The 72,089-nt window shown below is 33.2% G+C and overlaps 3 protein-coding genes across 3 annotated transcripts; 2 read left to right on the top strand and 1 right to left on the bottom strand.

Moving 5' to 3' along the window:
• Positions 1-19,206: 19,206 nt before the first annotated feature.
• Positions 19,207-20,556, bottom strand: LOC148554709 (uncharacterized). The gene has a single exon (XM_088489355.1). The coding sequence runs from the start codon at positions 20,554-20,556 to the stop codon at positions 19,207-19,209; it is 1,350 nt and encodes a 449-aa protein (XP_088345481.1).
• Positions 20,557-27,307: 6,751 nt separating this feature from the next.
• On the top strand, positions 27,308-31,889 carry LOC148554708 (benzyl alcohol O-benzoyltransferase-like). The gene is made up of 2 exons (XM_088491837.1): positions 27,308-27,794; positions 30,905-31,889. Exons 1-2 carry the CDS (start codon positions 27,342-27,344, stop codon positions 31,817-31,819), a joined length of 1,368 nt encoding a protein of 455 aa, XP_088347963.1. The 5' UTR covers positions 27,308-27,341; the 3' UTR covers positions 31,820-31,889.
• Positions 31,890-60,258: 28,369 nt separating this feature from the next.
• On the top strand, positions 60,259-63,312 carry LOC107645849 (benzyl alcohol O-benzoyltransferase). The gene is made up of 2 exons (XM_088491836.1): positions 60,259-60,759; positions 62,068-63,312. Exons 1-2 carry the CDS (start codon positions 60,307-60,309, stop codon positions 63,019-63,021), a joined length of 1,407 nt encoding a protein of 468 aa, XP_088347962.1. The 5' UTR covers positions 60,259-60,306; the 3' UTR covers positions 63,022-63,312.
• Positions 63,313-72,089: the final 8,777 nt, after the last annotated feature.

The following is a 72,089-nucleotide window of genomic DNA, read 5'->3' as shown; positions in this document are numbered from 1 at the left end:
TAATCGAATATTTTAATTTAAAATTAAAGATAATATAATTAATTTTCTTTGTTTATAAAATTAAAGTATTAAATTCTAGAATTTCTATTATTCAACTAAATTATATAAAATTTTTATTCTTTTGCAACTGTTAAGCTGTATAACTTAAATATAGAAAATTATTCAATAATTATAAAATTAAATAAAATTTGTAATTTAATTGTCAAAACTTGATTTAATTACTTTTAATAAAATAATTTCTAAAAAATAAAGTCTTTAATGAATGAATAAATTGAAATTAACTCATAATAATATTTTTCGAAAATTATGGGCTTACATCCTATAAAAATTTTCGTCCTCGAAAATTAAAGTAATATACAAGGTAATACATAGTCTTTGCACTCTACTTTTAAACACTTTATTGAAAAGTATGAAATCTTAGTATGCATATATAAATGTTCAAAACGTTACAAAAGTTTGGGGGAACAAAATAGGGTGCAAATCAAGATAGGCGTTCACAAAATAAAACAGTAGCTAGTGTGGCAAAAAGGGCTACAAAACAGGCTGGTATAAAACAACAGATATAATGCTCGCTGACAGATCTCTTTCCCATTTAAGAACTTTAACTCTCCAATTCCATCAATCATTTCACAACTCCATAACCTGTCACAATCATAACATCCGCAAACTTTTATGAGGAACAAACTGCTATACTCCTCATAATGTTACACACTAACCAATCCATCTTTCATGTATACAAACAACATTTTTTTAAAGTTTCGTTTGCTACCCTTAAAAGTCATATGTGATTCTAAGGCAATCCTCAAGTCTATTCAAAAGAATACAAGACCTTGGAAAAATATGAGCGACAAAATCCGCCAGGGTTTGAAAAGATTGTTGAAATCACAAGTAATTAGGAATGCATAAGAAATGAAGAGTGTCAGACAAAAAATTAGTTTGGCAATCTCAAAAATGATTCCCGAATCAACAAAACCTGATAGGAATTACAAAAGGAAAAGTAGTGCAGTAGTTTAAAGCAAAATTAAGTCGAGTCAAGGAATATGAGGTTTACAGAAAAAGAATGTCTAAGATCAAAGACAAGGCTCATAAGTCTCGAGTAGAATTAAGGATACTTTCGAATGAATTGCTCATAGACAATGAAAAATATTTCAAAAATTATTTCACATTTTCAAAGGAAAAGTGCGCATTAAACACTTTGTAAAAGAAATAACAAAAGTATATTTGTGGTATTACGTTAATACAATTTCATGTTGAAATAGATTATGTAGAGTTTTAAAAGAAAATGAATACCGATGTGACTAAGAACAAAAATATTCCCTCAAATATTTGAGAAAAATAGTTAGGTGCACCACTTAACCAAAAGTAGGCATAAAACTCGGAAGGAAATCAAATTGCCTCTTGTCAAAATAATTTACAAGTTAAAGACAAAATAGGTGAGATTTGAAAAGGGAAAGTTAATTGGGTTAAGGCCAAAATAATTTTTCGAAAATCTTAAAAGACATTTAGGTATTCAATCAAATAGAGGTATACAGTGAAATCGTAGTAAGGTTGTAAGAAAATCAAACGTTTGTTAAAAAAAAAAATTCTCAAGGTTTATATTCAATCAAGTGCGTATAAAAATTATAGCAAATATGGAAGAAGAAATTAAATTTCATTTAGAAAAGAATTCCGAAGTAAAAATTTGCTTATAAGTCGGTTTCCAAACCTTATTTAAAACATTGCATGCCGACCTCAAAATAACTTTGTCAATTTAAAGAATAGCTATGGATGCAATTTAAGCGAGAAAAATTGATTTAACTTTCTTAAGAAGAGAATCTAGAACTTGTTCTAAAAGTTCATATCAAAACGAATTTGCCATCACATAAAGAATATTCAAGAATATTAAGATGTACTTAAAAAGAAATCAGGCCATATGAAAAAGGATCTTAAATTAAAGAAGTTCAAACAATATCAACTAGGCATAAGACATCGAACAAGCTTTCAATCGAACTACTGAAAACTTTAACCTCCTCTTCTACCAGTCGTTCCCTAAAGAGCTAACACATTGGTTTTTATCTCTAAGGACCACGTGTGACACTAAGTTAAGTACAAGTACGTTCAAAGAGATAGAATTCGCAGGAAGAGAAAAATAAGCAATAAAATTATGTTTCTCATGAATACATAAGGAGGTGTAAGATTGCAACTAAGAAATGATGTATAGGCACGAGAAAACGTTTCGGAAGGAGTCAATTCGTATCATAACAAGAAATATTTAATTTAGGAACTCTAAAAGATACAAGAGAAGGGTAGTAGTAAATTAGATCAAAATAAACTAAAACCAAATCAGAGGGGCACAAGGTTCATAAAAATATGAAGGAATGGTTGAAATGACCAACAAATAAGAATAGTTAAAAGTCATAAAGTATGTCGGAAGGGAGAATCAAAATACAAATAGAAAAGAATTTTTATTTCAAAGAACTCCAATAAGAACTATAGAGAAGAACAGTGTAATTGCTTTACAAAATTCAAGAGAATCATAAAAAACGTAAATATTGTGTCATGTTAAAACAAATTCAAGTCCAACTAAATTATGTAAAATTTGTTAAATGAAAATTAACTAGGCTAAGGATGAAATGTTTTCTTCAAAACCTTGAAAGATACCTTACATAATCAATTAAGAATTTGCATAAAAACAAAACGAGGTTAGTAGGAAATCAAGTTTTTTTTGTCAAAACTATTTCTAAAGTAAAGATAAAATATGTGAAATTTGAAAGATGGGATCTAATTGGACTAAGAACCACAAGTAATTCTTTAGAAATCTCAAAAGGTACTCAAGCATTTAGTCGATTAGGAATATATAGAGAAATTACAATAAAATTGAAAGGAATTTCAAATTCTGTTTGAAAAAGAAAATTTGAGGTATGGTTTCAAAAATACATATGAATAAAGGCATGCCAAATTCAAAATTTCTTTATCAAAATTTAAAGAATGATTATAGGTACAATCAGGTCAGAAAGGATTAAGTTGAAATTTTTTCTAAGAAAATCGAAAATCTCTTTTAAAAAGTTTAGTTTAAAACTAAAATTCTAAGTGTATTTTTATTTTTTTTTATTTTTTTGAAATCACAATGTCATAAAGATATTTAAGAAGATTGAGAGATGTAAGGGAGAAAACCCACTCACATTTTGAGAAAGAAATTTAAATCAAAGAACTCGAACAAAATTCACAAGACATGACAAAAATCAAATCCTCCAAAGAATTTAAGTAAACATAGACAGTTAGGATTAAATGAGAATGCATTTCAACAAGAGATAAGGTTGAAAAATAATCAACTACTTTTCAAAAAGAAATCTCAAGTAAGGATTTTCAGGGCATACTATGAAAGAACATGTTACAAATCATCAATAGAATTTTCAAGACACATAAAAGAATATCCTTGAGAATTAACTGCTAACGTTCCCAAGCCGGGCGGTAAGTGTTATCTATTTCTTATCAATTCCAATTCGCCTATAATAACCTATTAACTTCCTGTTCACATAAGCCATCAACATTAAATTGGCCAGACTTAACATCAACAGATATGCAACGGTAAGCTAACAGTATTAATTAATAGGCAGTCATGTGCATAAGATTCTAATTCTTGTTACTTGGACAAGACCTACAACATGACAGACACTCAGAGAATGCAATAAAACATGGTCAGTCCATCCCCAAGGCTCTAATTAGGATGAACTGCTCTGATACCATAATGTAACACCCTCACTACCAGAATGTCACACTTCTGGCTGCACCACTCTGATAGCAAGAAGTATTACGACTACTTTATATACTTAATATTAAAATAGGAGCCTGTGACTCAACACCGTATCGTTGATTTCTTTGAAAACCGGAAATAAATACTTTATTCTAAAAAAAACAAGCAGGTATAAATTCATATACAAGCCTTCTTACATAATATCTTATAATAATATATATATATATATATATATATATATATATATATATATATATATATATATATATATATATATATATATATATATATATATATATATAACTCATATCACACTTACAAAATTGTAAAAACAAAGACGAGGGAAGAAAATAATCTAATTAATACAACAACATATAAACCAAACGCAGTATAACTCTTCCTAATGCTTCTTCATCCGGTTCCTGAAAAGGTAAAGCTGTAGGGGGTGAGAACCTAACCACACAGTCTCACCACGGAGTTTCAAAATTGTCATAAGAAGATATTTAATAAGAAAACTGTTTTCAGGCTCAGTGATTATCATTGCCTTATGAATCTTTTAAAAAACCAATAGAAAATCGTTTAAAACCTTTTCAAAGAAACAATGTTTAATCTTTCAGAAATTCGAAACATTTTCTTTCTTATAAGAAAATCTCAATCAGAAATCAACCATGCAATCAAACAATACAATGATTAATTCAGCATCAAAGTTCATTCTCAGATGTAGCACGCTAGGATAAATACAGACAAGACAGACAAGGAAAGCACAGGTTTAGGTAGCAGTTACAGCAAATAGTTTAAGAAGCAGTTAAAAACAGTTTAGCAATTAGGAAAACCAAAACAAGTTCAAACCCAAGCAAAGCATACAAATGCATATGATGCATGCCTGTCCTATGGCTGATGAGGCTCATCTGTCGGTTATCCAGCCAACCCGACAAGTCTGAATTGAACTTAGACTGTCCCCCGACGTGCATCCCCAAGAGTATATGCATAAATTTTTCTCAAATAATCAATATTGCTCAATGGGGGTTACATTCCCGAGAATTTATATAGTACATCGTAGGGTCAACAGAGTATCGAGTTTTCAACCTGGTACACGTGGTGGCAAGCCATGGTACTTTATCCAGGGAACCTCGTATCTCAGATAATTCAAATTCTTAAGCCATATGAATAATTTAAAGATCATATCTCAACTTTCTCAATCGATATCTTAACATTCTCAACATTCTCAACATCATAATCATTCATCAATCCAAATCTCATTTTCCAAATTCAATCAAAACCATATTTCAAAGAAACTTCTCATCATCCTTCTTTCCATTCCGTCCATTAACAATCCCAATTCAAAAAATAATTCCTTCTTTGATAAATAAATCAATCTTAAGAAATATAATGTTTAAAACCAAATCTTAAATAATTACTTCAAATGAAACTTCCAATTTTATAAAATTTCGACAACATCTCCTCTAAAACTCAGATTCTGCCACCCTTTTCGGGTCCCAACCAAACCAAACCAAATGCCTGTTAATCATTCAAATCACTTCCAATAACCATTATCACAACAACAACACTCAACCCAAAGAAATTACAAAATCCAAAATTCAATCAACCAATCCTATAAATCGCAATTTAAACCAGCTTCAATCAACAGCATCAATCAATAATTAAGAATTCTCAGTCTTCTCAAACAGTTTCAAACCAAACCCTTCCTCTAACCTTTTTTGAATCATTTCCAAAATAGCAAATCATTCTCAATAAACAAACCATTTTCAAATATCAAGTCCTTTCTAAATTTGTTTCAAAATCAAATTCCGATAATTCAAGAAAAATTACTTTAACAGCATCAGTCAACTAATTAGAATATTCAACTTTCTCAATCGATCGATCAATCGAACTAACAATCTCATTCATCCAAAGCAACTAAATTCAATTCATAAGACTTACGAGATCACAAAAATGTATTTTATGCATTAATATCGATTTATAACAACTCTGGAAAGTAAAACAAGTTTAAGAAAAGCGCCCCTACCTCGAATAATCAAAACCCATAAATCAAATACGTCCAAGAAACCTTTTTCTCTCGATTCGCACTCAACGGCAGCTGCATCCGCCGCTCCGTTCACTTCCACAACAACAGAAATGGCTTCTATTTTAACCATGCAATTACTAGAACTCGACCCTAGAACGTCAACATCACAAAATTCTCAAAAATCTATAGCAGAATAACAGCAGTAAGGATATCAAGGTTAGAATAACTCACTACAGCTATAGAAAATAGAACGATGGAGCAACAAAGAAGAGAATCAAGGACCTGTGCATCCGTTCTAGTGGCAATAACACCATTCTGATCGGTAAGACAGTAGAGACACCAGCAAAATCAGAATAGTGGAGCAAAATAAAAATGGAACAAATTCAAGAAAGGAGGAAGTGGTTATCGATAAATCTGGCCCGATTCTGACAATGGCGTACAGTCGAGTTACTAGCAACAATCAAAACCCAAGAAGACAGAGGCCTCATATGCGTTCTCCGGCGGCCAGTACAACGGCGTGAAGCTCCGGGGACGCAACAGCAACATGGGTGCATCGACGGCGAGCCCAGTAGCTTCGGTGACGGCGGAGGAAAGGCAGTGACGACGCTGGGCGTGACCCTCCTCTCACCGTGTCTCTCTTTCCTTGGCTTCAATGGTGACGACGGCGGCTCCAAGGCGGACCAGCAGCGACGGCGATGGCTCGGGCTGGACGAACGGACAGCAGCGGCGACATGCTTCCTGGCGAGGATGACGGCTGCGACAGAGACCCGCGAAGATGACGACGAACGCGAGGCAGTGGCGGCTTCTCCTCTGCATGCATCTCTGCTCCCAACGACGGCCAAGGCGACCCGACGGTGTGTCCTAGCCGCTCCGGCGCCCTTCCACCGGCGCTCTCTCACCCTCGGATCTCCCTCTCTTCTTCCCCCTTTCCTTCTTTCTTAGATCTCCCTTTCTTCCTCCCCCTTTCCTTCTTTCCCTCTTCCTTTCTTTTTTTTTCTTTCTTTCCTTTCTTTTTGTCTGAAGCTGGTAAAGGTTAGGGTTTTGGGGAAAGGGTAAGACGGTAAGGGTAGAAGGTTAGGATTAGGGTAGTTTAGGTAATTTTACTAAAATTAGGGGTATGTAGTATTAATTAAAAATCTAATTTAATCTATTAAATTTATTTTGAAAATGTTATTTGATTATTAATTTACTAATTGACTTTTAATCGAATATTTTAATTTAAAATTAAAGATAATATAATGAATTTTCTTTGTTTATAAAATTGAAGTATTAAATTCTAGAATTTCTATTATTTAACTAAATTGTATAAAATTCATATTCTTTTGCAACTAAGCTGTATAACTTAAATATAGAAAATTATTTAATAATTATAAAATTAAGTAAAATTTCTAATTTAATTGTCAAAACTTGATTTAATTACTTTTAAAAAAATAATTTCTAAAAAATAAAGTCTTTAATGAATAAATAAATTGAAATTAACTCATAATAATATTTTTTGAAAATTATGGGTCTTATAGTATTCAAATTCGAAATCAATCTCAGCTAAGAAATCTTGCCACCTAACTTGTTTGGGGCTTAATTTCTTCTGAGTTTGGAAGTAGCTTGTAGCCACATTGTCTGTCTTGACGATGAAGTGTGAATCAAGTAAGTAGTGATGCTAAGTTCTCAAACAATGCACCATTGGAGTCATCTCCTTCTCGACGGTGTATCGCCTCTCTGTATCATTCAACTTGCGACTCTCAAAGGCAATAGGATGTCCTTCTTGCATCAGAACCCCTCCAATAGCATAGTCAGAAGCATTAGTGTGGACTTCAAATACCTTTGAGTAGTCAGGTAGTGCTAGTACTGGTCCTTCTGTGATAGCAGCCTTCAACTCATCAAAGGCCTTTTGACACTCCTTTGACCATTCCAAAGAGTAATTTTTCCTGAGAAGATCAGTTAATGGTGTAGCCTTGGCGGAGTATCCCTTGATAAACCTCTGATAGTAATTAGCCAACCGAAGGAATGACCTCAATTCAAATACCTTGTTTGGCGGCTCCCACTCTTTGATAGACTTCACCTTTCCTTGATCCATGCAGAGGGTTCCACTTTTAATGATGTGTCCCAAGAAGTGGACTTTGTCCCTTGCAAAGAAACACTTTTCCTTCTTCACATATAGGTTATTCTCTCGCAAGATCTTGAACACAGTTCGTAAGTGTTCTACATGTTCCTCCAAGGTATTACTATAGACAACACTGTCATCTAAATAGACCACTACAAACCGATCAAGGTAAGGTCGAAAGATCTCATTCATCAAGGTACAGAAGGTCATAGGAGCATTGGTCAAGCCAAAAGGCATCACCAACCACTCATACGATCCATACTTCGTGACACACGTGGTCTTAGGCTCATCACCATCAGCAATCCTCACTTGGTGATATCCTGACCTCAAATCCAGTTTTGAAAACCACTTGGCTCGACCAAGTTGATCAAACAAATCGGCTATCAAAGGAATAGGGTATTTGTTCTTGATGGTTACCTTGTTAAGTGCTCGATAGTCGATGCATAGTCTCAACAAACCATCATGCTTCTTTTCGAACAAGACTGGTGCGCCATAAGGTGCCTTCGATAGACAGATGAACCCAACATCTAGCAAATCTTTGAGTTGATTCTTCAACTCCTCAAGTTCTGGCAGTGCCATCCTATAAGGTGTTGAAGCAGGCAGCTTTACTCTTGACGCCAATTCAATCTTGTGGTCCACCTTCCTCCTAGGTGGTAGTTGTTTTGGCAACTTGGGAGGCATCACATCCTTATTTTTTCAAGGACTTCGTTAATTTCGGGAGGAACGTCTTCTCTTTTAGATGTTGACTCCTCTTGTAATAGAGCCAAATATGCAATCTCTCCCTTCTTAAATCCTTTCTTGAGTTGCATAGCAGAAAGCATCGATATTCCTCTAACTTTAGAGACTGTAGAGACCATGCATAGAGACCCTTTCTCCATGACACATACTATGTCATAGTATGGCATAGGTATCATATTTGCCTTCCTTTGCAAATCAAGCCCAATGACTATTTTGAAATCGTCCATGGGTGCTACTGAGAAATCCACAAGACCCTTCCAAGAACCAAGAGTCATCTCAACCCCTTTTGCTACTCCCTTAAGAGGTTCACCCTTGGTATTCACGGGTTTGAAGCAGCCATTCTTTTCGGTGATCTTCAACTAAGTCTCTTTGCTTCATCAGGCATGATGAAGTTGTGTGTAGTACCAGTGTCGATCATAGCCATGACGGGTTTTTCATTGATAAAGGCCTTGACATACATCAAGCCTTTCTTTTCTGCGGTGCTTGCCTCTTTGCCCTTCACAACATTCATGAGTTGGATAGATCCAACACACTCATTTACTTTAGTTTGACCCTCTCGTTCCTCGGCGATAGATGCCAGAGTCCCTAGCTTGGGACAGTCCTTCATTTGGTGTGGTTCCTTGCACACGAAGCATTCTTCTTTGGGCACGAAAACCTTCTTCTTTTCCTCATACTCTTTCTTTGAAGAGTATTTTCCTTCCTTCTTGGTTGAGAAACTCTTCCTCTTGTCTCCCCCACCTTTAATAGAACTAGACTTGGAGGAAGACTTGGGTTTAGAGTCTCCCCTATGATACTCAGTGAGTAATTCGGCCACCACGATGGCCTCATCGACATCCTTAACATTTCTTCTTTGTAGTTCTTGTTCTGTCCAAGGTTGGAGTCCATCAATGAAGAAGAACAATGCATCCTCTGATGCTAAGTTGGGGATTTGAAGCGTGAGAGTAGTGAACTCCTTTACGTAGTCGCTAATTGTACTCTTGTGCTTTAACTCCCTCAACTTCTTCCTTGCTTCATAAACCACATTCTCAGGAAAGAATTGTCTTTTCAATTCCCTTTTGAAATCTTCCCTTGTGACTATATTGTAAGTACCCTTCTCTATATCTATGCATTTTCTCCTCCACCACAAAGTAGCATTATCAGAAAGGTAAAGAGCTACAGTGTGTACCTTTATTGCTTCTTCGACCACCCCTTGGCCTTTGAAGTACCTCTCCATTTGCCATAGAAAGTTTTCCACTTCTCGAGCGTCCCTCACGCCCTTGAACTCCTTTGGCTTGGGGAGATTAATCTTTACCCTCTCCCTTATAATGGTTGGTTGAGATTTTTCCTCCTCGAACCAAACTCGAACTTCCTAAAATAGTTTCAAGGAATTCTCAAGCTTCTCTTCGATTTGGGGCATGCTTTCTTTGAAAGCATCTAGTTCTCCTAACACGTGAGCCTCGAGGGCCTCCTTATCATGCTCTATCATTTTGAGACGCTCATCTATAGATGATAGAACATTCTCTAACACAGAAACTCTCTCTTCTAAGAAGTTAGAGTCCTTACCTCTAGGCTCACTTAAAGAACGGACCTTTTTGCCTCCCCATTGAGAAGGAATATCATTTCTTCCCCTTTGAGACTCAACATGCTCCATGATTACACTAGAAGCTATACCCACAAACCACTTGTGCTCTCTCTCGAACCTTGCTCTGATGCCAAAATTGTCACAGTCTTGGACACACTCCAATGCTACCGTGCCATCACTCGAACTTACTCAACCTCTTGAGCTAAGACCAAGTCAGCCTAACCCTCAATACTTAGCAAGAAAGCTAAGAACACAAGATAAATGAAGCTTTGGTGGAAGAACACTTTATTTCTCAAGTGTCTATTACAAATGACTCACACTAACTCTCACCTCCTATTTATAGCCATCTACCTCTTTAATGGATGGTTAGGATTAAATCTAATCAACGGTCCAGATTAATTATTTAGAACATTCATTACAAATATCTATCCTACTACAACTTTCTAAATACTTCTAGATTCTTTCATACTACTTTTCATACTCCTATATACATCCACACTCTTCTAAAATAATCTATAACCTTCCAGAGTCTTTGTAAGGCCCACATCGGTTGGGGAGGGGAACGAAGCATGCCTTATAAGGGTGTGGATACCTCTCCCTAGCATGACGCGTTTTGACGAGTGAGTGTGGGGGGCTTCGGCTAGCATCCCTATCGTCAAAGGCAAAACCGTGAGGCCTTGTGTGCCAAAACGGACAATATCGTGCTAGCGGGTGGTCTGGGCTGTTACAGATAGTATCAGAGCCAGAACCCGGATCGATGTGCCAGCAAGGGCGCTGGGCTCCGTTAGGGGGTTGGATTGTAAGGCCCACATCGGTTGGGGAGGGGAACGAAGCATGCCTTATAAGGGTGTGGATACCTCTCCCTAGCATGACGCGTTTTGACGAGTGAGTGTGGGGGGCTTCGGCTAGCATCCCTATCATCAAAGGCAAAACCGTGAGGCCTTGTGTGCCAAAGCGGACAATATCGTGCTAGCGGGTGGTCTGGGCTGTTACAGATGGTATCAGAGCCAGAACCCGGATCGATGTGCCAGCGAGGGCGCTGGGCTCCCTTAGGGGGTTGGATTGTAAGGCCCACATCGGTTGGGGAGGGGAACGAAGCATGCCTTATAAGGGTGTGGATACCTCTCCCTAGTATGACGCGTTTTGACGAGTGAGTGTGGGGGCTTCGGCTAGCATCCCTATCGTCAAAGACAAAACCGTGAGGCCTTGTGTGCCAAAGTGGACAATATCGTGCTAGCGGGTGGTCTGGGCTGTTACAGTCTTCTAGAACTTTTTAGAGTATTCCGGGACCTTCTAGGACATTCTAGAACATTTCAGAACCATCTAGAGCATTCTCAAACGCTCCAGAAAATTATACAAATATTGTTAAATCTAACATTCTAAAATTTACCGTGACATAACGCTCCACATAGACAATCATTAACAGGAACTGTTAGTTAAAAAATGGAAGGATAAACGAAATTGGTGTTATATTTTTAATGGACTAATTTGATTAAAAAATTATTAGGGAATGAAAATGATAATTGGCCAATTTTTCGATGACCAAGCCCTATGTTAATAGTTTAGTTATTATTTTTTATTATGTTAAATATTGAAAACTCCGCCTATGTTACACTTGCAGTACATAGCCGGTCCCAAACCCGGACAAAAGAAGAGGGTTGTGTTAGGTTGACAACCAACATAAAAATATAATCGAATCCTATGATATTTATGTTAAATATTGAAAAAATAATCTATGAATTTATTAAAGTGAATGTGTTTTAATTTATTAAAAAAATAATTTCTATATGTTTCATGTTTTCTATGATATAAAGGCTAAATTTTTATATATTTTTTAATTTTTATTATTCACTTTTAATATAAATATAAAAAATATACAAGAGAAGTATAAGTAAAGGTGATAAATACAATATTTTATTAAATAATAATTAAAAGAAAGGCATGGTAGATTCATATATAACAAATAAGTCATGCTATTTTCTTTAATTGTATTATTTTTATTTAAAAAATCATTTCTCGTAACAAATAAATGGAAAAAAGTTCCAGCTCAGTTTAAAACTCGTTTGGGAACAATAGAAGCTATTTTTTTGAATTATAAAATGTCATACGTTTGTTTGGTATCATTTAAAAAAAACTTTTTAATTTTTTAAAATGTTAATTCACAGTTTTAAAAAAAATAAAAATATATGACTTCTCGTTTTTTATAAGTCATTCTATCATTTTTTTAAAAAATTGACTTCAAAATAAAAAAATTTATTTTTATTCTTGATTCTGCTAGCCCTCTACCACTATTTTCATACAAGGTTCCATCTCTTAGAAGCATTGCTCTTTCACCACTATTTTCACGCAATGATTCATCTGAATGTATCGACCCTCCGCCACCATTTTAAAACAAATCACCTACTGCATGTATTTTTTTAGTTATTTTTTTTAATTATTTAAACACTCTATTTTTATTATTAAATTTGTATTTAATTATATGTGGTATGAAATCTCAGTTTTAAATTTTATTTTTATATAACTTGTTATTATTTTTATAGTTAGTTTACTTAGTTATAACAAGTTTTTGACCCCAATAAAGGAAGAGGCTAATAGGAGTAAAAAAGAAAATAAAAAATAACAACAAAATATACATTGACACATATATTTATTTTTTTATGTTTTTCTTGTTTCTCACTCTGGTCTCATTTGTTTCAGTTTCACCCAAGGCACCTAAACTAAAGCCAATAGCTATTATTATTTCAGTTTATTTGCTTTTACGATGTTTCAGTTTCTCACTCTGGTCTCATTTCTTTTAATATTGAATTTTGTGAATTGGTGCATTTGGTTTGCTTGGTTTATGCTATTTGTTATTATCAGTATTAATGCACGCCAAGTGCTATCTGATATGCCTCTTTGATATTCCTCTCTGGTTTATGCATGTTCACAATTCTGAATTCTTGTTTCTCTATCCAAGTTCATATTTCTATTTTATATACATTACAATATAAGAAGCTAAGGAATAAGAGATCTAGTTTGCTTATTGTTTAAGATTGTTAAATCATAGTGGCAAAGAATCTTAATTCACCAGTGTTTATCATCAATGTCATTGAAAAAACACACCTTCCTCACACACAATGTTGTTAATAATAAGTCTTAAACAAAAGTGAAGAAATGTTGCTTTTATTTGGAAAATTGGAAGGTTTATTATTAAGCTAATAAAAAACAGTTCATCCAAAATTTCATAAGATTGTTACTTTTGGTGGAACTAAAATTTTTATTGAATAGAAAAAATAATTTTCAATTTAAGCAATCATACATATTGATATAAGATTGATATTTAAACACAATGAATGGTAAAATTTAATGCATATTTGGATCCAGCACGCAATAACATCACAACTTGGACTCCTTTATGAATGAGCTATACAAGAACAGAGAAAAAAACGAATTAGATCATTTTATCTTAACAAGGCTTGAATCTCTGACGGCCACACCTCTGGTTTATAGTTCTGGGCCGTATTTTTTACAAAGTTTGGAACGAGCTTGCTTGCTTTTTAGTCATTTAGTTTGTTTCTATAAATAGAATTCTGTATTTGATTGAAGTTTAATTTAAGTAGCAAGTCTGTAATCAAACCAGTGCATATATATGAGTTGGTTATGGCTGTGTTGTGTTGAATGTGTTAGTTGAATTGATTTATTTTTTTTGTTAATATTATTTTGGGTGCTATGGAATTATAGAATAGAATAGAACTGATGTTATTAAACTCTGAATTGATTTACTTTTGTGTTGTGTTGAATTGAAAAGCTGCATTCCTCTTGAAAGTTGAAACCAAGTTAATACTATTGTTTTAACTCTTTCCTAGCAGTCAATAGGCATTTGGTTTAAATATGCATGTAAGTTGTTACAAAGAATTTGATACTTGATACTTAGCTAGCCTAAAATATGTTTTGTTTTGTTACTTAAGTTCACAACTATAACAGGTTTTGGGATCACGTTTCTGTGTCTGAAATGTGAAAATCCTTGGTTTTTCAGCTGTGCCTCTGCTTTTCTTTATTTTTTTAAGCTGTCCTTTTTCTTTCTTTTTCTCTAATGTATGTGTTTTTTAAAGCCTCACAAACTTTAATTTCAAGTTTCAGGCTTTTTTTCCTTTAGGGAGAGGAGACAGAGGAGAGGAGAGGAGAGCTTGTTTAGACTAGAATTGAATACCCCTTCTTATTTCTTTCTTTTTCATTTAAAAAAAATGTTTTTGAAGTACTTGGTATTAAATATGCTGCCTTTTTAAATTAGTTTCTTTTTAGCTTCTTTTATAAAGTAAGGATTGTTGGGACTTCTTAGTTCTACAGTTTTTAAAAAAGCTCACTGCCTTACACTTGCTGAGTTATCTTATAAATGAAGTGAATGCATTTACTGAGTTATCTTTACAACTTCTTATATTAAATATATTGCATTAATGAAGTACTGTATCTATCAAGTAGTTGTGCAAGGAAAAATGGTCACTAGAGTACATTTATGGGTCCATATAGTATTTAATGTGAACTAATAATCTTCTTGTGTCAGTGTGTTTTGAAGAGAATTGAACGAAATTAAATGGAACTTTTGCTATTGAATAATATTGAAGTATATTGAATGTCAATGTTTATATAGCCTCTGGATTATTAAAATTTGAATTGTTGTGTTATATTTGAATTGTTGTCGTATATTTTATAATTGCATAAACTTCTAGCAATTTTGGTGCAGGAAATATCAGCTTTCTCTCTAATTAATAAGTTCTGCTGTTTCTGTGGTACTGCTTTGCTGTTGCTTTGGTACTAATTATCTACTGCTGAACTGCCACTCGTTGCTGCTGCTACCTCTCTAATTCTGCTTCTGCTGCGCTACTACTTTGGTGCTGTTGCATAAACTACTAATTATACTACTTTGGTGCTTTTGCTGAAAATAATTTCTCTCACAATGATGATCAGTAATCATGAAGTTTTGTATTTTGTAATGAAGTGTAAATGAAGTAGATAATGTAACCCATGTTGGAATTGTAATTCATGTATTAGGAAATTGCTAGTGGATGAGACTTTGATTTTTGGTATTTTGTTACAGTATATCATGTGATCAAACACTTTTTTCTATGACAAGTTTATGAAACAAGGATTAGTTGATTTAAAGTTAGTAGTCATCTTTTAAATTTTAAAATTATCCATGAATAAGGTTTATAAAAAAAAAAAAGAGTGCTAATATAGGTACTGAACTTACAGCCACGCTTTAAAAGAGTGGCCATATTGTACAGCAGTAATCAACAGCCACGCTTTATAAGCGTAGCTGTATCTCACAGCTATTGGCACGTTTTAAAAGCGTAGCCATATGTCTTGCTATTGGCATGCCTCAAAAGCGTAGCTATATCTCCACTTGTTGCCACGCTTTGAACGTGTGGCCATAATATTACAGTATGCATCAACAGCCACACTTTAAAAGCGTAGCTGTATCTCAAGGCTATTGTCACGCTTTAAAAGCGTAGCAATATGTCTTACTATTGGCACGCTTTAAAAGCGTAGCCATATCTACCTATTGGGTCGCTTTCAAAGCGTAGCCATATGTCATACATATGGCCACGTTTTTAAAGCGTGGCGATTTTTAAAAGCGTGGCAAAAACAAAAGCGTGGCGATAGGTCACCAAAAGCGTGGCGATAGAGCAACCGGCACCCTTGCAGTTGTGACCCTTTGAAAAGCGTTCCGGTATCTCAAAAAGCGTGGCGAAAAGCTATCGCTACGCTTTTTTGGACTTTTCGCCACGCTTTAAAAGCGTAGCAAAAAGCTTGTTTTCTTGTAGTGCATACACAATAAAATGACAAACACTAACTATACAATAATTTCTTTGGCATTGTCAACAAGATTATTGTGAATTAAAAATTTTATTACTATTCACCACATACAAACACCGTTATGGGTGGAGGTGAAGTAGAAGAATCAATTTCTAATGATATTACGTGGTAAGAACTAATTGTCTAAAAAATTAAGTACTTCTATAACGGGAGTGGATCGTAAAAAAAACTGGATGGTGTGCAGTGTTTAATCTAATCATTTATTACTCTCTCTCTTATTTATTTCTGGTCCTACTTATAGAATCAAAGGTGAGAGATCACACTGAATTCTCTGTTAAGTGTTAAAAAAACTGGAGAGGATCAATTTCCCTTCTATAACTGAAAATCTACGGCTCTGATACTACTTGTTGGGCCAACCTAGGGAGCTCTCGACCACCAGAAAAACTTCGAAGAGGAATCAAGTGAAAGAATATCAGATAAAAAGACATCACATCCAACTCAAAATTTTAAAATAATAAATTAATGAATCTTTTATCTTATAAACTCCTCATTTTTTAAATGTGGAACTAACTATAGTCACTTTGTATGAGCGTGGTCTTAACTTCATTTATTGAATTTTGTGCAAGCGTGTCGCAAAAAAAATAGACTGAGAAAGTTATTTAAATATTTTTTTCAGCTAACAAGAATGAAAAGAAAAGAATGCCAAAATTATGTGAATGTAGTTAATTCTTTTTTTTTTTCTCTTTAAAGTAAACAATCCATAAATCCCCAAAGTCTACATTATACTCGTAAAGAATTGCTTTTTTTATTTAAATAAAAATAAATTATTTACTCGAATAATCGAATTATATATAAAAAATGAAATAAAAGAAAAAGAGTAGTTGTCTTCATTTTTAGAGAACAAAAATATTTTTTTTTGCGCATTACTAAAATAATCCTTCTAAATACTTAAAATTAATACCTACTAATTTCATCTTAACTATATATTTGTCACTTGTCACTTGACCTAGTAAAATTAGGTCATATAAAACAATTTCAGACCTCTTCAAGTTAAGATAGTAGTTGACAAATTACTGAATTGTTAGTAATTAACATTATTATATTATATATTATATATATCCAAAACGGAAGGTGATTCGGTGAAGGGTCCATCTACTGTAAAGATGCCTTCTTGTATAGATTTACAGATTTTGATTTAAAAGCGTATCACTAAAAGTGTTGCTTAAAGAGAAAGTGTTACCCTTAATCGTTAACTTGGCTCTGATACCAATTTTTTACTAGTCCTTGATGTATATTGTGATTTCATTTTCAATCTTGTTTTAGTTTATAATATTCTTTTTTGCATGGATTATTGTATATAAAATCTTTTATCTGTTTGTCTTTTTCTTTAATATAGTCTCTCAAATCCTCAAAAACTTCTTTTATTTCTACACTTTCTGTTGTTTCTAAATACCTTCTTAATTTTTCAACTTCATTCTCCATTTTTTCTTTCAATAGCTTTAATTCTTTTAAGTCATAATATGGTTTTCCAGGCATTTATAAATTTTTTAAATTTAATTCCAACTTGTTTATATTTATTCTTATTTCTATCCTTTTTATTATAAGGTCATCAATTTCGATCTGAAGGTTATTTAATTCCCTTTTATACTCTTTTATTTTACTTTTTATTTTTTTTTTTCTGGTTTTTCAATCTTTTTATGCTTCATTATTTATTTTAGAATTTCTGCAAACTCTATCATCGATTCGTCACTATTTTCTAGAGATTCTATTAATTTTTCTAGCTCTTCAACTTCTCTTTTTAACGTGTCATATATTATTTTTAGAGTTTTAAATGCTCTTTGATTTATTTCAGAAAACTGTAAATAATTCAAACGATTTTCTCTTTCAAAGAGCTCTTGTTTCTTGTCTTGATAAGTTACGTATATTTCTTCTTTATTTATTGTCATAATTTAGTGTTTAGGGTTTCATTTAATTTTTCGACCTTTTTTGTTAATTCTTTTATTTCAGAATTTTCTTCTTTAATCTTTAACTTAGATAAACTTAAAGGGCTATTAATTTTAGATTCTCTTATTTGAAAATTTGATGAAACTAATTTTCCTGATGGTTCTTTTAGTAATAGAACTGGGTTTTCAATAGCTTTATATTTTGGTATTTCTGTTTTTATAATTTTCTGAAATAATTCATCGACATAAATTCTTTCTCTGTTTTTAAATATTATACTATGATGGCTATTTGTTAAAGCATAATTTATTGCATATGTAATTGAAAATGGTTCATCATCTTGTTCCATTAGATTCTTTCTGTGAAATTTATAAGCCAAACTTATAGATCTTCCAAGATTTTCAGTTGATAAAGGTATAGCGTATCCAAGATGGGCATTGAATTTAACATTTACATTTGCCAAATTTCCATGAACAATTCCAATTATTTGATCTATTGGATCATCAGTAATTCTTTTATCACATATTGCTAAGCTTATTGGTGAATTAATTCCTTTCATATATGTAGATTTGATTAAGACTTGTATAGTGCTAATATGAATCCATCCAATTTTAGATCTTTTTTGTTGATCCTTAATTTTCTCAATCTGTTTACTCAATTCTTCATCATTTATCAAAGCTATTTCGAGTTCTCCATTGGCGGATTTTATCTTTATAGGGGCTTCAAGTTGAATTTTTCCGTAGTATATTATATTTTTTCTATTAAAAATTTCTTTTAAAGGATTTTGTTTATTAAAATTTTCATTTGATTTGAGATTTAATTCTGTTTTTAGAACAGCCTGTTTTTCATTATCTAATAAAGCAGATAATTTATAATAGTCAGATTCCTCCGTTAGTTCTAAACTTTCTAAATAATTCATAACTAAGAGATTAGGATAAAGGCGTACCTTTCTGGAGAAAAACTTCTTTTATTTAGAATATTTTACATAAGATGATTTTATCTCCAGAGGGGAGATTATAGATACTAACTCCAGAGGGGAGTTTAGAACTATTTTTCCCTAAAGGGAATTCTTTTTCAGATCATAGAATCGCCTCGGCAGCTTCCTCCTTGCTCTCCTAGCATTTGAGTACTCTTTGCCTCCTGCTTTCTATTTTCTGATACCTCTACAATTGCCTAAGCAACCTATTTATAATGGTTGGGTCTGATGGACAATTCCCATCCTTACCCTTCTTATGACGTCATTGCTTACGTCATTGTTTATTATCTTGCACCAGCTACATTGTTGGTGCTCTATGACCTAAGCGCTTATGTCACTATGCAATAATGTTGAGAGATGCTTCAGATGTGCTGTCTTCCTCTTTCATTATGTGGCCTTCAGATGTGTTGTCTTCTTCCTTTATCATGTGGGTTGATTCCGTTTTATTATTGCTTTCTTCAGATAACTCTGAGACGCATAGCTGGCACTTGTGGTCTTCTCTGTCTTTTATCAAATAGCAGAGATTCCTCTTTATCCCTTCAGGGAGCTTTTCTAAGAGTCCAGATAAGTTGTAGAATGCTGATTCAAATTCCACTAAGAGTCTCATCTCTCTTTCTTCAATTTCATTCCTTTTACTAGACACAAGCAAAGTATTTCTGCTTTTATAATTAATTCTTGTGTGAGATTCCCTTGTTATCTTTTGAGTTCTTTCGAAGACCCTTGCTAGTGTGCTGGCTAGCCTTCCTTCATGACTGTAGATTGTTAAATCTTGAACTTGATCAATTGGTTGAAAATTTCCTGGGAAGACGGACATGAATATTACTTGGTGTGCTGGAACCAAGCATTCTTCTTCTTCATTAAAAATAGGCTGACTGTTCGTAAATTTTAGGGATATATCCCTTGGATTTACGTTGTCAATCATATTTTTAAATCTCTTCACTGCATCAACGAATCCTGCAGGAAACTCACTAATAATTTTTAGATCATTAAAAATTAAAATTGTATCAATTAATCCATACTGGAAAAACTGATAGGTGTCCGATGGGGATGCATCTGGAAATATAACCAGCTTTGTTAGCTGTTCTTTGGCAATAGGATAATATCCCAAAATTGCTCTTTTTTCTTCAGTCCAGTTCAGGACTATATTAAGGGTTTCTCTGAGATTTGATCTACAGACCCTTTTCTTTTCTTTGATTTCAGCCCTTGTAGGAATGTTTCTTATTATCCCTGTTCTCTGGGTTTGAATTGGAGCTTTATCTGCTCTTTTTAGGGTTTGCTCTGGATGAAGAGCTTCATATTCTCTGAAAGATTCCTTTGCTTCTTCCAGTGTTAAAAACCCTCCTTTATGAATTATCCTTGATTGATGTGTAAATGGTGCTGCTTTTTCCCAGGCATCATATACTCCTTTCATGGGGCCATTATAAATTACATAATATTTTTTATCTTGGGTGGATTTTTTGATAATTTCAGCAATTGTTTTATTTTCTGGAATTTTTTCACCTGATTTGTCCACCACGCTTAGCTGGCTGAGCTCTGATGGTTTTGGTTGTTGTGTTGATTTCATTGCTTCGATGGCCTTCTTGAGGGATTGGATCTGTGTCCTTATTTGCTGACAATGCTTGCATTTTTCGAGTTCTTGTTCGTATTTCTGAATTTCTTGATCTAATGCGTTGTAGACGAACTCCATTCTCTTGTTAATGTATCTACAATAACATTTTTGTCACCTTTAATATATTCAATTTTTATTGGATATTGTAACAAAAATAATTGCCATCTTACCAATCGTCCATGATTATAATCAACTTTTAAATTATATCGTATGAAACCTGTTAGGTAACTTGAATCTGTCCTTAATGTAAATTCTCTGGGTAGTAAATCAATTTTCCATTTCTTAAGAGATTTAATTGCTGCTAGAGTTTCCTTTTCATGAGTAGTATATCTCTGTTCTGTTGGAGTAAAAGTCCCTGAAATATACCTGCAAAGTAATTCCTTTGGGGAATATTTAGAATCTAGTGATTCTTTTTCTTGTTCCAAACTTTTTATAGCCTTCTTAGCTTTTAGACATCCCGACCAGGTTATGTCTGAAGCATCTGTTTCTACTATTAAGTAGTCATTTTCTTCTGGAATATAAAGTTCTGGAAGTTTTTCACATAGTTCTTTAATCCTTTGAATTTGCATACTATCTTTTTCCTCCCATTTCCATTCTTTTTTAGTACTTATTTTTGGAAATAAGCTTTTAGTGTATTCTGTTATATTCTTTAAAAATCCTTGATCAGAAATATAATTTATACACCCTAAAAATCTCTGTAATTGTTTTCTATCTTCTATTTTATTAGGAAATAAATTTACCTTTTCTAGGACATTTGGCTGTAGTTTTAGCCTTCCTTGAGTGGATAGAATTAATCCAAGAAACTCTATTTCTTGTTTTGCTATTCTTGCTTTCTTTCTGCTAAGAACTAATCCTTTATTTTTACATCTTTCTAACACTATTAATAATTTTTGAAGATGATCTTCTTTATCCTGTTTTGTAAAAATTAGTATATCATCAATGTACACTAAAACAAATTCATTTAACTCTTTTAGATTTTCTTCCATAAATCTTTGATAAATACCTGGGGCTTGTTTTAATCCGAATGGTAATACATTCCATTCATAGAGCAATACACTTGTTGATTCTTTTGTTGGGCAAGTAAAAGCAGTTAATTTCTTTGTTTCTTCGTCTAAACGAAGTTGCCAATATCCTGATTTTGCATCAAGAGATGAAAACCAAGTTGCTCCTTTGATTTTTTCTAAAATAGAATCTTTTCTTGGAAGTTTATGAGCATCACCAATAGTTGCTTCATTCATCTTCTTATAGTTAATAACCATTCTTCGTTTTCCCCTTTTAATTTCATTATTGTTTTCGACATAAAAAGCTGGAGCCGCATGAGGACTTTTACTTGTTCTTATAATTCCTTTTTCCAAAAGATCTTTACATTCTAATGAAAACTCTTCTCTATCTCTTGCGGAATAAGGAATTTTATTTGGAACATTTATCTCTTTTGTAGGATCTTTTAATTTAATACTTACTAATTCGTTATTTGTATTTTTAATATCTAAAGGATTTTCAGCACAGATTTCATCCAAAAATTCTTCTATCTTTATTTCAAGATTATTTTTTGGGATATTTATCTGAAAGTATAAATTTAAATAACATGTCTCTAATATAGAAAATATTTTAAATTTTAAGATCTTATCTATAGTAGTAGTTGGTATTTTTATACGTTTTGATTTTTGATTTATTGAAGAATCGTGTGGAGCTTTTAGAACTATATATGTTAATTCTTGAATGAATGGATGATATAACTTTAAAAAGTTATTTCCTATGATAAAATCCATTCCAGAATCTAACATATATATAGATGGAACAATGAACTTATAATTTTGAATAAAAATTTCAACCATTTCTGCTTTTTGGTCAATTTTATATATTGATTTGTCAGCTATTCTAACTCTTAATGGTTTCTTTAATTTTTTCCAATCAAGTTTTATATTTGAACTAGCAAAGCATTGTGTTGCTCCAGAATCTATGAAAGCATTTATAAACTTTTCTGTTATTTTTATAGTAATAAATGTGGCATTATTACTCAGTCTCTGAATCTGTTTCCGAGACATATTCAAAAATATAGTCTAAGTTATCATCAGACTCCTCTAAGGGTTCCATGAAACAAGACTTAGCAATTTCTATTTGTTTAGTAAGATCCTTTTTATCCTTCTTTTTCGGGCACTCATTTGCATAGTGTCCTTCTTCTTGGCAATACCAACACTTGCAATTTTCTTTTTTATTTGGGCAATAGTTACTTTTTTGTCTTTTGTTTTTATTGTTATCTCTCCTTCTAAAATACCTCTTTTTTCTCCAGTTTGGATAGTATTTTCTTTTTCTAAATTGATATTTTCTTTTTCTTTGAAAATTTTTATTAAGACCATATTTTTGAGGTATCTCTTCATTATCCTGACAGCAAATTCTAATTATATTTGCAAATCTTTTTTGAGTTGCTTCTTGCATACACCGTTCTTTTATTTCCTCTCTTATTGCAGAGGTTGCCCCACCAAAATTATTTTCAATTGTTCCTCTATTTATTTCTCTTATAAATCTTCCCATTATAAACTCATTAGCAGGATATGGAAGTTTTGTTATATACATACTAAGATAATGATTTTTATCTTCTTCTTTTAATTTGTAATAATGTATTCTATATTCACATATGTAAGACTCCACATTACATAAATCATATATCTGAATATTAGCTAAATGGTTTTTTGCTTCTTGATATTCTTTATTATAGACTTCTTGTTTATGATCTATAATATTTTTTTCCAAAAAATTCTTTATATAGAATCATCATTATATATAATATCTTATCATAAGCTGTTGTTTTTGTTGCTAATTCTTCTATTATTTGGTTTTCTATTGATGTCATATAATCTCTTATAGTTCCTTTAGTATGAAACCCTATGTAATTCCAAATGTCTCTTCCAGACAATTCACTAAGTTTTGGGTTGGTAAAGGCTTCTAATAAAAAGGAATTTAACCAGTTTTCGAAAATTTCTTTTTCATTCTTTTTACAGTCTAAATCGAGCATTCTATCTCCTTCCATTTCCTGGATTTTAGGAACATATTTTGATGGTATTTTTGTATATTTTGAATCTTTGTTTATAAATCCCTTTTTAAAAGCATAATTATCAAAACTTGTTTCCCATTTAAATTGAGATTGATTGTCCTTAGATGTTCCAGCTTCATTTTTTACTTGTATTGGAATTGCTGGTTCTTCGTCACTTGAATAATCTAGGATATGTTCTTCATTTTCTATATTTTCAGGATTTAATTCTTCTTCTATTTGGAATCCCTGTTCCATAATATTATTTTCTTGAGCCATTTTTAATTGTTTAAAAAGCATTGTAACTTCTTCTAATTTTTCTTCAATATTCATAATTTTAGTGGTGGTTTTACTTTTAAATCTGTTATGTTGATTATATTTTGAAATTTTTCTTCTTTGGGATTCTCTTTTTCCTTATTTCTCTGAAATTTTATGGATACTAAAATTTCTTCAAGCATGTCTACTATAGAATTTAATTGTGGGTTAAAGGTATGATAAAGATGTGGTGAATCATTTCCATGGTAACATTTTTTAGAAATTCCGTGTGAAAAATAAGTTTTTTCAGGTTTTTGAAGTCCTTCAATAAAACTTATAGTAAAATAAAGATTTTGAGAGAAATCATTTTGTATTGATTTTAAGAATTCGGTGTCATTACAGTTAACATTAGTTAAAATCATTAATTTTTGATCTATTAATTTTGATAACTTAATTATTTCTTCTCTTAAATCTTCTAATTTACTTTTTTCCATTAAGTGACGCTTTTCTTTGTGAAGAGTTACGGTTTTAAATAAAAAGTGTGGCTTTAGAATGTGTGGTTTAGATTTTGCCACGTAGACAAATCTTTAAATCTGTACAGATTTAGATCTGTACCATATAATTTTCCTTCGGTAAATAATGCTACGTTCGCTTCACATGCAGACATCCTGCTAAAACTTAGTTAGGTAAATTTCTTTGAAAAAATATTTGTATTTTTTAAAAATATAAATATTTTGTTTTATATTTAATAAATAAAAAAATTATGTATTTATATTTATAATTTTTAAAAGTTAAGATTATTCTTAAAAATATTTAAAAGAAAGTTAAAAAAATTGATTTGTTTTTATTAAAATTAAAAAAATTAATTTTTATATTAATATTTAGTATAATATTTTAAATTTTATAAATTATTTATTAAATATATTTGTTGTTATTTATATTTATTAAAAATTATTTTTAAAAAATTATTTTTTATAAATTATTTTTAAAATATAAAAATTTTATTAAATTAAATCTAAATATGTGGCTAATTTAACTGGGACCGACCAATTGAAAATAAGTGGACAAAATTATATTGGACTTCACACTACATTTTAATTAAATTATGTTTTGGACCACTTAATAATTAACTGATGAACATTTGAAAAATTAGAAAATAAAATGAATCACAATTAAATTGAGTTGATCTAGTAATTAGTTTATTAATTTATTTAAATAAATATTAAAATTTAAATTTTATTTTATATATGTAATAATAAATTAATTAATAAATAAATTATTAAATAAAATTTTATTTCATAATAAATTAATTTTTAATTTATTGAATTGGAGATATTATAAAAAAAAGGGACCGCTAAAATCAACTCTTAGGCTTCGAGAAATGACGTGTGTACCTTTCTTTGTGGATTGTGACCACTAGCCCAATCAAAACATTTCGCACAAGCATGTTGTGGGGCTGGACTCTGGAGCGTTGACCCTAACAAATATCAGTTTAAATTTTACTCAATACAACTAACGTAAGTTTGGCACATATCTACGAGGGTATGTGTTTTTTAATCATTTTTTTAAAATTTGATATTTATTGAGGATAAAAATAAAGCTTATGTATAAAGGTGATAATATGTACTCTATCTGCGGGTATCCAATCCGACTCCATTCGATTCGATCGAGTAGGGTTGTCAATTCGATCTATAGCAGATAGGGTAGGATACAGGTAGGGTTCTCGTGCGGGTCGGATAGGGTGCGAGCAGTGGCGGAACTTGAAACAAAATTTTGGGGGGCCAGATAGAAAATAATTGTCAAAATATTTTTGATATAGACCCCATTTAAGATAAGTTTGTCTAATCTCATCTCTCTAGTTTGGGTGATATTGCCAAATTTAAAGCCGTTTTTCAAGATTTCGTTTCAAAAAGTTAAGGTTAAAGTCATCATATGTAACTTTTTGAACTTTTGAAGGTTATATCTCACTTTCTTCGTGATTCATTAAAGTAGAAGAACTATCTATAGATGTTGATATTGTAAAAGTGATATGTTCTCCTTCTTAATATTAGCATTCTCTTAAAAAATGTATCAATTCTTTGATTTTTCATTATTATTTTATATAAAAATTTGAATATATATCCTCTAAAATATGTAAAGAAGAAGTTAGAAGGACAAATATTAAAATTTATAATATTTATTAATTTTTTATCAATTTATACAAATATAATAATATTAATACTTATTGAATATTCTAATATTTTTTATCATATAAAAATTAAATTAAATAAATAGTAAAATATAAAATAATATTAAATAAATAAATAAATAATATCTAATTTTTTATATTTGAACTTAAAGATAGAGAGAATGTTGTTTATTAAACTTATTAGATACTTTAAGTCATAGTAAAGTATTTAAGTCAATTGAACTATTTTTTATCTTTTGAAGAAGTACTACTAAGTTTTTTATAAAAAGTTTGGGGGGTCATGGCCCCCTTTGTCTGAACTAAGCTCCGCCACTGGGTGCGGGTTGAGCCTCAACCCTACTCGACCAACCCGCACTCTATATATGTTTATGTTATATACTTATATAAAAATATATTTTAAGTGGATGTTGAATCAAAGACCTCTCGCTAAATACAAAAGATCCTTAACTATTAAAAGAAAATCATTAATTGATAATTTAATATTTTTTTTTTACATAAAAATCAGTTATATTTTAAATTATCATCAAGTTATATAATAATGTTGTATATTTTTTTGTAACTCGCGTGTAGGGTCGGGTACCCGCGGATTAAGAGCGGGTAGGGTTAGAGTTGGGATATTCTCAACCCGCGGATAAAATAGAGTAGGATTGAGTTTATATAAAAATTTCAACCCATGAATAAGATTAGAGTTGGATCCAAACTCTACTCTACTATATTCATTGCCACCCCTACTTTTTTATTTAGAAAGATCATCATTTTATCGTTGCAGTACCTGATGAATACTCTGATGTAAATAAAAAAAAAAAAAAATTCTACTCAATACATACAATAATTATTGACCAATAACAAAAATACAACTTAAATCATAAAAAATAACAAAAATTTAGCCAATTTTTTATTTTACATCAAAATGTTGATTACTAAAAGTATGTTAAATTTGCGTTTTTATTATTAAAAATTTGTAAAGAGAAACAAGTAAAAATAATCATTTTTTTATAAAATTTTAAAATAAAAAATATTAAAAACAAAACAAAAATAAAAATACAAGCTAAACCCATGCTAATATTCTGCATTTGCTAATAACATAACTAGAAATTTTGACAATAATTTTATTATTTTAGATTGCATTTGATTTTAAATACGGAATAAAATAAATTACTGAGACCAAAATATAAAAAATAAAAATATAAAAATTAATATTTTTATATTTTATTTAATAATAAACTAAATATAAAAATTAAAATTATGAGAATTTAATTTATTTATATTTTTATATAATAAAAATTAAAAAATTACTGCTCCTACGACACGACATTCAAATCACTATAAATAGAAACCACTTATCCACCCTTCTTTTTATCCTAACTCTTTCTTAACTTCTCTGGCAATACCATGACTTCACTATCATCGTCTCCCTCTTTAGTCTTTACAGTCCAAAGGCGCCAACCGGAGCTGGTGGCTCCGGCTACGCCCACTCCCCACGAAGTTAAACTATTATCTGACATAGATGATCAAGAAGGGTTGCGTTTCCAAATTCCATTCTTTCATATTTATCAGCACAAGCCATCTATGGAAGGAAAAGACCCAGTTAGGGTTATAAGAGATGCACTCTCGAGAACACTTGTGTTTTACTACCCATTTGCCGGCAGGATCAAGGAAGGTCATGGCCGCAAGTTGATGGTGGATTGTACGGGGGAGGGTGTCTTGTTTATTGAGGCAGATGCTGACGTAACACTTGATCAACTTCGTGGCTCTCTTCAACCTCCATTTCCATGCTCCCAAGAACTCCTTTATAATGTTCCAGGCTGCGATGGAATTGTCAACTGCCCCCTTCTACTCATACAGGTTCAAAAAATTAAGAGAAAATTATCCTTTTGAGATGTTAAAATGATACTCCTTTCCCCTCTATTTATAAAATGTACATTTTTCTCTTTTATAACTTTTAGAAAACATCCTCTCTAATTTATTTTAAATTTTTTGTGTTAACCTTAACTAAGGTTGACTTTATCAATTTTTCAACAAAAATAAATTATTTTTTACAAAAATATCCTTTAGCAAAAATTTTATTTTTTTATCATTAAATTTTGATTACTAAAATTTCTTTTAATAAATTATTTTTTTATTAATTAAATTATATTTTTACCAAAATATTTATAAAAAAAATTAATAATTAAATTATTTTTTTTAAGATATCCTTCAATAATTTTTTAATTATTAAATTATGATTTTACTAAAATTTTTGTTAACATTTTTTTATAATTTATTATTAATTTTTTAATATCAATGTATATTATTTTAACATTAAATAAAAAATTTTTACCATTGTTAATATGTACAACAATTAATATATATTGATATTAATATTGAAAAATTAATAGTAAAATATAAAAAAAATGTTAACAAAAATTTTGGTAAAATCATAATTTAATAATTATAAAATGATTGAAGGGTATCTTAAAAAAAATAATTTAATTATTAAATTTTTTTAAAAATATTGTGATATAAATATAATTTAATCAATAAAAAAATAATTTATTAAAAGATATTTTGGTAAGCAAAGTTTAATGACAAAAAATAAAATTTTTATTAAAGGGTATTTTTGTAAAAAATAATTTATTTTTTCTTGAAAGTTGGATAAAGTTAACATTAATTAACACAAAAAATTTAAAATGGATTAAAGAAAAGGTTTTTAAAAGTTATAAAGAAGGGGAATGCCTATTTTATAAATATAGAGAAAAAGAGTATTATTTTAACATCTGGCAGGGAAGAAGAGTGAAATTTAGGCCATTCTTGTTTGATAATACGAGGGGTTGCATCCCAAATAATTAACGGCTCGCAATAATTAATTAGATTTGGATGCTCTTAATTTTAAATTTTATTTTAAAGAATAAAATATAATTTTTATAATTTATTTTATAAATAAAATTAAAAAATTATTTGAGAATAAATGATTATATTTTATTTTTTTAATAAAAATTTAAAATTTAGAGAATTTAAATTATAGTTAATTATTTTTTTCTATGTAATCTTACTCAAATTAAAAATTAATTTTTGGTAATAAGTTTTAACTTTTTTTTTAATTTTAATACTTATATTATATTTATAATATAATGAATTGATCGAATAATTAGTTTACTTATCTGTTTAAATAAATATTAAAATTTTATTAATTAATAATAAATTTTTAATTAAAATTTTATAATAGATTAATTTTTTATATGTAAGTGTTAGAAAACAATATAAAAATAAAAAACTAAAATCTATCTTCTTATACCTCATTGCAGTGGACCAACCACCCTTCAAATAACGATCGTCCATCATTAACAGTCATCTTAAATTTTATATTCTAAAATTTAAATATTATATTTTAATATTAAATTTTAAATTATAAATTCTAAAATTTTTTAAAAGTGTGAAAATAAAAGTGATTTTGATAATAAAAAAATAAGTTACTTAATGGTAATTAATCCAAAAGTTGGTTCCTATATATTTTCAAAAATACATATTTTGCGTACTTTCTTAAATTAAAAGACGTCGACGTATACTTAGCTATGAAAACAAAATATTTCTTCTATTTTAAAATTAGTGTTTTATTTTAAATTTTTTGGACCAATATAAGATGTCTATTTACTATTTAGGAAAATTACGTGAGAGGAATGTTATATATATAATATATACTACCTTTATATCTACATTGCTTAGTGTAATTTTTAGTTTTAATATTAAAATTAAATAATTGATAAAAATTATGAAAATTAAAATAGTTTTACCTTTTATATATACTCCAGATGAAACATTTACAGAAAAAAGTGTACACAAAATTTATACAGATATCATTTTTAATATATGAAAATAATTTTTTTTTATCCAACAATACTCTTATATTAAGCGAACGTGTCCGATGTATGTTGAGATTGAATAATTAAAAAAGTTTTTTTCTATAAAAAAGAGAAAATGTAAAAAAAAAAATGTTACGATGAATAATTATACATTCAAATAAAATTAAGATATTTATAAATATTTGTTTAATTTTAGTGCACATTTGATTTTAGACCCTTACTATAAAATAGATAGCTATGGGGTATATTGTTAATTGTTAAAAATCCTTACTTATAGTCATAGAGCTAAGTAAATCTAATAAATAGTATCATTTATACTTAATTTTGAACCTCATTTAAAGAGAAACACTGCCAAGGTTCCGATCATAGTAAAATAGGATTAAATCCTTCTAAAATAAAGTTGGTAGAATAAAAAAATGAGAGTATAATTATTTTTCATTAAAATTATAGGATTTATGGATAATAAAAATAATAAATTTACTAATACTTAACTTTTTTATTTTATTATTACTTTACACATTTTCTTAATTTAAAACATCCTTTTCCAACAATAGATATCAGTATTCAGTGCGTTATGTTTGGATAATCAAGTTAGCTAGTAGAAAAAGTTGGAATCACGAGGAGTAAAATAATTACCTTTCTCTTTAAAATATTAATTTAAAATTATTTTATTAAATTAATATTCATAATTTTATACGTAAAATATTTATAAATTATACATATATTTATTTATTTGATATTATATATTTATTATAACAATAATTAATAAATATAAAATAAGATAATCTTAAATTAATTTAGATTAATTTTTATAAAATACTTTTAAAATAAGTAATTTTAATATTTTTAATTATTATTTAATCAATATAAATATTAAATTATTATTTTATTAATTTATGTATATAAATTTTAAAAAATATAAATATAAATTATATTAATTAATGTATATAAATTATATTAATTTATGTATATAAAATTTTAATAAATATAAATATAAATTATATATTCATGTATAAAATCACCCAAAATTATATATTTGTGTATAAAATATTTATAAATATAAATACAAATTACTGCCAATTAAGTCAGTCGAACAATTTGTTTTGTTTTTGACAGGTGACACGCTTTAAGTGCGGCGGTTTCGTTTTTGCCATACGCGTGAATCACACGATGGTGGATGCAACTGGTCTAGTACAATTTGTGAGTGCTTTAACCGAAATGGCTCAAGGTGCTCATCAACCTTCCATTCTGCCTGTATGGCAAAGGGAGCTCCTGCTTGCAAGAGACCCACCACAAATCACATGCAACCATCGTGAATATGAGCAAGTTCCAAATACCAAAGAAGGGACCATCATTTCTTATGAGAACGATATGGTTCAACGCTCCTTTTTCTTTGGACCAACTGAAATAGCTTTCCTTCGTCGTTTGGTTCCACGTCACCTTGGTCAATGCACTCGATTTGAGCTTATAACTGCATGCTTATGGCGTTGCCGTACAAAAGCATTGCAACTTGCGCCAGAAGATGATGTTCGCATGATGTGCATCGTGAATGCACGCGCTAGGTTTAACCCTATTATACCCCTTGGTTATTACGGAAACGTTTTTGTTTATCCAGCAGCAGTTGCTAGTGTAGGGAAGCTTTGTGAAAATCCATTTGGTTATGCCGTAGAGTTAATAAAGAAAGTCAAAGCTGAGGTGACAGAAGAGTACGTGCGTTCAGTGGCAGATCTAATGGTTATAAAAGGACGACCCTTATTTACAACCGTAGGATCTTGCATCGTGTCAAACTTGACACGTTTTGGGTTAAGAGAAGCGGATTTTGGATGGGGCAAAGCATTATATGCTGGTGTGTCTCAAGGTGGAGTTGGGCCGGCTTTTCATGGAGTAAGTTTTTTTATGGATTATGAAAATGAAAAAGGAGAAGAAGGTGTATTATTTCCAATTTACTTGCCTTCCAAAGCTATGGAGAGATTTGAGAAAGAGTTGGGTGATTTGTTTAGTGGAGACCTTAAGAGCACCTTTAGTATTTAATTTTAGTTTAATTTATTTTGAGTTTTATAAATGGTCACATAAATATTTATAAAATTATATATTATTTAATATTTAATATAAAATTTGTCATTCTAATGCTAATTTTATTTTAATTTATTAATAATATTATAATATTTATTTAATAAATTTAATGAATATATAAATAATTGCATTATATTAATCTTTTTTTCAAAATGTATAATATCGTTAATTCAGTTACTATAAAAAAAAATGATATCAAAAAATATCCTATTAAAATTGCTCTCATAGCTAATAATAATCAATCTACAAAAAAAATTCTAACGTCCATGACTTCTAAACAATGAAAAACTCGTTAACTTAAATAATTACGGTCCAGTTTATGAAGTGTACCATCCTCCAGTCAAATATGTTCCATCATAAGAGTTAAACTGTTAGGTATTGCGTTCATATATAAGTCTATTCCTCCTAGTCAGGGGCGAAGCTTCCTATTGTTATGGGGAGGCAGTGCCCCCTAAAAAGAAAAATTCTTTATAAAAACATAATAATAAGGGAGTGGCCCCCTCTTTTAAGAATGTATGGCTTCTCCACTCAAGCTGCAGGCTGCAGCAAAGAGCAACTTAAAATAAGTCACTTTGGCTATGGCTTTTCATGGTTGACTTTTCATCGTTTTTGGAGTCTTATAATAGTAGTATTTAAGGTAAAGTACTAAATTGGTCTCCTAGGTTTGGGCGTAATTCTGTTTTGGTCCTTAAGATTTAAAGTGTTCTATTTGAATCTAAAAAAATTTCATTTAACATCAATTTAGTTTCACACATAACAACAGTTCAAGAACAAAATCGATAATCTGGAGAACAAGTACAAGCTCCAAAGGCACAAAATCAACCATTGATGCATTAATACATTTACTTATCATTTTCTTTAGTTTTATAGAAAATATTTTATTTATATTATAAAAAAATAATAAATAAATGTATTGATGTATCAATGGTTGATTTTATGCCTCTGGAGCTTGTACTTGTTCTCCATATTATCGATTTTGTTCTTGTACTGTTGTTATATAGGATATTTTGTTAATTATTTAATTTTGACCTCACGGTGGGTTTTGGATTCAAATAGAATACTTTAAACCTTAAGGACCAAAACAGAATTACGCCCCCAAAACAGAATTACGCCCAAACCTAGTATTTAAAAGTTTGTTTTAAAAAATATTTTTAAATTTCTTAAATATACCTCAAGCAATGTTCAGAAAGAAATTTTATATGTTTTATATATTTTTGTTATAATGATAAAAAATTCAATTAAAATAGATATTGAAGATGCCAAATTTTATATCATTATTAATAAAGCTCGTGATAAATCTAACAAAAAGTAAATGGTTATTATTTTGAGATTTGTTGATATAGATGATTTTATTTGTGAACACCTTTTTAATCTTATACATATATGTTAGTCATACTAGTATCTTGTTGTTTTGAAATAAAGAATTAGTGTATGTGCTTTTTATTTATAATCTCTATATTAAAAACATGAGGAATGTTAGAGGGCCAGTAATTTTTGTGATTTGTAGCCATTAAATAGCCATCAATGATGGTTTTAATGGTGTAAAATTGGTGTGAAATTTCATCCAATGGCTCACTTTTCTTTGCTGGTTACATGCTTGCCAAAATTTAACAAAGTTGCTGGCCCCTAGACTTTTTCTAAAAACATTTAAGGTGAGGGGTATGATGGTGCTAGTTAGGGGTATAATGGTGCTAGCAAATATGAGAGGCGAATGGAATGATTTACAAGCTTTATTTTTCAATGATTGCCAATAAACATATTATGTCCATTGTTTTGCTCATAGCTTGTAGTTACCATTTGTGGCTGTTTTAAGGAAAGTACTTTAAATTCATAAATTTTTTACATAATTGACTGCTATTGTCAATATTATTAGTGTATCTTGCAAACAATATGATCAACTATAAGAAGTTCAAGAAATTGAAAATGCAAAATTGATTGCCAATGATGAGTTAGAAACAAATTAATGTGCAAATCAAGTAGACACTTTGCAAAGAACTAGAGATACAAAATGGAGTTCTCACTTTCATTCTATTTATAGCTTGATAAGAATGTTTGCAGTTACTTATACTGTTCTTAATAACATTATTGATGATGGTACAACTTCTACTCAAAGAAGTGAGGCTTACGGTGTCAATAAAGTGCTATATTCATTTGAATTTATTTTTCCGTTACATTTGATGAAAGAAATTATGAGAATTACTAATATTTTGCGTCAAGCATTACAATAAAAATTTCAAGATATTTTAAATGTAATACATATTATTTTCATATCAAAACTACTTTTTAAAAAATTGAAGAATAATGGTTGGTGCAATTTACTGTTAAGAAGTTTTGTGAGAAGCATAAAATTGACATCCCTGATATGAGTACACAATACACAGTTGGAAGAGGTTGATCTCATCAATCAAATATAACAGTTGAGCATCATTATCGGGTAGATGTATTTTTAGTAGCGATTGACTCTCAAATACAAGAGTTAAATAGTAGATTCAATGTGAAAATCAGAAAGCTTTTGACTTTAAGTACTGCTTTGGATCCTAAGGACATTTAAATTGTTTAAATTCAGAATATATCCAAGTTAGTTGAAAAGTTTTATCCTTCAAATTTTTCTAATCATGAAATAATTCTTTTGAATGTTCAATTGCAACATTATACATTTGATGTATCAAATCATTTAAAAGATGTTGGTACACTTTCTGAGTTATGTCAAAGAGTGAAAGAAATAAAAAAAAATTAAGAACTTATCATTTGGTTTATAAATCGATTCGCAAGATCTTGACTATTCTCGTATCTACAACAACAATAGAAAGAGTTTTCTCGGCAATAAAAATTATTAAAACAAGGCGTTAGAGTAAAATGATAGACAAATTTTTTGTAGATAATTTAGTCATTTACATTGAAAAAGAAATTACAACTACTTTCAGCACATATTTAATAATAAATAATTTTGAATCAACGAAAAAATATCGAATTCAATTGTTTACATAAGTTACAAATTTTAATTCATTTCAACTCTAATTATATTATTATTAATTTTTTCATTGTATAAGTTGTAGTTGTGATTTAAATTATTTAAAAGAAGCATAATATATTTTTTTAATAATTTTACAAGAAACATTTAAAAAAAACTGAATAGTGTTTGAAAATTTTAAAAGCAACAACCTATATTTATATTATAACATTTGAGGTTAATTTAAAAATATTTATATTTTAATTATTTTAACAAATAATATGTTTAATTATCTTATAAGAAATAATTTCTAAGTCTTAGTTGTCATTTTTAATTATATATATATATATATATATATATATATATATATATATAATTATTTTTTAGGACAATTTATTAATATAAACAAAATGCAACCTATATTTACCAGAATACACAAAATGAAAAACGGATACCAAAATGTATTTTTTGCCTATTCTATGTAAACTGCGATAGGGGTCTCACAGTTTACACATTACACATAATCCGCCATAGAGGTGTCGCGGATTACGTGCAGGAAGAACTGTTCATAAACCGCAACAGGGGTGTCGCGGTTTACGTATTAGCCTGATTTGTGCATAAACTGCGATAGGAGTGTAACGGTTTATGCATTACTATAAATATTTAATAGAGAAAATAAACATAGTGTGAGGTTAACAAAAAGTACATGGTAAATAAGGTGTGGGGTTAACGAAAACCATACATTACATACACCTAATTCAATATAAATAAAGTACGTACAAACACATATAATACAAAAGTACATGAAAAATCAGACATACATGGGTATCATAAATGGAAACATAAAATAATAAGCTACGACCCCTGCCTATCCTCATCCTCGTCGGCAGAGTCATGCCCAAATGCGCCTAGGAGATGCGACCCTGTCCCACATCGAGCAGCCCGTCTCACTCTGGTGGGCCTCTGGCACTACTGTGCTGGAGGCTCGATATGCGATCCTGTCCCATATGCAGATGCAGGCGTCCCTTCCATGCCCAACCAAGTGTCATATGGACTGCCAGCAGGTTCATTCAGGTCTATAGGTGGCTAGGGTTGGAACCCATGAGGGTTAGATGATAAACCACTATTTTATGGTTTATCTTGTACTCAATTGAGTAGTTTTTATCAACTCTTTACCCACTTATTCATACTATTTGCATGTTTTACATTTTCCTTCCTGGTTTTGTGCTATGATTGAAAACATGCTTCTTTGATCTTATATTTGCTTATTATTAATCCTCTCTTATTACCATTAGATGCCTTGATATGTGTGTTAAGTGATTTCAGAGATTACAGGGCAGGAACGGCTCAGAGGATGGAAAGGAAGCGTGCAAAAGTGGAAGAAATACAAGAAGTTGGAGAAATTGCTAAGTTATCCAACCTGACCTCTTTGCACTCAAATAGCTATAACTTTAGCTATAGAGGTCCAAACGATGCGGTTCCAGTTGCGTTGGAAAGCTAACGCCCGGGGCTTCGATTTGATATATAATATGCCATAGTTTCTCTGATGCTAGGTGACGCGACCGCGTCGCAGTGACGAAAATTTAGCATGTTTGAATTCTTCTCCAGCGAATTCTGGGCTGTTTCTGACCCAGTTCTCGACCTAGAAAACACAGATTAGAAGCTATAAAGTGGAGGAATGCATCCATTCATAAAAAAAAGCTTTCACATTCACAATTTTAGGAGTAGATGTAGTTTTTAGAGAGAGAGAGGTTCTCTCATCTCTCTTAGGATTTAGGATTTTGGACCTCTCTTAGTTTTAGGAGTGACTCTCAATCCCAGGTTCAATGTTCTTTTTTATTTTTTTTCTCAATTTAATTTATGAACTCTTTATGTTTAGATTGATCTTCTATTATTAATGCAATTCGAGGTGTTTTCAGATTTAATTTTGCTTTGCTTTATTTATAAGTGCTTTCAATTTAATTTAGATATTTTCTTTCTTTTGGCTTTGGTTAAGTGATTGGTAACGCTTGAGCTGTCAATTAAAACAGTGGTTGAAATTGGGAGTTGCTCCAATAACTCTAGTCTTTCCATAGGAATGGACTAGGACCTGAGGATTAAGCTAATTAATCTACTTGATCTACCTTCATAGTTAGAGGTTAACAAAGTGGGATTAAAATCCAATTCTCATCACAATTGATAAGGATAGGACTTTCAGTCATAATACCTTGCCAAGAGTTTATTTTATTATTACTATTTTTTTTGTTCAACATACTGCTTCCTTACTTTTAAAACCCCCAATTTACAAACTCATAACCAATAATAAGAACATACCTCCCTGCAATTCCTTGAGAAGACGACCCGAGGTTTAAATACTCGGTTATCAATTTTAAAGGGGTTTGTTACTTGTGACAACCAAAACGTTTGTGTGAAAGGACTTTTGAAGGTTTAGAAACTATACTTGCAACGAGGATTTATCCGCAAATTTCTAGACCACGCAAAAGTCCTCTCATCAAAATGGCGCCGTTGCCGGGGAATTGCAAACGTGTGCCTTATTATTGGTTATTGTAAATATTTAAAAAAAATCAATTTTTAATTTTCAATTTTAAAAATTCAATTTTCAAAATTTAAAATTCAAATTTAAAAAAAATTCAAATTTTAATTTTCAAATTCAAAAATTTGAATTTCAAATTTGCTTTTATTTTTGTTTTTAAATTTTTATTAACTAACTATGAGTTCTCACCCCTCTCGCTTCAAGTTTGATTCCAATGTTGTTGTTAGGAATGGAAACTATAATGAGAACAGGAATCAAGATTGGAAGAATCAAAGATGGGAGGAGCCACAAGGATTTAATCAACCCTCATGGCAACAACCACCTCCAATGGACTATCAACAACCATTCTGTGATGCATATCAAGGCAATGGCTATGGTGAGCGCTCTTTTAATTATCAACAACCACCACCATACGCCTATGAACCCCCTCCTCAACATAACTTTGGACCACCAAACTCACAAGCTCCTTTCTGCCATTCACCTCCATATGACCCTAACCCTCAACCACCATACCAACCACCTTATGAGCCATATGAACCATATATAGAACCACCCCAATTCCAACCCAATTACTCACAAGAACCACCACTTCAATATTCACCATCTCCATATCCATCAATCCAAGAGCACTATGATCATATTTATGAAAGCCGAGTGCATCAAGAGACAAAGGATCATTTCAAGGAAACAGTGGATCGATTCCAGGCAACCCTTCATCAATTGGGGCAAGCGATAAATCAATTAGCTTCCCGACATTCGGACACTCAAGGAACCTCCATGGCTTCATGTGGACAATCTAATGAAGAACGTAGCATGAAAGAGATACTAGAAACTCCAGTGAACAGTACAGAGCATGACTTTGTACTGGAACAAGTAGAGGAAGCCGGAATTATTGAAGAAGAAGAAGTGGTTGAAGACTTAGGAGATGCAGAACCTCCATGGGAAAGTCCAGTCATAGAACCCCCTTCCAAGACGTTTGAAATTGATGCTGAGGAGGGTGTACAACCTCCAAGGCATATCACAGTTGAATACTTGGAAGAGGTTGACCAAGAGATGGAGATTCAAGAAGAAGAAGCACAACCTCCCATGCCCTTGGAAAGCAATGAAGAGAAGATTGAATTGGAAGAAAGCTACCAAGAGAAAGAGGTTGAAATTGAAGAAGCTTGCAGAGAGGTGGTAATTATCAGAGAAAAGCAAAAGGGAGTGGAGCTTGCAATTTCATTAAAAATACCTCCCCCTAAGTTGCCATCATCCTTCACAACATTCAAGTGGGTAAAATTCATATCCCTTAGCTTCCTAATTCTACTTGAATATGGGCTACTGGAGATGGATGGTCAACTTAGAGCTCTTTGTAACATTAAGAGTAAGAGGAAGATGGCCAGTGGTAAGAATTGTCCTACGAGGTTCATCATGGTTGGAAGCTTTAAGTTTGAATGCAAAGGTTGGTGTAAAGCTCAACTGAATGGGTCTAGAAAGCTGTTTGGTAGCTGCAGTGAGAATTCAAATTACTTATCACCCAGTTGGAAAAATACAGATCCCAACAAAGATGGGTGTAAAAGCAAGATTTGGGATCCTGGAATCTGCTCTGACACTTATTACCCCGGGAGCCTAAGAATCTGTTTGAAGCTTCTTAAGGGCTTTACATGCTTAGTTTGGGACCCCAGAGGTTACTGGAGATACAAACATTGGTGGAGATTCCTGGATGAGTTCAAACACAAGCCACCATAACAGGGAGCTCACCAAATGTCCAACTTAAGGACTTTAACTAAAAGTGCTAGGTGGGAGACAACCCACCATGGTATAATCATTCCTTTCTCAATTTTAATTTTATTTCGTTTTATTTGTTTTTTTATTTTATTTTATTCTATTTTTATTGAACCTGAAATTATTCATAACATCCATATCAGCACTGCATTTGCATCTGCATATTGCATAAAAAAAAATACCACGCGACGCGTCCGCGTCGCAAGGAGAGGGGAGAAAATAAAAACGAACAGAGAGTCACGCTGGAGTGTGGCTGGAGGCGTGCCAGTGGCACAAATCGACCCACGCGACCGCGTCATATGTGAATAATGGCCTCCCATGCGACCGCGTGCCCCACGCAGCCGCGTGACTAGGATTTCGACGTAATAATGGTGCACAGTCGAAAGTTGTGCTAGAGTGGTGCTAGACTAGCGCTGGACGCGCAGTCCATCTCACGCGACCGCGTGCCCCACGCGGCCGCGTCACATCCTACTAAGTGGCCACTCACGCGATCGCATGCCCCATGCGATCGCGTCACCCAATATTTGGCAATTAATGATTTTTGAACAAAGAGTTGTGCGAGAGCGAGGCTGCCCTCGCGCCAGTAGCATAAAACGGGTCACGCGACTGCGTGACCGACGTGACCGGGTCAATCAGTTTAAGCGCAAGCCACGCGACCGCGTGCCCCACGCGACTGCGTCACTTGCGCCGCATAGCTTATCCTAATTTGCCAAATATCTTATCTTTTCTCCCCCAATCCTAATTTTTCCTCCCTCCTTTCTTACTTACTTCTTCTTCCCTTCTTTCCCTTCTCATTTTTCTTATCTTTTATTTTATTTTACTTAATTTATTTGTATATTTCATTCATTGCATTTTAATTTAGTGCATATTTTTCTTTTCTTTTCTACATTTATTATTTTTCCTTTGGTGTTGATTTTCTTATTTAACTGTTGCAACTTTTCTGGTATTATTTGGTGTTTAGTGACTTGTTTACACTCTTGGGTAATATTATTTAAATCAATGCTATTCTTTTATGATATTTGTATTTCTTTTTGCATTGACATGAGCTTATACTGTCTTTCATTACCCACACTCTCCTCCCCTATGTTTCAAATCTTGCACCACTGGTATGCCATGGCTTCTTTTGTTTTCTCACTTACATGTTGAAGCTTCCATGTAAATGAGACCCTTATCATTTTGGCATTAACCCACCCATACTTCATTTATTTTCTATCTTTATTTTTGGGTTACTTTTTGTTCCGGGGGTTACCTGAAACTGTAAGTCGTTCTCGAATGAGATCTTCTTCGCTGGTCGGAACCGATGTGTCCGGCTGGTGAATAGCGGCCGGAGCTGGTGTGTCCGACTTGCTGGGCTGAACGTGCTGCCGATTCTCTGTCACCGAAGGGTGGGGGGTACCTGCAAGGGACTCCGATGCTTAAGTTAGCAAGGGTATTAAGCAGATTTTTTATGTAGAATCAGAGTATGAGTTATACATGGGTGCTCCAGTGTATTTATAATGGTGAGATGTGACCTTTGGATAAGATAAGTTGGTTATCTTATCTTATCTTTATCTTTGTGTTGAGGTCAGCGTATCTTTAGCGGAACCGCCTTTATCTCTATAGGCTTTTAGGCCGCCTTAGGATTTGGATCGTGTTCCTTCATTTGGGCCCTTTACTGGGCTCTTTTGTCGATTTGGCCGAGCTCTTTGAGAAGAGGTCAGATAGTCAGACCTGAAGAGGTCGGTCGCTTTATCTCCAGTCATCCCAGGTCGGTTATCTCGACCCAAGGTATGAACAGTGCCCCTGCTTGAGCTCGGTCTTCTTTGAGGTCGAGTCCTTGACTTCGGTCCTTCTTGAAGTCGAATTCAAGCATTTTGTCAATTCCTTTCTTCGTAGAGTCTTTTTGAATGTAGAACATTTTCCTCTAAAAGCGCGCGCTTTTGTATTAGCGCTTTTTTTGGGAATGCAAGCGGTTTTAATATCCGCATTTAATTGGTATTAATTTTGCCCTTCATTCTCTCTTTGCTTTTTGAATTTCGCGATCAAAAACGGTTTCTTTTCTTTATTTCTTCTTGCGTAACTTCTCCATTTACTTCTCGTTTTTCTGTTTCTCTCATCTTGCTCTCTGTCTTTCGCTCACGCCTCCACTTTCTTGTGCTTACAGCGTCGCTTGGCTTTTTTCTGGGTGGCTTTCATTTCTACGTCTCCTCCTTCCCTTGAAGCTTTTTCTTCTCCAGGTTAGTGCCATTCGAATTTTTATTCTTCCTTCGTTACTTTGGTTTTATGATGAAGTTGTGATTTCGTTTTGAGAAAGTTTGGATCTTTTGTTTTTGCTGTGCCTAGTTACTGTCGTAATGCGGGCTCTGAAGTTTTCTTCGTCCTTTTGCCTGAATCTTTTCGCCTTTCTTATTACTTGATGCTTTGCCTTTGTATTTGAAGTTTTTTGGAATAATGACTGTAAAAAAGGTTGCATCTTTTGACGATTTCTTGTTTGGCATGTTGGTGTTTGTTTTTTGCTGATGATCTTTGCCTTGATTTCGAAAAAGTTTGCGCCTTTTTTGGTGTTCTGATAGACCGTAACAGTAGCGCTGGTAGAAGAGTAATGCTTTCCTGATAAAGTGTAGAAGGGTGGACCTTTTTCCTTTTCGCTTCCTTTGCCCTCTTTTTCAGTTTTTATTTTGATGAGCGCCGGGATGTAGGTTGTAGAGGTAACTTTAAAAACCTTTGCCTTTTTATTGCCTCCAAGGGATGCCCCAAGGCTTTTATCTTTGAGGCTTTGGGGTTTTCCCTTTTGTTTATCTGCCAGCCGAGATGTTTTTTCCCAGGTCTGGGATGTTTTTGAGTAATCCGCTCTTCTTTTCTTTTGTAGGATCTTTAGTTGACCTCATGTCTTCCCGAAACAACGTTGTTGAGATGCCCTCCCAGGTTCCTGCGGGAATGGCTTATTGGGTGGACTCCATGGTCCTCATGTGTGTTTCACTTGTTGATGGCGAATTCTGCACTCAGCTTAGGCAGTTTCACAGTGTTTGTAGCAATTCTGGTGACGAGAAGAACTATGAGCTTGTTCTTCCTTCTTCTGACGAGCGAGTCTGTTTTTCTACTCGGGTTGTCGATGATCGCCCTTTCTTTTATGCTTATGACTATTTCTTTAGTCAGCTGGGTATCACCCTTCCTTTTTCTCAATTCGAGATCGACTTGTTATGGTCTTGTAATGTTGCCCCTTCTCAACTTTACCCCAACTCCTGGGGTTTTATTAAAATTTTCCAATTGTTGTGTGATGGTTTTGGTATTCCTGCTTTCCAATCCTTATTTTTCTACTTGTTCGTCTTGACCAAGCCTGGTGTGGTGAAAAAGAAGTCAGCTTGGGTCTCCTTCCGTTCTGCCCAATGAAAGAAAGTCTTTTCTATGTTTGACGAATCGTTCCGGGATTTTAAAAATTATTTTTTCAAAGTCCGAGCTGTTAAAGGATCTCGCCCCTTTTTCTTAGATGAAAACGATGAGTCTGCCTTTCCCTTAGAGTGGCAGAAAGATGTCAGGGTCTCCAGGTATTCCTGGGACATGTTGGATGAGGCCGAGCAGGCTTTTGTGGCTGTTTTAGAGGAGCGCTGGGGTCAGCCTCCCCATCTCGATACTAAGAAACTTCTCACCAATCCTTCCCTTCTTCAATCTGAACTGGGTATCTCTGTGTTTCCCTTTGCTGTCTGTTTTATGATACTTGTAGCTATATTTTCGAATTGTTGGATTTGTAGCTTGACTTCTATTTTATTTGCAGAGGCAATGAAGAACAGTGAGTCCATGAAGGCTTTTAAAAGGGCGCAGAGGGCAACTGCTGCCAGGAATGTTGCGACCAGGGCTGCTGGGGAGGGGTCTTCTCAGTCTCGTGAGAAGCCGGCCGTGCCGAGCTCTCCCGGGGTGAAGAAGGCGATCCCGATACCTCGGGTCCGTTTGGTAGATCCTCCTTCTTCTTCTGCTGTTCCACCCACTGTTCCTCCAAGTAAAAAGCAAAAGACTTCCGAGCCCTTTGATCTCAATGCTCCTGACTTCAACGCTATTGAATTTATAGATCAACAGATTGGGCCATATGGTACCATTCCCATGGATGATGTGTCCATTCTTCATCATTTGGAGTTTATGGCTCAGAATCATGTGAGGATAGCCTATATGGCGGCTGCGATTCATTGAACTGCCCAGAACCTTCCTCTTCATGCTACTAAGGCATTTATGGAGGAGGCGAAACGGGAGTTCGACCGGATGAAGGGGTTGAAGGAGGAGCTCGAGGTGAAGGTGGCCAAGTTGGAGAAGGACCTCGAGAATGAGAAGGCGAGCTCTGAGTCGCTGGCTACTTCCTTGAGGTTGGCTGAGGATGCAGCCATGATGCACAAGGAAAGCTATGTGATATCCTATAGGGAGGGGAGGCGCTTGAGGGAAGAGCTGGACAACGCCCGGGAGGATTATGCCGACCTCCAGGGTCATCTCGTTGGTAGCGTAACTGCTGCTTACGAGAACTTGAAAGAACAAGTCCGGATCATTGCTCCTGAGGCCGATCTCACCCTTTTCAGTTTGGATAATGTTGTTCGAGATGGCAAGATTGTCCCTGATGATGAGGGTGATGATGATGAAGTTGTTCCTCCCCTCGTGTCTTCCACCAAAGCGCCGACTTCTTCCGCTCCTCCTGCTGTGCCTGACTTGGATTGCCAGATCCTGAATCGGGAGGATGGGACTGTTGATGCGGTGCCGATTCACGCTCGCCCTCCTTTCCCTGGTCTTGATGCCGCGAAGAAAGCTCCTGATGGTGCCGAGAAAACTTCTGATGCCTGTTGATTTGTAGTTGGCCCGGCTTGTGGGCGTTTTGTGGAAACTTTTTATGACTTTTGTGTAGATGGCCCGATTTTTTGGCCTTTTGAACTCTTTATTTAGATGTTGACTCTTCTTAGTTGCTTTCCTAGCAACTTTTATTACTTTTAGAAACAGACAAGTAGCTTGCTGCCTTTTGGGTAGTAAGTGTGAGTGGCCCTTCGAGGCCTTTATAACTTTATAAAAAAGTTTTTTGGCTGGGCATCCTTTGTTTTTTGGCATCTTCGCATCCCGTCCTTTTTTGACTTGTATTTTTGTAGGAAACCGACTTCGTCAGGTCGATCTCTTCTGAGTTATTTTGTAATCCTCTTTCTTGGACCTTTGTTAGGTCTCTTTCAGGGATTATTTTTATAACTTGTTTTTGTAGGGGACCGACTTCATTAGGTCAATCTCTTCTAAGTTATTTTGTAATCCTCTTTCTTGGACCTTTGTCAGGTCTCTTTCAGGGATTACTTTTATAACTTGTTTTTGTAGGGGACCGACTTCGTTAGGTCGATCTCTTCTAAGTTATTTTGTAATCCTCTTTCTTGGACCTTTGTCAGGTCTCTTTCAGGGATTACTTTTATAACTTGTTTTTGTAGGGGACCGACTTCGTTAGGTCGATCTCTTCTAAGTTATTTTGTAATCCTCTTTCTTGGACCTTTGTCAGGTCTCTTTCAGGGATTACTTTTATAACTTGTTTTTGTAGGGGACCGACTTCGTTAGGTCGATCTCTTCTAAGTTATTTTGTAATCCTCTTTCTTGGACCTTTGTCAGGTCTCTTTCAGGGATTACTTTTATAACTTGTTTTTGTAGGGGACCGACTTTGTTAGGTCGATCTCTTCTAAGTTATAGCAATTCCTCTTTAATAAGGTTGGCCAGACCTCTTTCCAGGGATTCGCTGATAACTTGGGTTGACTTGGTCCGACTTTTTGATGTCGGCCAGTCTCTTTAAGTTATTATATTAGCTATCCGTAAGACCTCGTTAGGTTCTTTTTTTTAGATTGCTTTCGATAACTTCTTACATTATTCTGTGTTCATTTTTTCCTATTTGTAGAAAGTGGTTGGCATATCGAGCTCGTCCTTTGGGTGAATCGCGTTTTCACCTTTATCGGACGATTTGTCTTTATCGTGGTCGTGCAGTGAAATTATTTTTCACTTTTTGCCGACCTGTAGCTTTATAATCGGACGATGAATGCTTCAGAATAATGCGTCTTGAAATCTTGTAGAATACCTAGATAATATTTTATTCAAAGAAAAATGCAAATATATACATGTGGGATTTTTCTCATCCTCTTAAGTTGGGTATGGTCTGAGTCTCGACATGGTGCCTCATTAAAAAACTTTTTCAGGAAAAAGAGCGCATCCCTGGTGAGATCCTTTACCCTTTCTAACTGTAGTACCTTCTTAGGTTGCAGGCATGCCATGACCTTGGAAGCTCCCGTCCGTCGAGTTCGGATATTCTGTAGTAGCCCTTCCCGAGTACTTCTGTGACCCGGTATGGTCCTTTCCAATTGGCTACCAGCTTTTCCTCTCTGGGTCGAGTTGTTCCTATGTCGTTTCGGATTAAGATGAGATCATTCTCAGCAAAACTCCTTGGTACTACCCTTTGGTTATATCTGGAAGCCATTCGACATTTTAGCGCTTCTTCCCTGATCCGAGCTCTTTTCTGGATCTCAGGTAGTAGGTCGAGTTCTTCCCTCTGAAGTTGGGGGTTTGCTCCTTTATTATAATGGACTGCCCTGTGCGATCCTTCCTCAATTTCTACTGGAATCATTGCCTCCGTTCTGTATGTTAACCGAAATGGGGATTCCTTTGTGGTAGAATGTGGCGTCGTTCGATACGCCCAGAGGACTTGTGAAAACTCCTCTGCCCAAGCTCCCTTTGCATCTTGTAGTCTTCGTTTTAACCCTGCTAATATGACTTTATTGGCGGCTTCGGCCTGTCCGTTGGCTTGAGGATGTTCGACAGAGGTAAACTGGTGCTTTATATTCAAGTCGGATACTAGTTTTCTGAAGCCGGCATATGTGAATTGGGTGCCATTGTCTGTGGTTATTGAATATGGAACCCCAAATCTTGTGACAATGTTTCTGTATAAAAACTTCCGACTTCTTTGGGCAGTGGCGTTGGCTAAGGGTTCTGCCTCGATCCACTTTGTGAAGTAATCTACCCCTACTATGAGGAATTTAACTTGCCCCGATCCCTGGGGAAAGGGGCCGAGAAGGTCGAGTCCCCACTTCGCAAAAGGCCAAGGTGCGGTCACACTGATGAGTTCTTCTGGTGGAGCAATGTGGAAGTTGGCATGCTTCTGACATGGTGGACATGTCTTTACGAACTCTGTAGATTCTTTCTGTAGAGTTGGCCAGTAAAACCCTGCCCGGAGTATCTTTTTGGCAAGAGCCCTCGCTCCGAGATGATTGTCGCAGATGCCGCTGTGTACCTCTTCTAGCACTTCCCTGGTGTGGGAGGTCGGCACGCACTTTAGTAATGGCACCGATATCCCTCTTTTGTACAGGATGTTGTTTATAATGGTGTAGTATTGTGCTTCCCTTTTTAGCTTCTTTTCTTCCTTTTCTTCTGTGGGGAGCATTCCTGACTTGAGGTAGTTGATTATGGGGATCATCCAGTCTTGGTCCTGGCCTATTATGGTTAGGACTTTTTCTGTTTCCGAGATTGATGGGTTCTGTAGCATTTCCTGGATGAGGCTTCTATTATTGCCTCCTGGTTTGGTGCTGGCCAGCTTTGAGAGTGCGTCAGCTCGAGCATTTTGCTCGCGGGGTATGTGGCAGATCTTGTATTTCCCGAATTGTTCGAGCTGTTGCTTGGTTTTATCTAGGTATCTTTTCATGATGGGATCTTTGACTTGGTAGCTCCCTGCTATCTGTGATGTGACCACTTGCGAATCACTATAGATGTTGAGTTTTCATGCTCCCACTTCTTCAGCCAGTTTCAGGCCAGCTAGCAACGCTTCGTATTCCGCCTGGTTATTTGAAGCCGGGAATCCGAACTTGAAGGAAAGCTCAACTTGGGCTCCCTAGTTGCTTTCTATTATCACTCCTGCGCCACTTCCTGTTTTGTTTGAAGATCCATCCACATACAGATTCCACTCTATGGGGGCCTCTAGGGCATCTGTGAACTCGGCGATAAAATCGGCTAGGTATTTTGATTTGATGGCGGTCCGAGCTTCATATTGGAGGTCGAATTCTGACAGCTCGACTGCCCATTGTAGAATTCTGCCAGCTAAATCCGTTTTCTGTAGTATTCCTTTTAAGGGATGATTAGTTCGAACTTTGATGGTGTGGGCCTGGAAGTAGGGGCGGAGTCGCCGAGATGTTAAGACGAGAGTGTAGGAAAATTTTTCTATTTTCTGATAGTTCAGCTCGGATCCCTGTAGTGCTTTGCTAATGAAGTAGATGAGTTGTTGCCCGTTTTCGCTTTCTCGGACCAATGCTGATGCTACTGCCTTTTCTCCTACTGCAAGATATAGTATGAGTGGTTCTCCTTCTTGAGGTTGGGATAGGATAGGTGGCTATCCTAAGAACTTCTTAAAGTCTTGGAACGCTTGTTCGCATTCTGTCGTCCATTCAAACTGTTTTCCTTTTCTTAAAGTTGCATAGAAGGGGAGAGATTTTATTGCAGCTCCTACTAAGAATCGGGATAGGGCGGCCAACCTCCCGTTGAGTTGCTGTACTTCTTTCACGCAGGTTGGGCTCTTCATGTTCAATATGGCCTGGCATTTATCTGGATTTGCTTCAATTCCCCGTTGTGTGAGTATGAATCCTAAGAATTTTCCTGCTTCTACCGCGAAGGTGCATTTAGATGGATTGAGTCGCATACCATGCTTCCTGATGGTGTCGAACACTTGGGCTAGGTCGGTCAACAGTGTCTGTTCGCTTTTCGTTTTAATTAGCATGTCGTCTACATAAACTTCCATGATTTTCCCGATGTGCTCCGAGAAGACTTTATTCATCAATCTTTGATAAGTGGCTCCTGCATTCTTAAGGCCGAAAGGCATTACAATGTAGGAGTAGTTTGCCTTTGGCGTTAAGAACGAAGTCTTTTCCTGGTCCGGTGGGTACATGGGGATTTGGTTGTATCCCGAATACGCATCCATAAACGAGAGATATTTATACCCAGAGGAAGCGTCTACCAGGGCGTCGATACTCGGGAGTGGGTATGGATCTTTTGGGCAAGCTTTGTTGATATCTGTATAATCGGTGCACATTCGCCACTTCCCGTTTGATTTCTTCACCAAGACAACGTTGGCTAGCCATAGTGGGTATTTGACTTCTCTTATAAATCCAGCTTCCAATAGTGCCTGCACTTGCTCTTCCACAGCCTGGGATCGCTCTGGCCCGAGCTTTCTTCGTCTCTGTTGTACTGGTTGAGATCCTGGATAAACTGCCAACTTGTGACACATTAGCTTAGGGTCTATACCTGGCATGTTTGCGGCTTTCCATGCAAACAGGTCGGCATTATCTCGCAAAAATTGTATTAGCAGTTCTTTTAGATCTCCTTTGAGGATTGTGCCGATATTAGTTGTTTTTTCCGAGGTGTCTCCGATCTGAATTTTTTCTATCTCGCCCTCTGGTTGGGGACGGAACTCCTCTCGTCGTTGAACTCCGCCCAGCTCGATTGTGTGAAACTCTTCTCCTTTGCCCCTGAGGTTGAGGCTCTCGTTGTAACAGCAACACGCCATCCTCTGGTCTGCTTTTATTGTGGCTATTCCTTTTGGAGTTGGGAATTTCATGCACATGTGTGAGGTCGAGACTATTGCACCGAGTTGGTTGAGCGTGGTCCGACCTATGAGAGCGTTGTAGGCTGAGCTTACGTCAACTACGATGTAGTCTATTTTGAGAGTTCTTGATTAGTCTCCTTTTCCAAAGGTTGTATGCAGTGGTATGTATCCTAGTGGTCGAACCGGAGTGTCTCCTAACCCGAACAAACTGTTTGGATATGCTTTAAGTTCTTTTTCTTCTAAGCCGAGCTTATCGAAGGCTGTTTTGAATAAGATGTCGGCAGAACTCCCTTGGTCTATTAATGTCCGGTGCAGGTTGGCGTTTGCCAAGATGATGGTGATAACCATGGGATCGTCGTGTCCGGTAATGATACCGGTTGCATCCTCCTTAGTAAATGTTATCGCTGGGATGTTGAGTGCTCCTTCCTCTCCTTCGACATGGTATATCTCTTTGAGGTATCTCTTACGAGAGGATTTGGAGATTCCTCCTGCTGCGAAACCGCCATGTATCATATGGACGTGTCTTTCTGGCGTCCGAGGTGATCGTTCTGTTCGTTCGGTATCATCATCCCTTCGTCTCTTCCTTTGCTCGTCATCTCGGGTGGCCAGGAATCGATATAGTTTTCCTTCCCTTACCAATTTTTCTATGATGTTTTTTAAATCGAAGCATTCTTAGTGGAGTGTCCTCGGACCCGATGATATTCACAATACTCTTTTCGGTTTCCTCCTCCCTTTTTGCCTTTAAGTGGCCGAGCTGGGGGAATTTTTCCCGTGTGGCAGACTTCTTTATATATTTCGACCAGTGATGCCCTAAGAGGAGTATAGTTATGGTACTTCTTAATTTTCTCTCCTTGTCTGTCGTCTTTCCTTTTGGATTCTTTGTCTCTGTCACGGTAGGAAGCTCCCGATTTCGAGGACTCTCCTAGACAAGCGTTTTCTTCCATATTGATATATTTTTCTGCTCTCTCCTGAACTTCGTCGAGGGTAGTCGTGTACTTTTTTTATATAGATTGGCTGAAAGGTCCCTTTCGTAGGCCGTTAATGAGTCCCATGATTGCGGCTTCCGTGGGTAAACTATGTATGTCCATGCATGTTTTGTTGAATCTTTCCATGTAGTTGCGAAGGCTCTCCCGATCTCCTTGTTTGATTCCTAATAAACTGGGGGCGTGCTTAGCTTTATCCTTTTGAATGGAAAATCTGGCTAAGAATTTCTTAGCTAAGTCATCGAACCACCGCATAGCTGTCTTTGTCAGAGTTGTTGGGAAGGCTTTACAGCGAACAGCGTCTGGGGTGTTAGTAAGATACATTCTGCTTCTGAAGTTACTGAGATGGTGGTTAGGATCCGTGGTGCCGTCATATAGAGCCATATCCGGGAGTTTGAAGTCTTTCGGAATTTTGGTTTTCATAATTTCCCTAGTGAAGGGGTCTTGCTCTTTGTGTGAATTTTCTTCGAGATTAGCGCGAGGGGCTTTTGATTTGAGATCGGCTTCCAATTGCTGCAGTTTTTCTTCCAACTCCCGACGTCGCCGCATCTCTCTTTGTAGATCCCTTCCGATTTCTCGATGTTGCTGGGTTTCTTTTTCTAGTTGTTTTAGGTGATTTAAGAGTGCTTCTATGGCTCCTGAATTTGGAAAATCTTTGTCTTTGCTGGTCTCCGGAGTGTCTTGTAGCATGACATCCGCGTTTTTGTGTGGTGTTCGATCTTCAAGGCTTGAATCGTGGTCGTTGTCATGGTTGTCTGCCATGGTGATGGGATGACTTCTGGGTCCCCGGCAACGGCGCTAATGTTCCGGGGGTTACCTGAAACTGTAAGTCGTTCTCGAATGAGATCTTCTTCGCTGGTCGGAACCGATGTGTCCGGCTGGTGAATAGCGGCCGGAGCTGGTGTGTCCGACTTGCTGGGCTGAACGTGCTGCCGATTCTCTGTCACCGAAGGGTGGGGGGTACCTGCAAGGGACTCCGATGCTTAAGTTAGCAAGGGTATTAAGCAGGTTTTTTTTATGTAGAATCAGAGTATGAGTTATACCTGGGTGCTCCAGTGTATTTATAATGGTGAGATGTGACCTTTGGATAAGATAAGTTGGTCATCTTATCTTATCTTTATCTTTGTGTTGAGGTCAGCGTATCTTTAGCGGAACCGCCTTTATCTCTATAGGCTTTTAGGCCGCCTTAGGATTTGGATCGTGTTCCTTCATTTGGGCCCTTTACTGGGCTCTTTTGTCGATTTGGCTGAGCTCTTTGAGAAGAGGTCGGATAGTCAGACCTGAAGAGGTCGGTCGCTTTATCTCCAGTCATCCCAGGTCGGTTATCTCGACCCAGGGTATGAACACTTTTCTTCCCTTTTTCTTTCAGGATGGCCACCCGGAAGGGAACCGGAAGACGTTTACATGGAGAGACAAACAAGTCCATCAGCACAATCCTTGGAGAAAAGCATCAGTTGGAGAAGACCCGTCCACCTGTACATCTCAGCATGCACCAAGGACGGTGCAATCTTTAAGTGTGGGGATGTCGATACCGATCTCCATGGGTTAGTACTTTCTTGTCTCAACACCAATGTTTAAATTTTCTTTGTAGTTAGTTGTTACATTTGCATGTTTGTTTGATTTTTGTGCATATTTTACCACTTGGTTAAAGTAATATTTTCTTTTTCAAGAAACCTTTTAGAGAATTTCACTAATTTGAATAAAATTTAATGTTACACTTGTTTGAAGAGATATTATACTGGAACATGGTTTAGAACTCGAACACACAAAACCTGTGAGATTTTTGAGCCTATTTGAATTGGTTGCATTTTATCAACCAAAAATTTTATTTTAGTGTGTATTTTTCTCTCTAAAATTGTGATCTTTGTCTTGCTTAATTCTATATTTCCATGGTTTGATGTATACATGTACTTATATGATTGAGGCCTTTGTTTCATGGAGCTTACATACCCATATGGCCTTACCTTTCATTTTTCATTGCAAACCAACTTTGAGCCTATTTTACCCCTTTGTTCTTTACTTTAGCTCATCACTAACTCTAAGCAGAAAAATAATAATGTCCTTAATTTGAATCCTTGGTTAGCTTAGCCTAGTGAGAGTGCTCATGAATTAAGTGTGGGGAAAAGTGGGATTGAAAATATTTGGTTTGAAAATTGAGTATGTTAGAATTTTCTGAAAATGTGAAAGAAATGTTTAGGATATGTTCATGCATTCAATAATTTAATCATATGCATTGAAAAAAAATAAAATAAAAGAAAAAATATATAATATAAAAAAATGAAAAAAAAAGAGCAAATAAATAAAAGGGGACAAAATGCCCCAAAGTTAAGTGTTGAAAGCAATGCATACGTACTGTACTTGAAATTTGAATGCATATGTGAAAAACATGGTTAATGGACAGTTAGGTTTTGTATTATGATTACATGAATTGTTTAAGTTAGGTGGAAAGTTTAAGTTAATTAAGGATTCAGATTTTAGTCCACTTGGCCAAATACAATCCTACCTTGACCCTAATCCCATTACAACCCTTAAAAGACCTCTTGATATGTGTATCTGTGCATTAAATTTGTGTTGATTGTTAGATGAAGAGCAAGCCTTAGAAAGCAAGGTTAGTAGAGAATTGAGAGATCGAACCTTAAACACCTGAGTGATTAGAGTGTATACACTACCAGTAAGGGTTCGATGCTCAATTCCTTGTTCCCTGCTTTCATAAGCTATTTTCTTCTTGCAAGTCTATTTATGCTTCATTTTTATGATTTGAATTAGTGAAATCCAATTCATATTTGTTCTTGAAAGATTTGTTTATTTTTAACCAAGTAGGTAGAAACATCTTAGCATGTAGTTGCATTCATATACATAGGTTGCATTTCATACATTCTACCATTCCTCTTCATTTCTTTATAGCTTCTCTTGAGCTTAGCATGAGGACATGCTATTGTTTAAGTGTGGGGAGGTTGATAAACCACTATTTTATGGTTTATCTTGTACTCAATTGAGTGGTTTTTATCAACTCTTTACCCACTTATTCATACTGTTTGCATGTTTTACATTTTCCTTCCTGGTTTTGTGCTATGATTGAAAACATGCTTCTTTGATCTTATATTTGCTTATTATTAATCCTCTATTATTACCATTAGATGCCTTGATATGTGTGTTAAGTGATTTCAGAGATTACAGGGCAGGAACGGCTCAGAGAATGGAAAGGAAGCGTGCAAAAGTGGAAGGAATACAAGAAGTTGGAGAAATTGCTAAGCTGTCCAGCCTGACCTCTTCGCACTCAAATAGCTATAACTTTAGCTACAGAGGTCCAAACTACGCGGTTTCAGTTGCGTTGGAAAGCTAACATCTGGGGCTTCGATTTGATATATAATATTCCATAGTTGCTCTGACGCTAGGTGACGCGATCGCGTGCTCCATGCGGCCGCGTCGCAGTGACGAAAATTCAGCATGTTTGAATTCTTCTCCAGCGAATTCTGGGCTGTTTCTGACCCAATTCTCGGCCTAGAAAACACAGATTAGAAGCTATAAAGTGGAGGAATGCATCCATTCATAAAAAAAAGCTTTCACATTCACAATTTTAGGAGTAGATGTAGTTTTTAGAGAGAGAGGTTCTCTCCTCTCTCTTAGGATTTAGGACCTCTCTTAGTTTTAGGAGTGACTCTCAATCCCAGGTTCAATGTTCTTTTTTATTTCTTTTCTCAATTTAATTTATAAACTCTTTATGTTTAGATTGATCTTCTATTATTAATGCAATTCGAGGTATTTTCAGATTTAATTTTACTTTGCTTTATTTATAAGTGCTTTCAATTTAATTTAGATATTTTATTCCTTTTTCCTTTGGTTAAGTGATTGGTAACGCTTGAGCTGTCAATTAAAACAGTGGTTGAAATTGGGAGTTGCTCCAATAACTCTAGTCTTTCCATAGAAATTGACTAGGACCTGAGGATTAAGTTAATTAATCTACTTGATCTACCTTCATAGTTAGAGGTTAACAAAGTGGGATTAAAATCCAATTCTCATCACAATTGATAAGGATAGGACTTTCAGTCATAATACCTTGCCAAGAGTTTATTTTATTATTACTATTTTTTTTGTTCAACATACTGCTTCCTTACTTTCAAAACCCCCAATTTACAAACTCATAACCAATAATAAGAACATACCTCCCTGCAATTCCTTGAGAAGACGACCCGAAGTTTAAATACTCGGTTATCAATTTTAAAGGGGTTTGTTACTTGTGACAACCAAAACGTTTGTGTGAAAGGACTTTTGAAGGTTTAGAAACTATACTTGCAACGAGGATTTATCCGCAAATTTCTAGACCACGCAAAAGTCCTCTCATCATTAGACATCTGTGGCTGGTATCGATGCATATGTGGTCCACCTAAACATAAAAGACGTTATGTATAGTCAACAGGTATAACCATAATTAAAAAAAAAAAACTTACAGTGTCAACCACAACTATACAAATATGTTTACCTAGATGCCAATGGGAACGACTATGTGTCGAAACCGCGCGGCCGTAGGCTGAAAAACTGCCAGAAAATCCATGACTGCAGTAGCTGCAGGGGGCCTGCCAGGTTCGTCACGTTTCTGTTGGCCACCCGACACATGCACCGATATAATCAGGCCAACACTGTCGACCCCCAGCTATAACTGCCCATATCATGAAGCCTCGCCACAAAGGGCAACCACCGTATATGAACCCGATTTTCACTCTTGTCACCGAACAACTGAGTGAAAAGCAGCATCATAATGTAATCCGGGGCATATATGCGTACGGTATCCTCCGTAGCACCAGCTGGCAGCACCCTGAACCTCTCATGAAACCAAGTGAAGTGGACTGTAAAATGCTTCACCTTATTCTGTGGTGGCAGCTCGCCAAACAGCTCCTCAAACCACTCCCAGCCGGCCTGTCTTCTTCCATAAACTTCTCAAAATCAGTAAGGCACCCGGATACATGTAGACCATCCACGGGCAGGCCCAACTGGTATGCAACATCCTGCAACGTGATAGTGCACTCTCCAAACGACATATGAAAGGTATGCGTCTCAGGACGCTACCGCTTAATGAAAGTACTAACCAAGGGCTCGTCCAACCAGAACCACCGAGCGTTCAGCCTCGCCAGGTGGTACAAACCGGCCCTCTCCAGATATAGTATGATCCTGTCATGCAGAGGCATATTCTGCTGCCTCTGGACACTATATATACACCTAGTCGGCTGGAGAATGTCACAGAATAAACCAAACATATAAAAGATTCAGCAGTAATTTTAAAGTTTAGGCTGCTAACATACACTGCTTTTTTAAATATTACATTATTCGATTACAATAACTAAATTAAAAATAACCAAAATAACAAAAATTACAAAAAAAATTAAAATAATAATTTAAATCTACATTAGGATACATTAACTAACCATAACTAAATTAAAGATAACCAAAATAACGAAAATCACGAAAACTAATTAAAATAATAATTTAAATCTACATTATGATACATTAACTGACAATAACTAACTTAAAAAATAACCAAAATAACGAAAATTACGAAAACTAATTAAATTAATAATTTAACTAACAACATTATACAAAATACATTATTTTTAAATTATGATGCTAACCTCTTCGTGTATGCTCCCAGCGACGTGCGCAACGCCGTTGAGCCTGTATAGACTGCATGTCTCTGCCATGGTCCCGGCTCCTATCTCAACTCAAATCAACCACAACTCTCTCTATTCCTCTCTCTAGAACCCAACACTTCTCTCTCTAGGATTTTTTTTTCACTGCACAAATGTAATCCACGAGACCCCTCAAGCGTATTTATAGTAATGCATAAACCGCTACACCCCTATCGAAGTTTATGCACAAATCAGGCCAACACGTAAACCGCGACACCCCTGTCGCGGTTTATGAACAGTTCTTCCTGCACGTAATCCGCGACACCCCTATAGTGAATTACGTGTAATGTGTAAACCGCAGGACCCCTGTCACAGTTTACATAAAATAGACAAAAAATACATTTTGGTATCCAATTTTCATTTTGTGCATTCTGATAAATATCAAATGCATTTTATTTATATTAATAAATTGTCCTATTTTTTACTAAATAAAAAATAAAAAAATTAGCCTTCTGCCCAATATTGTCTAGGAGTACTCAATATTGTCTAGTTTTGCCTTACTAGTAGCCATATAGCTATGCCTAAGACATCATATAGACGACACCATATTCGTATCATTTTACATGAGAAAAAAATTTTGCTCATAAAAATCTACTTTTATTAAAAAAATCTTTTTTAATCTAAAAATTGATTTTTCTTTTCAAAAAATTAATTTTTTATTTAAATTATGCAAAGACGGCTACGACTTACGATTTATAAATTATTTTGTAACATTTTAAAAGATTAATTTTATTTTCGATAATATTTATTTTTTAAAAATTTTAAGACTAATTGATATTATTTTCATTACAATCAAATAATATAATACGAAAAAATAAAATTTTTAATTTTTAATAAAATAAAAATATCAAAATTTATTAATATAAACAGTGTTGATACTACAATAATATTTAACTTGTAATGTTAATTTAAAATAAAATACTAATTTTTTATTAATAACTAATAGTATATTAATTATACTATAATTTTATTATTTTAAAATAAAATAATATATGAAAATATGAAAAATCAAATATAATTCAGTATAATATTAATTTAAATACATGCATGCAAAAAAATTTTAAAAAATAGTGAAAATGGATATTAAATTTAAGTATATAAATTAAAAATATATCATTTTAACTAATTAAACTAATTTATTTTCTTTTGATCCTACAACATTTTGGGTTTATGGCCACGATTTTTTGGTCACGGCAAAAAATCGTGACCATAGACCCTCTATGGTCACGATTTTTTACCGTGACAAAAAAAAAAGCTATGGTCACGGTTTTCTAAAAAAGGATGGCCTAAAAGAGTCTACGGTCATGATTTTGGGGTGACCTAAAGGGGTCTATGGTCACGATTTTTCAAAAAAGAGTGACCTAAAAGGGTCTATGGTCACGGTTTTGGGGGATGACCTAAAGTGGTCTATCGTCACGGTTTTGGGGGGTGACCTAAAGTGGTCTATGGTTACAGTTTTGGGGGTGGCCTAAAAGGGTCTATGGTCACGGGTTTAGGAGTGACATAAAATGGTCTATGGTCACGGTTTTTTATAGTGACCAAAAAGGGTCTATGGTCACGGTTTTTCAAAAAAAAGTGATCTAAAGGGGTCTATGGTCACAGTTTTGTGGGGTGACCTAAAGTGGTCTATGGTCACAGTTTTGGGGAGTGGCCTAAAAGCATCTATGGTCACGATTTTTTACAGTGACCAAAAAGGGTCTATGGTCACGGTTTTTTGAAAGGGTGACCTAAAAGGATCTATGGTCACAGTTTTAGAGAGTGATCTAAAGGTATCTATGGTCACAGTTTTGGGAGGTGACCTAAAAGAGCCTATAGTCATGATTTTTTAAAAAAGGGTGACCATAGAATATCTATGATCACAGTTATTAGGGGTAGTCTAAGGTGGTCTATGGTCATGGTTTTTTTATTTTTTAATTTTTTTTTAATTTTTTAATTATCCCCCCCAAACGCAATCGTTTCCCCCTCCCTCCCAAAATCCCGATTATTCCCTTGTAACTTAGGGAAAAAAAAAAGAACCCTAGCCGTTTCGAGCTTCTTCTTCTTCTACCTCCTTCCTGCGCCATTTCCCTTCCTCTCTTCACTGCGCCATTTCCCTTCCTCCTAGCCCCCACCATCGCCGAGCTCAACTCAGCCTCGCCTCATTGCGGCGTTTCCCTTCCTCCTAGTTTCCACCATCGCCGTTTTCCTTCCTCCCAGCCCCCAACATCGCCGAGCTCAACTCAGTCTCTCTTCACTGCACCGTTTCTGTTCCCCACACCCCCAACCATCATCGAAGGTAGAGACCGCACCATCGCCGAGCTCAATTCAGTCTCTCTTTATTGCGCTGTTTCAGTTTTTTCCACCCCGACCTTCGTCGAAAGTAGAAACCCTACCATCGCTGAGCTCAACTCAGTTTCTGTTCACAGCGCTGTTTTCCTTCCTCACATCCCCCACCATCGCCGAAGGCAGAAACCCCACCATCGCCAAGCTCCTAAGGTATTCATGCCACTGTGAAGCTTATTATTGGTTAGAACTTAGTGTCAAATAAGGTGTCTGAGTTAGTATTGTTGGCTGAAATTTTAGGGGCTTTTTTATCAACTCCAAACCCTAAGGTCTAACTTATGCTATTTGGGATATGTTGTTCTGTGCTTGTAGCTATTCTTTTAACTTAAACCATATGAAGCCAATATTTTTCATTTAAAGCAAGGGAAATAATAGATCATGATTTAATTTGTTGTGTCAAAGTATGTATTTATAGAGCCATAATTTTTGCTCCGTAAAGATTTTGTCATTACTAGAATGTTTTTGATTGCTTAACTAATTGATACTTAATAATGTCATGGTTCCTAATTCTTTTTGTTTAGCATAGGACATAGTGCATAGGTAATTTCTTCTAGAGGTAGATAGAACATTTGGTTTGTTTCTGTTTGAGAAATTGGATATATGTTGTACTTTAGTCAGGATTATAAAGGACATTCACTGACCCTTTCTCTAGTTTCATGTTCTTCTCTTGTTGTCATTGTCTGGCTTGGCCGTTCAGGATTACTGAAATTGTTGCTTGATTTGGCTGATATCTTATGCAGGAGTTTGCAACCATGCTTTTCACTTCCATTGCATAAGCAGATTGCTCAAGATCCGTCAAGTTTGCCCTCTAGGTACATATCTAGGTTTTTGCCGTGACCATAGATTAACATATGGTCACGGTTAGAAACTGTGGCCTAAAGTGTCAAAATTTGAAAATTGTAACTGTGACCATAAAAATCATGATCATAGATAAAAAAAATCATAATCATAAACTTATAGCCACGTCAAAATAGGCCACGGTAAAAAACCGTGACTATAAGTCCAAAACCATAACCATAAATCTATGATCACCCTTTACCGTGACCATAGGCCTTTTTTTTTTTGTAGTGTATGATCATATAGAATTACCTACAAAAGTTTTGGAGGGAACCACAGCCCTATCGTCTCAACAAAGCTTCACCGATGCTTGTCACTTGTCACTTGGCATAGTAAAATTAGGTCATATAAAACATAGTTTCAGACTTCTTCAAGTTAAGATAGTAGTAGACAATTTACTGCATTTCTAGTAATTAACATTATTATATTATGTATCCAAAATGGACGGTGATTCGGTGAATAATGCCACGTTCGCTTCACATGCAAGCATGCAGCTATGTAGCTAATTTAACCCCGACCAGTTCCAGAAAATAAGTGGACAAAATTGTATTAGACTTCACACCACATTTTAATTGTATTTTGGACCACTTAATAACTAACCGATGAACATACAGAAAATCTACTGAAAATAAGATGGACCGCTAATCAACTCTTAGGCATCGAGAAATGACTTGTGTGGTGTGTACCTTTCTTTGTGGGTTGTGACCACTAGCCGTCTAGCCCAATCAAAACATTTCATATGGCGATGGCATTGATATATTTTGCACAAGAATGTTGTGGCCTGGACTCTGGAGTGTTGGCCTAACAGAAAAACATTTGAAATGTGCTAGCAGCTAGTATAATAATATTGAACGTGCACATTAATAATTTGCCAAACATTTTTATTGTTTTTCGACTTTTATGGAAAAAAATAAAAAATAAATACCTCCTAACTTTATAAAATTTTTAAAATAAAAAAATACTAAAATAAAAACAAAATAAAAAAATACAAATTAAATATACTCTTAATTTTTTTTATTTTTTTGTATTCGAGTCAATTTAACCATCTTAGATTGGTCGAATTGTCAATTCGTTCATTCGTTTAAACAAATATTGAAAATTTGAATTCTACGCGATACAAGTATAATAATTATTGACTAAGAGCAAAAAATATAACTCAAATTTATAGCAGATTAATCGTCTTCGTCCGGTTGAAAAAAGCCATAACATTAATAATGTTAATTACTAAAAGTAGGTCAAATTTGTGTTTTTATTATAAAAAATTTGTAAAGAAAAACAAGTAAAAATAAAAAAAATTATTTTATAAAATTTTAAAATTAAAAATAAAACAAAAATAAAATACAAGCCAAACCCATGTTGATATTCTGCATTTGGCCATTTGCCAATAACATTGAACTATAAATTTTGAGTTTTTGACAATACTTTTATTATCTTGGACTGCAATTATTTTCAAGTACAGAATAAAAAGAATTATTGAGAATAAAGCATAAAAATAGAAATATAAAATTAATATTTTTATATTTTATTTAATAATAAACTAAAATAAAAAATTAAATTATGAGAGTTTAATTTATTTATATTTTCTTCCATCATAGAATAAAAAATAAAAAGATTAAAATAATAAAAAAATAATTATAAAAAATTAATAAAAATAAAACATATATTTTATTAATATTTTTATATTTTTTATTATAAAAAATAAAAAAAATTAAATTGAGTTAGTTTATGTTATAGTTAGGTTATTAGACTTTTTTATATTTAAATAGAAACCACTTATCCACCATTCTTTTTATCCCAACTCTTTCTTAACTTCTCTGATAATACCATGACTTCACTATCATCGTCCCCCTCTTTAGTCTTTACAGTCCAAAGGCGCCAACCAGAGCTGGTGGCTCCGGCTACGCCCACTCCCCACGAAGTTAAACTATTATCTGACATAGATGATCAAGAAGGGTTGCGTTTCCAAATTCCACTCTTTCATATTTATCAGCACAAGCCATCTATGGAAGGAAAAGACCCAGTTAGGGTTATAAGAGATGCACTCTCGAGAACACTTGTGTTTTACTACCCATTTGCCGGCAGGATCAGGGAAGGTCATGGCCGCAAGTTGATGGTGGATTGTACGGGGGAGGGTGTCTTGTTTATTGAGGCAGATGCTGACGTAACACTTGATCAACTTCGTGGCTCTCTTCAACCTCCATTTCCATGCTCCCAAGAACTCCTTTATAATGTTCCAGGCTCTGATGGAATTGTCAACTGCCCCCTTCTACTCATACAGGTTTAAAAAATAGTTTAATTATTTTGTTAATTTCTATCATTTTACTAAATTTTTAATTTTATAAGTAAAGTTTTTTCATATCAAAAAATATTAAAATTAATAGAACTTTTTTTAAAATATATGTTGTCAAAAATTTAATTAAATTTTTAATTATAAATATTTTTAATTTATAAAAATTTTTTAGTTAATTCTAATATTTTTCATACTAAAAAAGATTTAATTATAAAATAAAAAATATATAAAAATTTAATTAAAAAAATAAAAATTTAATTAAAAATTTAATAAAATTATAAAAACTAATAAAATAATTAAACTTTAAAAAATTAAAGCTCAATCTGTTTGATAATAGGAGGGGTTGCGTCGCAAATAATTAACGGCCCGCAATAATTAATTAGATTAGTATATAATTTTTTTTAATTTATCAAATACAATGGTTATGTTTAAGGCTTTAAGCACCTCTTCACAAATTTTACTAAATATAAAATGAAATATTTCTTCTATTCCAAAATTAGTATTTTATTTTATTTTATCAATATATATAAGATGTCTACTTAGGAAAGATACGCGAGCGGAATGTTATATATATAGATAGACTACTTTTTACATACATCATTATTTTTGTACGTTTTAATTTTAGTATAGAAAATAATTAATAAAAATGATATAACATAAAAAAAATATTTTATACTATAAATAAAAATTTACATAAAAAGTGTACACAAAATTATTATAAATATTTGTTTAATTTTATTAAATAATTAATTTTAGACACTTATTATAAATTAGATAAAATTTATTGTTAAAACTTTTTACTTATAGAAAATCTAATAAATTGATAAAAATATTATATGTACATAAAAATTAATTATTAAAATTAATTATAATATATTACGTATAAATATATGTGTTATTTAATTTATTTTAATATATATAAAATTATAGAGAATAATAATAATAATAATAATAATAATAATAATAATATAGTGAGCTAGAACCTAGAAAAGTTGGAATGACAAAAAGTAATTCAATTTCACTACATTATTAACTGTATTTCTGCGAACTTCTGTCAACTCTTATTTATAATTGTATTTAATGGAAGTATTTTTGTAGATATATCTAATAAAAATAGTATTTTTTTTATGGTTGTGTTTAATAGAAATATTTTTATATATGTATTTTTTGAATGTATCTTCTTATATATATATATATATATATGTTTAAAATATAATAATTAATTATTATTGATAATAAGTTAGTAGATAGTATATTAGTATTTTATATTTTTCTAAAATAATTTCGTTTTGACAGGTCACACGCTTTAAGAGCGGTGGTTTCATTTTTGCCATACGGGTGAACCACACCATGGTGGATGCAACTGGTCTACTACAATTTGTGAGTGCTTTAACCGAAATGGCTCAAGGTGCTCATCAACCTTCCATTCTGCCTGTATGGCAAAGGGAGCTCCTACTTGCAAGAAACCCACCACAAATCACATGCAACCATCGCGAATATGAGCAAGTTCCAAATACCAAAGAAGGGACCATCATTTCTTACGAGAACGGTATGGTTCAACGCTCCTTCTTCTTTGGACCAACTGAAATAGCTTCCCTTCGTCGTTTGGTTCCACGTCACCTTGGCCAATGCACTCGATTTGAGCTTATAACTGCATGCTTATGGCGTTGCCGTACAAAAGCATTGCAACTTGCGTCAGAAGATGATGTTCGCATGATGTGCATCGTGAATGCACGCGCTAGGTTTAACCCTATTATACCCCTTGGTTATTACGGAAACGCTTTTGTTTATCCGGCAGCAGTTGCCAGTGTAAGGAAGCTTTGTGAAAATCCGTTTGGTTATGCCGTAGAGTTAATAAAGAAAGTAAAAGCTGAGGTGACAGAAGAGTACGTGCGTTCAGTGGCAGATCTAATGGTTACAAAAGGACGACCCTTATTTACAACCGTAGGATCTTGTATCGTGTCAAACTTGACACGTTTTGGGTTAAGAGAAGCGGATTTTGGATGGGGCAAAGCATTATATGCTGGTGTGTCTCAAGGTGGAGCTGGGCCGGCTTTTCATGGAGCAACCTATTTTATGGATTATGAGAATGAAAAAGGAGAAGAAGGTGTATTATTTCCAATTTACTTGCCTTCCAACGCTATGGAGAGATTTGAGAAAGAGTTGGGTGATTTGCTTGGTGGAGACTTTAATAATAATCAGCCTACAAAGAGTGATGAAACTCCTATGTTTATGAGGTCTACCTTGTAGCTTGTGAACATTATAAACAGGGGCGGAGCCAGGTACAAGGAAAATGGGTAATGATTCCTAATTTTAATTTTTTACATGTAAATTATATATAAATTTTAGTTTAGTCCACTCTTAAAATTTTATTTTAGTTTTATTTTATTGTGTAAATATTTTTTATCTCTCTAATATTTTATCTAGGTCTGCTCCTAATTATTATAAAATAATAAATGCCGTCAACTTCTATTATATATGTATATTAATTAAGAAGCTTGGTCCTTACTTATATACGAGGGAAATGTATGTAATGCAGCATTTTGATAGTGTTCCGTTGTGTTTCTTCCTTTAATAAGCAGCACTCTCATGCATTGATGTGTGTCAAAAATAAGTCATACTTAAATATGACTATGTACTATTTTGTGATTACTGCGACAAATTCAACGTTCATTACATTTATAAGTTGATTACGATAGTCATTCTTATAATTTTTTTCTTGGTTTGATACTTTTTAAGAAAAAAAAAAAATCTGCAATATATATCTTTAGACAAAATTATATGTGCAGATGATCATCCTCATTATTAGAAATTTGCTTAGGGATAAACCCGTATACTTTGGGACGTACTGGGAATTGGGCAGCGTCTTGCTAGAGTTTAAATTTTTTTAATAGTATATATAATAGTGATATTTATTTGTTTTATTATATTATTAAATTTGATTTTATTGTATTAAATTATCATAAAATTTATTTTATTGTTATATCATATATATTTTGCCCACTTTAAAATTTGTTAGATTCGTAAATATATATATATATATATATATATATATATATATATAGAGTAATGTTATGTGTACACTAAAATCAGTCATTAATATAAAAAATATATTAAAATATAAATACAAATTAAAAATAAATTAAACCACACATGTATTATTTATACATAAATACATTATTAGTGACTGATTTTAGTAGTTAATTTTAATGTATAAATAGCATTTTTGATATATATATATATATATATATATAACACAATAGCAATAATATATTTTAATAGTTAATATGTATATATATATAATATAATTTAACAATTTTAGATTTGACTTTTACTATAACTATTTGAAAAAAAATCACAGTTGTAATTAGGGGTGATAAATGTATGGAAATCTGTCAAGCTGAATTGCGTAACTTGTTAAAAAAGACAGATCAGACTAAAAATTTGGGACCGCTATAATAAAAAAAATTCGTCTAACTCGCACCGTCTAATTTATGGATTTTGGTAAATTTTGGCGAGGCAGGACGAACTTTTGATTTTAAGATGATAATTGAATTTGGAACTTAATTTTGTGATTGTATTTGGAATGTTTGTTCGTTTTATTTTAAGTTATAATTTGAATTATATTTAATTGATTAGAGACTTGGATAATATTTAATTATATATTTTAGATGTTTGTTTTGCTTTAGATAATATTGGTTTTATTATTTTGTTTTAAAGAACTTAGTTAATAATTATGTTTATTCGATATTTAGAATTATAAAAATTTTAGTATTTGTGTCTTGTGAATTTAAAAATTATAATTTTGTTACCTTTAAAAATTATAGATTTATTGAAATATTTATGAAATTATATATTTTTAATATATTAAATAGTTTAATAATTTTTTTAAAAAATAAAAAAAGAGAATTAACGGATTTATTCCGCTAATCCACCATAAAACGAAGTGGGATAGACATTTGGAGCCATCTAAATAGACAAGGCGATGCAAACTAACTTGTTAAAATATCAAATTTTTGGTGGGACAGGACAGATATGTCCGTTTATCACCCTTAATTATAATGTCCAAAACTTATTTCTTTTTTGGTGTTTCTTTTCACTGAAATTTAAATGGTAGAAGAATGTGTAATTAAACTATAACTGTTATATATTTATTGTATTTTATAAAAAAAAAATTAGTGACAGAATTTTACAGAAATAACCTATTAGATGCCATGTGAATGATTTATAATATTTTAAAAAAATATAAAATAAATATTTAAATTGGTCTTAACAAATTTTAAATTAATATTTTAATTTTTAATAAATTTTACTATTTTTAAAATTTTAAAAAGTTACTTCTTACAAATAAATTAATCTGTTCATTGTTTTCAATTAAATTCTTAATGAATTATAATCTAAAGTAATTAAATTTAACAGATGTAATTATTTTTTTTAGAAAAACAAAATTAATTTTTAAAATTTCAAAATATAAATAATAAAAAAATTTAATCTAAATTTTTTTGAGGTGAATGTTTGGTTGTTTACTTTAAAATATAAGATAAAGTACTATTTTGACTCTCAATGTTTGGCTTTAATTCTAATTTAGTTCCTAATGTTTTAAACGTTTTATTTTATTCTCAAAAAATTTCAATTGGATTTAATATTATCCTACCGTTAGATTTGACTCAAATATTAACAAAAAATTTTTACATTAGTGATCATTGGTATGCCAATTGTACTAAAATCGAACGTTATATTGTCTTTTAAATATGTTAATTATTGGTGTCAAATTTAACTGTAGGACAACATTAAACCATTTAAAACCTTTACTGAAATGAGATATTTAAAATATTAAAGACCAAATTAGAATTTAATCTAAATGTTAGGAACCAGTACTACAACATTTTTTGCCCAAGGTAACCCTTATTCAAAGCAACATTTAAGAAAAGTTATTTTAGATAGGCAAAGATAATATTTTTGACGAGTTACCTTTGAGTAAGGCAAAGATAACAATTTTTTTTGTCAGACCACCCATAAAAAGAGTTGTCTTTAATATCTAAAACAACATTTATAAAATGTTACAAAATAAAAACTTTAAGATAATATTTTTAAATAAAAATACAATATTTTATAAGATTATCAAAAAAATTGAACAAATAACATTTATAAAAAAGTACCTAAAATTGTTTATGGCTAAAAATTTTAGAGAAAAATTTTTAACCATATTCTCACCAATTATATTTTCAATGAAAAAATAACTTAAACACAAAAAGAAGAAATGTGCTTCAGTAATGCTCTACTTCACACACACAAGCCCTAACATATAGCCACTGCACGCAACAACATACACACCCTTTCTCCCCTTCTACACGGCAATAGCAGGGCTCAATCGCGGTGCATTCCTCCACGTACTGCGACGGCGCAGTACTCTCTTTGACAGGCGACGGTATAATGCGTGCTCTCCTCGACGGACAACAGTGCAGTGCTTTCCACAAGCCCTAACATAGCCACTGCAATAACACACACATCCTTTCTCCCCTTTCAAACAGCAACAGCAGTGCTCAATCGCAGTGCACTCCTCTACAAATGGCAACAGCGCGGTGCTCTCCTCGATGTCCGACGGCGCGATGTTCTTCACCACAGGTAACGATGCGGTCATATTGGATAAGCAATATAATTCTTTTTTTAATTTTAATTATAATATTGTTGTGTGCCATTTGATGAATTTATATATTTAATATGCATGAACATTATTATTTACATATTTGGTTAATTGGTAGTAACAATATATGAATAATTAGGTTTTTTCAAGACTTAAAAATAGATTGGATGGGTTTACTGAGAGATAAAGCTGAGTTTAGAACCACAAGAGTATGGTTATTTTGTCCTTATGACTAATTTGGTTGCTATTTTGTGTTTATGACTATAATATTTTAGTTGTTTTTATGGTGTTGGATTGTTGCTCCTATTAGTTATCAATAGGTTGTTGGATTCCTTCATTAAATTTGTATCACTAAAAATAGGTATATCATATATTTGTGTGTATAGGATAAACTTAATAATCTCCAAGAAGTTGAAAAAACTTCTACTAATGCATTTCAAAAAGTGTTTGGTAAAGAGAATATAGGAAGAGTTCAATGTTTTGAAAGAACTGTTATAAAAACTTCTCTTAAGAAAAATAAAGAAATAGATGAAATCAAGAAACAAAGTGAAGAGAAGGTAATAGCCTTAAAAATTGAACTAGACGATCATAAACAAAGATTGCAAGGATTGGAAGATATTGTGAAACTTATGTTGCAACAAACTTCTCCTGGTATGAATGTTGATGAAGTGTTTTCTCTCTTGTAATCTAAGCAATCGTCTGCAAATAGTGCACAAGATCCAAATTTAATTCTTCGACATTCTCCTCCATCGACTATACCAAATCATGATTAGGTATATGTGTGCTAAATTCTTGTAACACTTGAGTATACATGTTATTGTTAAACTAATGTTTTGACTATATTTTTTTGTCCATTTAGATTTGACTGTAGCTTGCTTATAGTTGGATGAAGTTTTCTAAAGAGATAAAGGCGATTCTTGGCACAATAGTAAAGAACAAAATCTTTTTGGTTTCAAATGAAAAACTAGTTTCTTTTTAGTTCAAGTTCATCATGAGAAAAACATGTATTTTGTTTACTTATGTTTATTATTTATTTGACTTGGTAACTTAACAAGTATGTTAATTGGCACTTGAAACACCTTTATATATACATATTGCAATATATATTATTAGCTTATTCTCTCTATATTGATTAAATTAAATTTAAATATTTAAATATTGTTAGTGTGTGTTATATATCCTTCAAATGTCTTATAAATATAACAAAGATAAAAAATATATTGCTTTAGATATAAAAAATAAAACCTAAGAAAAAATCAATAAGGTGTTGTTTTAGGTATTAAAAAAAGACAACTGCAAATAAATTTAGATAAGTGTTGCTTTAGGTTTATGAAAAGACAACTTTAAAAAACTTGGATAAGTGTTGCTTTAGGTACATGAAAAAATAACCACAAAAAAATTATACAACTGTTGCTCTAGGTATATGAAAAGGCAACTTAAAAAAATCAGTATTAGTGTTGCTTTATGTAACAAAATTGAAAATATAACTCGTAAAAAGTGTTGCCATAAAATCTTTGTTAAAGCGTTGTGTTTGGGTCTTCTAAGGTAACCCTTAAATGGAGTTACTTTTTTTTTCTTTTGTAAAAAAGGCAACATTTCTCGAAGGTTGCCATAAAAAGAATTTCCTTTAATACACAAAAGTATTGCTTTAGGCCAAAGATAATGATCGTATAGCCAACCTCCCAAAAAGTATTGCGTTTTGTCAAAAAAAAGTGTGCTTTTTTTTTCCTTATTATAGGCAACATTTTTAAAAAGTTGCCTCAACTCGAATTTGTTGTAGTGTAAAATAATACTTTACCCCTAAAATATATATTCTAAGAGATGAATTGACGAAAATTTTTATTAAGATGGTGGTGCTTGAGGTGTATTACCTTAACATGGTGATTTGAAGTTCTTTACTCCATACAAATGAAAATACCTATGCTTCTAATATCAACGTACTACACATATGTTTTATTTACGATAGAAATTTGTATGCAGTTGTTTTCATGTGAAATGGCTGGTTGAGAATGGTTAAATAATTTGATGTATTTGACTAAATTATTATCTAATAACTTTAATCTATCAACTTCATATAAAGACAACTGTATATAAGTATTTACCTTTATTCATATAGAAAAAAGAATATTTTCTCATTTTGGTCCCAAAAAATTTTGGACGAAATACTTTAATCTCCAACTAAAATTAATTATTTGATTAGTTCCTAATAGTTAACTCTGTCAGTCATTTTGGTCCCTGACCTAACTTACTCCGTCAACTCTTAACGGAATTGTCCTATGTATTGCGTTCACTTGTCACGTCAAGTGTTTAGTGCCGCATGAGTAAAAGGGACAAAATAGTCTCTAGCTCCCTCTTTGACCTTTGCATTGCCATATATGCAGCATTGTCATTGTTTTCTTCTTCACTATTTAGGTTCATCTCATCTAGAATAGAATGATCAAAGTACAAGTATAGCTCATTAGTATCATTGTTCTTCCTCTTGTCACACATTTCTCTATTTTCTTGTCTTTATGGATGGGGTAGGTGAAGTCTGCATTTAAGGTTATTGACTTTTGAATTATATCAATACATCTGTTTGTAAGTATGATAATTAAGCTCCTCAAATAATTTTTTTATGTTAAAATAATTCATCAAATCAATATTTAGGAGACAAATTTAAATCTTTTAAATTTTAGATTTTTATTTTAAAGGATAAAGTGAAATCTCTTATTATTAAAAGTTTTTTTTCTTATATTTTTTTTGAGTCCCACTTATAAAATAAATGATAATAAATTATATTTTACTCTCTAAAATAAAATTCAAAATTTAGAGAATCTAAATCCATTTTTCACACTATTATTTATATAATGAAATACTCTCTTGTTGTCCTTAATAAAGCTGTCACCGTGTTAAAATACAGGCACTACAAATTCAATCATCTGTATATGACAAAAATCAACATCACAAAGTCAAACTCAACTTATTAAAATCTTAAATATGCATTATCTAACTTTTTAACAATTTAAAATCATTATCCCTTTTTTAAACAATGTCATAGGAACCACTTTTTCTATATTTATGCATGCATACTAAAGTGGCAGAGGCACTCATACAAAACATGGCTCAATTTTTTTGATATAGAAGGCTTGTACGTGTCTTCTCTGGATATGAAGTCATGGGTTCTAGACCAATCTGTGGGACAGTTTTTTTGATAGTGTCAGGTCCAAGAACTCAGACCGTGCGACTTGTTTGAGTTTCAGATTTGGCTCAACAAATTGGTAGATCCGATTTGGAGACGATAAAATTTTAGATTTTCGGAAGGTGCACTACAACATTTTCAGGTTGAGACAACATTTAAAAAGTGTTGTCTAAAGGCTGACAAAAAGTTGCTTTTGATCAATGGCAACACTTTTGGGCCTAAGGCAATGTTTTTGGTCGGTGTTGCATATGCAGCCATTGCCTTAGATCAAGGCAACACTTTTTTGTTTCAAAAGCAACGGTTTTGAGAGCAACACTTGGTAAGTGTTGCCTTTGGTTGAAAAACAACAACACTTCAAAGGTGTATTTGAGACAACACTTTTGCAGTGTTGTCTCTTCTCTCGTATTTTGGTCACTACTAAAAAGTGTTGCCTATTTGCAATAAAATGCAACTCTTTTACGTGTTGCTTATAAGTTGGAATTTGCAATCCTTTGAAGTGTTGTCTATTAGTTTTGAATATGCAACCCTTTAAAATATTGCCTTTTCTTTTGGATATGCAACCTATACAAGTGTTGCTTTTTCTTTTGGATATGCAACCATACAAGTGTTGTCTAATATTCAAAATATGCAACTAATAAAAGGGTTGCCTTTTTGATAAAAAAAAAATTATTTTTGTAATAAAAATATAAAAAAAATAAAATTTACAATAAAATTTTTTGTTCATACATGTGTAATTATTTTAATTAATAAATAAATTTGTGCACAATAAAAAATAATTATAAAAGAGACAAAATAACTAAAAATAAAATTCTAATTAAAATAGATATTAAAAAGTTCAATTAGTATTTCTAATACATGTTCATCAATAATTCTCAACAAAATAATAAAATTCTTGTCTAACAATAATTGTCATAACAAAATAGTAATTAATATTTATCAAAATAATGTCAATCTATTTGCATATTTTATATCTATGCTTGACTTTGTTGGAACAATCTGATAGTGTGTGGATCCAAAATCAGTGCCAAATGAAAGCTTTTCGGTAACATCAGAGTAATGGTATGATGAACTCAAAATCCTCTTGCCTCCACTGAGTCCAATAACTGCTGCATTTAAATGAATTGGGGTTTAGTTAAAGTCGCATTTAAAAAAAAAATTGAAACATAAAAGGTGCAATAACGGAAAATGATGCATGGTATGTGTTTGATGAAGTACCTGAGTAAACTGAGAAAGAGAAATGCAATTCAGATAACGATGATTGCTCCAAAAAGGTATTAGCTTAGTAGTTCTTATTTAGAATCATAGAATCAGAAGGAACAAGCTCACAGGAAGAGACTTCACTCACATAACTGTTTGGTGTGGAAGGAAATAACGTTGCTGCTATATTAGATTTTTCTCTTTTATTTTTTAATGATTATTCTTTTATTATCACTATCGTATAAAATTAATTAATTTATGTTTGAGAGAAAGCAACAGAGAAATAAATGACTGAAACATAAATTTGAAGGGGGAAAAAATGAAAAGATAAAGATATGAAACAACTCCCTTGACAATTTCTGTCATTCCTGCGAATGAAACAGCAGTTACTAGAGTCTGTTGCAGTGACAACACGCATCACTCCCCAACATAGCCACATTATTTCAGCAATGAGGAAAAAATTTTCTTCCTCACAGTAGCACAACGCTACAAAAATAAGTAATTAAAAAGGAAAAAGAAAAAAAGATGATTGATTAAAAATAGCAAGAGTGTATTGCAGAAGCCACCATGAAGTAAGATGGCAGAAGACAGAGAAAGCAAAGGCCAAAAATGTTGATAGTCCATTCCCAATAAATGATAAATCACAAAAATTACTGCAAATTTTTTTGTTATACCTGGTCATCACTTTGGATCACGAGTTGATGAGGAAGGACGATCGTTGCCATTCGAACATTGCTTACTATTTATATCATGTGTTGATTCCTTGGCTCGTAATAAAGATAGTGCTTCATCAATATTTGTGCCAAGAGAACTCTGTTGCAAGAGAAGCTTCACAAGATCCTCCAAACTTTGGACTCTATCTTTTGTCTCATGAAGTTCAGTTTTCATTGAACTTATAGTCTCTGCATGTTGTTGCTTAATTTTAGCAATCTCCCGTTCTTTCTGCAGAGATGTTTTTGTGATTGTCCTCCCATAACATCGAACTCTTCCTAGTTGTTCTTTGCCAAATACTGCAGTAAATACTTTTTCGGGAGTGTCTCCAGCTTCTTGGTGGCTCTTAAGTTTATCCTATTAAAAGAAAACATAACAATTTTAGCTTGTTCCACTCTTAAGTTCTTAAGGACATGTGAATAGTTTCAATTGAGACACTCAAGAGGGAGTTAATGGAAGCAAATGAGAGTAGGGATGCAGCATTAATGGAAGTTTCTGAGATGAGAACTTCATTGGGGGAACTTTTAATACTTTTAATAATGATATAATGAACATATTAAAAGTTAAAACTTAGATTTTATGTCCTTT

The sequence above is a fragment of the Arachis ipaensis genome, chromosome B6 (genome assembly GCF_059453495.1).
Source record: "Arachis ipaensis isolate K30076 ecotype BB chromosome B6, ASM5945349v1, whole genome shotgun sequence".
Lineage (NCBI taxonomy): Eukaryota > Viridiplantae > Streptophyta > Magnoliopsida > Fabales > Fabaceae > Arachis > Arachis ipaensis.
Note: the sequence above shows the minus strand (reverse complement) of the source record. Positions and strands in the feature narration are given on the sequence as shown.

What these genes read in the sequence shown, in the direction of transcription:
- LOC148554709 (XM_088489355.1), bottom strand. Translation starts at nt 20,556, where the DNA reads ATGGAGTTCGTCTACAACGCATTAGATCAAGAAATTCAGAAATACGAA.
- LOC148554708 (XM_088491837.1), top strand. Translation starts at nt 27,342, where the DNA reads ATGACTTCACTATCATCGTCTCCCTCTTTAGTCTTTACAGTCCAAAGG. An exon ending in GCCCCCTTCTACTCATACAG is followed by an intron (nt 27,795 to 30,904) that starts GTTCAAAAAATT and finishes TGTTTTTGACAG; the next exon opens with GTGACACGCTTTAAGTGCGG.
- LOC107645849 (XM_088491836.1), top strand. Translation starts at nt 60,307, where the DNA reads ATGACTTCACTATCATCGTCCCCCTCTTTAGTCTTTACAGTCCAAAGG. An exon ending in GCCCCCTTCTACTCATACAG is followed by an intron (nt 60,760 to 62,067) that starts GTTTAAAAAATA and finishes TCGTTTTGACAG; the next exon opens with GTCACACGCTTTAAGAGCGG.